The 72,089-nt window shown below is 40.5% G+C and overlaps 1 protein-coding gene and 1 long non-coding RNA gene across 2 annotated transcripts; one reads left to right on the forward strand and one right to left on the reverse strand.

The window, feature by feature from the left end:
- Positions 1–7,445: 7,445 nt before the first annotated feature.
- LOC129811155 (uncharacterized) lies at positions 7,446–8,597 on the reverse strand. The gene is made up of 3 exons (XR_008752845.1): positions 8,424–8,597; positions 8,150–8,305; positions 7,446–8,030 (listed from the first exon to the last, which is right to left on the reverse strand). It is a non-coding gene; the product is annotated as an uncharacterized LOC129811155 (long non-coding RNA).
- A 13,644-nt stretch (positions 8,598–22,241) lies between these two features.
- LOC129811129 (phospholipase A and acyltransferase 1-like) lies at positions 22,242–49,667 on the forward strand. Its single transcript, XM_055862336.1, has 4 exons — positions 22,242–22,265; positions 23,124–23,220; positions 49,262–49,536; positions 49,638–49,667. Exons 1-4 carry the CDS (start codon positions 22,242–22,244, stop codon positions 49,665–49,667), a joined length of 426 nt encoding a protein of 141 aa, XP_055718311.1.
- Positions 49,668–72,089: the final 22,422 nt, after the last annotated feature.

The raw sequence follows: 72,089 nt of genomic DNA on the forward strand, positions 1-72,089 counted from the left end.
AGTGGTGACATTATCAGTGGAAGTGGTGACAGTATCAGTGGAAGTGATGTTAGTAGCAGTGGAAGTGGTGATAGTATCAGTGGAAGTGGTGATAGTAGCAGTGGAAGTGGTGACAGTATCAGTGGAAGTGATGTTAGTAGCAGTGGAAGTGGTGACAGTATCAGTGGAAGTGGTGACAGTATCAGTGGAAGTGGTGACATTATCAGTGGAAGTGGTGACAGTAACAGTGGAAGTGGTGACATTATCAGTGGAAGTGGTGACAGTATCAGTGGAAGTGGTGACAGTATCAGTGGAAGTGGTGACAGTATCAGTGGTGATAGTATCAGTGGAAGTGGTGACATTATCAGTGGAAGTGGTGACAGTAGCAGTGGAAGTGGTGACAGTATCAGTGGAAGTGGTGATAGTAGCAGTGGAATTGGTGACAGTATCAGTGGAAGTGGTGACAGTAACAGTGGAAGTGGTGACAGTAACAGTGGAAGTGGTGACAGTATCAGTGGAAGTGGTGACAGTAGCAGTGGAAGTGGTGACAGTATCAGTGGTGATAGTATCAGTGGAAGTGGTGACATTATCAGTGGAAGTGGTGACAGTAGCAGTGGAAGTGGTGACATTATCAGTGGAAGTGGTGACAGTATCAGTGGAAGTGGTGACAGTAGCAGTGGAAGTGGTGATAGTATCAGTGGAAGTGGTGACATTATCAGTGGAAGTGGTGACAGTAGCAGTGGAAGTGATGATAGTAGCAGTGGAAGTGGTGACAGTATCAGTGGAAGTGGTGACAGTAGCAGTGGAAGTGGTGACAGTATCAGTGGAAGTGGTGACAGTAACAGTGGAAGTGGTGACAGTATCAGTGGAAGTGGTGACAGTAGCAGTGGAAGTGGTGACAGAGCAGTGGAAGTGGTGACAGTAGCAGTGGAAGTGGTGACAGTAGCAGTGGAAGTGGTGACAGTAGCAGTGGAAGTGGTGACAGTAGCAGTGGAAGTGGTGATAGTAGCAGTGGAAGTGGTGATAGTATCAGTGGAAGTGGTGACAGTATCACTGGAAGTGGTGATAGTATCAGTGGAAGTGATGACAGTATCAGTGGTAGTGGTGATAGTAGCAGTGGAAGTGGTGACAGTAGCAGTGGAAGTGGTGACAGTATCAGTGGAAGTGGTGACAGTATCAGTGGAAGTGGTGACAGTAGCAGTGGAAGTGCTGACAGTAGCAATGGAAGTGGTGACAGTAGCAGTGGAAAAGTGGTGACAGTAGCAATGGAAGTGGTGACAGTAGCAGTGGAAAAGTGGTGACAGTAGCAGTGGAAGTGCTGACAGTAGCAATGGAAGTGGTGACAGTAGCAGTGGAAAAGTGGTGACAGTAGCAGTGGAAGTGGTGACAGTATCAGTGGAAGTGGTGACAGTAGCAGTGGAAAAGTGGTGACAGTAGCAGTGGAAAAGTGGTGACAGTAGCAGTGGAAAAGTGGTGACAGTAGCAGTGGAAAAGTGGTGACAGTAGCAGTGGAAAAGTGGTGACAGTAGCAGTGGAAGTGGTGACAGTAGCAGTGGAAGTGGTGACAGTAGCAGTGGAAGTGGTGACAGTAGCAGTGGAAAAGTGGTGACAGTAGCAGTGGAAGTGGTGACAGTAGCAGTGGAAGTGGTGACAGTATCAGTGGAAGTGGTGACAGTAGCAGTGGAAGTGGTGACAGTAGCAGTGGAAGTGGTGACAGTAGCAGTGGAAAAGTGGTGACAGTTGCAGTGGAAGTGGTGACAGTATCAGTGGAAGTGGTGACAGTAGCCATGCTAGAAAATAGGGTTATTGTCTGTCCCATGAGTCCATGGAGAAATGTCAGTAATGTCAGATGGTCTTCCATAGCTAAATGAATAAAATACAATCTCAAAAGCCAATGTGGTTGTGTTGTCATTTTCCCCTCAAAGCAAACAGACGTATTTGAATAATGGATTATTAGGTTACTTTATGTACTTAAACTTACATGCAAAATACCTGCTGTTAACTTTAAAATGATCGGAATGAATTATCCAAAGAGAGTGTAAAGAAGATTTTCAAAGAAGGATTATGTATTAGGCTACTTTTTGTTCATTAGCTCTACATTGACTATTTTCATGTAAACTGTTACCAAATATTCTGTCAATGTATTAGGCCGTTTTTACTTTTAGGGCTGGATTGTCGGACCCAGATTAAACCTACTCCTGGACTAATCAATGGGCAACTGGTCAATGGGAAATATCTATTGAAAGCAATTCCTTGTCCAGATCTAGGCTTCATCTGGGTCTGTGAAAACCACCTTTAAATGTTCTGAACTTTGTTCCTTGCATACAGTAGCATAAAAGGTTTTTGATGACATCGATGTTGTTACGTTCCCCAGCAAGAAAACCAAATAATGTAGCTCCAACAGAAGGGGAGGATTAACAAAGAGTCACTGACCATCAACCAAAACTAAACAGGTGGGATTCTAGGAGGGATTCTAGGAGGGGTTCTAGGAGGGATTCTAGGAGGGGTTCTAGGAGGGGTTCTAGGAGGGGTTCTAGGAGGGATTCTAGGAGGGGTTTTGAAAGACACTCCTGGGATGTCCACTGAAAGTTGCCTAGCAACAACAACTGGAACCTAAAAGACACCCACTGTGAGAGCCCACAACATTTGCTCAAGAGGCAATTATTAGAAAAACCCACAGCAAACTCAAAGACAGGAATCAAACCAAAAAGTTTAGCAACACAAAAACAGGGAAGATCAGATAAAGGAATGTTTTTCAAGAATAGGGTGTGCCAACTAAAGGTGATGACTGTGCTGACTAACGAGGTGACGCACTACACGCTAAAGTCCAACCTCAAAACATAAATGGAAAAAACAAACAAGATGAAGATGTTTATCTACAGTCAATAAAGATTACAAATGTTAAGGTCCTGAGTCCCAAATCATGAGATATTCTGTTAAATGTTCTATACAACAGGTTTTCAGATGACCAACAGGGGGCTGGCTGTGTATGGTCATCAATGTGCCAGTGTGATTGAGAATAAATAGCTCATGAAATATTTTTTAAATACCAGATTAGTATTTTATGCATGTAGCCATGTTATATCTCTGAAAATGTTGAAGATTACAAAAACCCCAAACAAGTCCTGAGAAGACTTGAGGACTGGCTTGATGTTGGATCACTGACTGATCATGTTTACATGGCCCCCTCTATTGGCCAATCATATGAGGTGCATTGTATTGTGGCTTAATCAACAACTGCTTTAGTCAGAGCCGAGATAAGTAGAGGTGCTGAGGGTGCTGCAGCACAACCCAGTCTCTCATTAATGATGTACTATATGTACACATTAGCACAATGTGTTTATGTACTAATAGCACAAACTCAGGGTGCATTTGTAACGGATGTGAAATGGCTAGCTAGTTAGCGGGTACGCGCTAATAGCGTTTCAATCAGTTACGTCACTTGCTCTGAAACCTAGAAGTAGAGTTGCCCCACTATATGTACACATTAGCACAATGTGTTTATGTACTAATAGCACAAACTCATGGTGCATTGAACTACATCAATGCCAAGCCCCTTCTGAATCCCTTAACTCGATGCTCCCCGAGTTTGGGCTATTAGTACAAATAAACAAAGCTGCTTATTTGGAGGTAGCTAGCTAGCTATTTTAAAGTGAAAGCGAGGTAAATTATTGAATAAGAAATATGAAATAAGAAATGACCAATAATGTAGTAGTTTCTGTATTTCGGTATACATAATTCTAGACTATTATTTTATTTTAATGAGTTATGTGTTATTTCATAGTTTTGAAGTCTTCACTATTATTCTACAATGTAGAAAATAGTAAAAATAAATAAAAACCCTGGAATGAGTACTGTAGGTGTGTCCAAACATTTGGCTGGTACTGTACATTACAAACAAAACAGACTATAATAAAACACAAAATAGACATTAAAAAAAGACTCCAATCAATATTTTAAGGAACTAGAATATCTAAATGCAAGGAATTCTGTGTATTGTTCCACACATAACTGCCCCCAAAAAATATTATGTGGCGACCAAAGAGATCTTCAGAGTTAAATTAAGATATTAAGATTTTGTTTACCAACATGAACAATTCTCAGGTCAATAAGGGCATACATTCATTAGATGACAATAAAATTCATACTTCATCGGTATGTTCCTGGTCAATTTTGAAGTTGTGTTATAGTTTTACCGCTGACACGATTTTATTTATACCTCTACACAAAACATTTCTAAGTGACCGTTCTGTAACGTGGACCCTGATGAACAGGTCCCATATTTTTTGCCAACAGCGACGTTTGCTAGTAAAGCTCGCAATTGCTTGTATTATTATTATTAAAATTAGGAAATATATAATACATTTTACAGGTTATGATCACAACAACAACTAAGTATCTGACATATGAAGAGGGAGAATGGTAAACATGCACTTCGAACAGACATCTCTATGTAATCTTTGTGTTTTGAGTCACTGCTTGGTTCTTCCGTTACGGGTTACGTCGCGTGACGTCACGTGACATTGATAGTTCTTTGTAGTAAGGGTATCATGTGATCCTGTCAGATTTGTAATATTACTTTTTGATAGTATTCATCAATTATTGTAACTGCATCTGTCTTTAGTTTGAATCACGTTTTATTAAATCGTGTATGCAACAATAATTAAATTTTCTTCCCTAAACCGGATAAATTGTGAACTACAAATATGGAAACATTTTGTAGTTTATTTTACTAACCCTATCCATAAACGGATTCTTATCAATATATTCGGTAATATCATTATAATATGCCTGTAAATTGATATGTACCTTCATTAAAACCTACATAACGCTGTACTGCATCAGCACATGCTGATTTACAATGTTTCAATTGGTGCAGTTTTTAAAACGTGTTTTTCAGTCCTTAATATTTCAATTTGAAATGTGGGAGCCTCATGATTTAATTAGGGCCCCTTAGTTAACCTGGGGTGGCAGGTAGCCTAGTAGTTAGAGCGTTGGGACAGTAACCGAAAGTTTGCTAGATCGAATCTTGGAGCTGACGAGTTAAAAATCTGTCTTTCTGCCCCTGAACAAGGCAGTTAACCCACTGTTCCTAGGCCGTCATTGTAAATAAGAATTTGTTCTTAACTGACTTGCGTAGTTAAATTAAGGTAAAATAAAAAAAAAACTTAATGTCAAATATTGTTGGGATATGTTAATCTGTTCTTGACCTACAAATCATTAAAGTTTGGAGAAATTGCACGTTTGGGGGGCCACCAGGGGTATGGGATTGCACAAATATGTCTGATTCACCCCAAATATGTTTTGTTCCAAGCCATAAGTCTGAGCAACAAAAAACAAACAATTAGAAAATGTGGATTCCATGAACAGACATGGTTTGTTAAAAGAGAAGATTGTCTAGGGTTTATGTATGTAAATGTTTATAAAAACTGTTTTATATTGATATTGGAGCCTTGAGACCCTTGAAAATATACTATTTAAACATTATACACCCTTTATATGGCATTCAACCCCTATAACCGTTATTTGCATAATGGCCATAGCAGCACCTCTATTACCATGGTCTTCGGCACAGCATATTTCTGATAAACAAGACAATTATGCACTGAATTCTGACTGTCTATCCAAATAGAGCAGCTGGGCCATGATTTGGCTTTCACCTTCAAACAATACATCCCTCTGTTAAGTAGCATCCCTCTGTTAACCCAAGCAGATAACACACCTGTCACAATACATCCCTCTGTTAAGTAGCCCACAGAACCCAAGCAGATAACACACCTGTCACAATACATCCCTCTGTTAAGTAGCCCACAGAACCCAAGCAGATAACACACCTGTCACTATACATCCCTCTGTTAAGTAGCCCACAGAACCCAAGCAGATAACACACCTGTAACAATACATCCCTCTGTTAAGTAGCCCACAGAACCCAAGCAGATAACACACCTGTCACTATACATCCCTCTGTTAAGTAGCCCACAGAACCCAAGCAGATAACACACCTGTAACAATACATCCCTCTGTTAAGTAGCCCACAGAACCCAAGCAGATAACACACCTGTAACAATACATCCCTCTGTTAAGTAGCCCACAGAACCCAAGCAGATAACACACCTGTCACAATACATCCCTCTGTTAACCCAAGCAGATAACACACCTGTCACAATACATCCTGCATGTCAATATGATGCAGTGGTAGCCTTCAGAAAGACTGCCCGTAAGGTAATAAACATAATAGCATGGTAGGCTATATATACAGCATATGATGATATACACGTAGGCCTATATGTATTTTAATCTATAGATCCACCTAGCCTACTATAGGCCTATAATAAACTCCTCTATGAAGATGCGCTTATTAACGTATATAGCCCTATATTGCGTAGCCTATTTGAAGTTCAGTCGAGAAATATAATAAGCTATAGCCTAATAATTAGTTCACTGTTACAAATGGTAAAAGGAGCCCTGCGAGGCCTACGTAGTGCAAAACTGTATCCGCTCTTTCAAAACGCCCTAATTCTTCATGACACCCCTCACACAGGTCCACTGATTTCAGAATTTGTCTACATATTCAAACTAAGTATTTGCTTTTCAAAATGCAATATTCCCATCACTTTTGATGATTGTTTTCTCATTACTCACAGTAAAATCACTAGGTCTACTAAAGTAGCTCAGACCAATCCACTGCTCATAACCTATGTCAATCAGCGTTGTGCCAGGTGCCTGTCTTAGTAGGCTATAGTTTGTGAACTGTATACTGTCAAATTATATATACATTTTTTATACTACGAGTATATTAATTGATATTAATGAATTTTGGTAAAACAACTATCAAATCGTATGCTGCTGTACATTTCTTTATTTAACTAACTCGGCAAGTCAGTTAAGAACAAATTCTTATTTACAATGACGGCCTACACCGGCCAACGCTGGGCCAATTGCGCACCGCCCTATGGGACGCCCAATCACGGCTGTTTGTGATACAGCCTGGATTCTAACCAGGGTGCCTGTAGTGATGGCTCTAGCATTGAGATGCAGTGCCTTAGACCGCTGAGCCACTCGGGAGCTTCAGTAGGACACATGGAAATAGCCCCTATGTCCCACCATTTGAAACTATGGTGTAGGGTACGATGCACAACTGAAGTACATGGGTTGGGCAGCAGTACATTCCACTCAATATCAGATTTTTGTTGATACACCGTTTACTGATTTAAAGTCAAACATAAGAACGATTGATAGGCTACTGTTAGATTTAGCAAGTGACATTTCAGAAAGGTGATGTTGTACTTACAATGTTGAAAGGGGCAGCAATGTATTACACTTTTAATTACATCAACATAATTCATTCATACTATGTAAATAGATTGAAGAACACACATAGAGCTGTTATTGATTTGTTTATTAAGACTTTTACTTTATTTATTTTAGCAGTCCAATTGAGACCAAGGACTATTTTGCAACTCAAAATTACACCATCCCAATCCCAGCAGCATAGAAAATACCAAAAAATATATAATAATAAAATAACATTAAACAACCACATTCCTCAGTAAAGAAGTCCTAAGTCAACATTCTGAGTTGCTGTTGATGTCGCCATAGTCGAGGACCAGAAGAAACGAAGGAGAGGAAACATGGAAACAAATGCGCTGAAATTAGACATTCCTTCTCCACTAGCGCATCATCAGGCAAATTACATTTCCCTGGATGGGTTCAGAAGGTGAGGGGTCAGGGGTCAACATCGGGAGACCAGGCTGCTCCCGAGGGAGGTGGTGGCGGCCTTCTCCCTCTCCTGCGGGAGAGAGCGAGAGCGAGAGGCAGGGGTAGTGTATGATTTCAGAAAACACAGCAGTCGTCATCTGAGCTCTCAGCAATAGGACATATCTTCATCTGAGTGCTCATCTTCATCAGAGTCATCAAAAATAGCGCTTTCTCCCAGAATCAGCTTGTGGTCGGTGTTCCTGCTGTTGTCTTGGTCTTGTGTCGGTTCACTCAATCTTCTCTTCAGGAGGCAGAGAAGGCCATTCCTCCCTCTAACAACTCCACTGCATTGCCTATAAGTTACATGTAAAGCAGTAAATGATTTACAATTCCACTACAAAAAATAGTGTGGATGATATGTGTAAAGCAAGACAAAAAGTTCAGTCCAAAAATAGTATGAACCTCAACTTACTCTGACCTTGCAGATGCAGGGATGATGCTTCCAGAGTTCCCACAGCTCTTTGTAGGCTCCCCCAGTGCCTCTTCGTCTCCTGCACCAGGATCCTCTCTTTCTCTGCAGTCTGTTCAGCAACGTCCGTTGCCTTTTTGATTGCAAGATGGCTGTTGCCTGCGAGATGTAAACTCACAGAGGTATGTAACAGAACAACAGCAATGACTGCAGCCTACGCTGAAGGTAAAAATTGAATCACAATAGATACTTGTACCTTCTGCAGTCATATACTTACTGGTGCCTAGTCTCTCCCATGGCCACACAACGTTGTCAGTATTGAGCAGCTTATCCACTGTGGGGAGCCTAAACTCTGCCTGCTAAACTCTGCCCACTGTGGGGAGCCTAAACTCTGCCTGCTGCTCGTCAAGTTGAACAATGGCAGCTGTCAAGGCTGCCTTGTCCTTCTCTTGTTGCCGTCTGAATAAAAAGAGGTGATTAGACACACTGTAGATTCAGATATAATACATGACTATAAGTTACAGAACTACTATAGAGGCAGAGACAAAGAGAGTACAAAGCAATCAACTTATTTCTAAAGCATTTGTCGTCATGCGGTTATAACATAATTGAAAGGCATGCAGAGTGGCTCACAAGGTAGTCTGCTGTTAACGGTCACGTCATTTCTCAGTTGAATTAAATGTTTTACATTAGATCAATTAATAACATAGGTCATGCCTACATTTGATCATCAACATGGTCTGATGTGTTTGACTAACGTATTGTCTTTCCCTGTAAGGGCTGTTGTCCTCCTCTTCCTCGGACGAGGAGAGGAGAGAAGGATCAGTGGACCAATACGCAGCAGTAGGAAAATAAGCCATCTCTTTTATTGAATACGACGGCAAAACGAAAACAAAACACTTACAAAACTAACAAAATAAGAAAACGACGTAGACGAAACCTGAACATGAACTTACACAACTATACGTAGAACTCACGGACAGGAACAGACTACATCAAACGAACGAACAGCCAACAGTCCCGTATGGTGCAAACAATTACACAGACACGGAAGACAATCACCCACAACGAACACTGTGACAACACCTACCTAAATATGACAATTAGATGAACGCCAAACACCTGCCTCTAAGAGCCATACCAGGCAACCCAAAAACCAACACAGAAACAGAAAACATAGAATGCCCACCCAACCTCACGTCCTGACCAACTAACACACATAAACTAACAGAAATAGGTCAGGAACGTGACATAACCCCCCCCCCATAAGGTGCGAACACCGGGCGCACCAGCACAAAGTCTAGGGGAGGGTCTGGGTGGGCATCTGACCACGGTGGTGGCTCAGGCTCCGGGCGAGGTCCCCACCCCACCATAATCAATCCTAGCCTCCATCTACCCCTAAAAATGTCCACCCATATCTTACCCCCACAAAATCCTCTTAATAACATCCATGACAGGGACAGCACCGGGACAGAGGGATAAATCAAGACAGAGGGATAGCACCAGACAGAGGGATAGATCAGAAAATAGAGGTAGATCAAGATAGAGAGGGAGATCATGATAGAGGGGCAACTCCGGACTGAAAGGCAGCTCCGGACAGAGAGACAGCTCTGGACTGAGGGGCAGTTCTGGGTATATAGCCGTTTCTGGCTGAAGGGCAGCTCCTGGCTGACTGACGAATCTGGACGCTCATGGCAGGCGGACGGCTCTCGCAGGCGCTGGGGAGACGGACGGCTCTCGCAGGCGCTGGGGAGACGGACGGCTCTCGCAGGCGCTGGGGAGACGGACGGCTCTCGCAGGCGCTGGGGAGACGGACGGCTCTCGCAGGCGCTGGGGAGACGGACGGCTCTCGCAGGCGCTGGGGAGACGGACGGCTCTCGCAGGCGCTGGGGAGACGGACGGCTCTCGCAGGCGCTGGGGAGACGGACGGCTCTCGCAGGCGCTGGGGAGACGGACGGCTCTCGCAGGCGCTGGGGAGACGGACGGCTCAGACGGCGCTGGGGAGACGGACGGCTCAGACGGCGCTGGGGAGACGGACGGCTCAGACGGCGCTGGGGAGACGGATGGCTCTGGCCGGATAAGGCGCACTGTAGACCTGGTGCGTGGTACCGGCACTGGTGACACCGGGCTGAGGACAAGCACATCAGGATTAGTAGGGGGAGAAAAAACAGTGTGTACAGGGCTCTGGAGACGCACAGGAGGCTTAGTGCGTGGTGCCGGAACTGGAGGCACCGAACTGGATACATGCACTACAGGGAGAGTGCGTGGAGGAGGAACTGGGCTCAGGAGACGCACTGGTAGCCTAGTGCGTAGTGTAGGCACTGTAGGTACTAGGCTGGGGCGGGGAGGTGGCGCCGGAAATACCTGACCGTGGAGGCGTACTGACACTCTTGAGCATTGAGCCTGCCCAACCTTACCTGGTTGAATGCTCCCCGTCGCCAGACCAGTGCAGGGAGGTGGAATAACCCGCACTGGCCTATGTAGGCGAACCGGGGAAACCATGCCTAAGGCAGGTGCCATGTATGCCGGCCCGAGGAGACGCACTGGAGACCAGACGCGTTGAGCCGGCCTCATGACACCTGGCTCAATACCCAATCTAGCCCTACCAGTGCGGGGAGGTGGAATAACCGGGGAGGTGGAATAACCGGCACTGGGCTATGCACTCGTACAGGAGACACCGTGCGCTCTACTGCGTAACACGGCGCCTGCCCGTACTCCCGCTCTCCACGGTAAGCCTGGGAAGTGGGCACAGGTCTCCTACCTGCCCTTGGCCCACTACCTCTTAGCCCCCCCCCCAAGAAATTTTTGGGTGTTACTCACGGGCTTTTTGGGCTTCCGTGCAAGACGTGTTCCCTCATAACTCCGGTTCCTCTCTCCGGTAGCCTCTGCTCTCCTCAGTGTCTCCAGCTGTTCCCATGGGAGGCGATCCCTACCAGCCAGGATCTCCTCCCATGTGTAGCAACCTTTCCCGTCCAATATATCGTCCCAAGTCCATTCCTCCTTTTCCTGTCCCTGCTCCGTTTACTCCGCTGCTTGGTTCTGGAGATTTGGTGGGTGATTCTGTAAGGGCTGTTGTCCTCCTCTTCCTCGGACGAGGAGAGGAGAGAAGGATCAGTGGACCAATACGCAGCAGTAGGAAAATAAGCCATCTTTTATTGAATACGACGGCAAAACAAAAACAAAACACTTACAAAACTAACAAAATAAGAAACCGACGTAGACGAAACCTGAACATGAACTTACACAACTATATGTAGAACTCATGGACAGGAACAGACTACATCAAACGAACAGCCAACAGTCTCGTATGGTGCAAACAATTACACAGACACGGAAGACAATCACCCACAACGAACACTGTGACAACGCCTACCTAAATATGACTCTTAATTAGAGGAACGCCAAACACCTGCCTCTAATTAAGAGCCATACCAGGCAACCCAAAAACCAACACAGAAACAGAAAACATAGAATGCCCACCCAACCTCACATCCTGACCAACTAACACACATAAACTAACAGAAATAGGTCAGGAACGTGACATTCCCAAATCAGTTGAACTGCTGGATTCATAATGTGTTAGAGATCATATTGTTGTTGGGGCTTTACCTGTCAAACGGTAGAGGTAGTGTTTCCTCTGATTCACACTGAGGTAAAGCCCATCAGCCTTCTTCTGGACATTTCCGGTCTGACTATCCTGAAGTGTGGTTGTCAAACATAGGGCAGGTTACAAACACGACTTCACTGACATCAATACAATTATGAAGTTGAGAAACAGCGAAACATTCACTTTTCTACCTGTTGAACTCTGGCTTGAAATATACTCATTCCTGTCACCATACTAGAACATATTGACTACTTTACATGTGTAACACATGTATATTTTAGGGGTCAGTTAAGGGTGAATAGGAACTTTGTGCATGGAAAGTTATTGAGTGAGACAAGAGGAAGTGTAGAACGTTTCAATTCTGTTCAAACACGTTTTTGCTGAATGTTAATATTAATACAGGAAGGAGACAAAGGGTATCAGTCTGGTTTCAGTTCCTGATAAGAACGGTCAGTTGCTGTGGATCTAGGACAATGAGGGATGTGGAACTCAGGATTAGTCAACAGTTAAAGACAGAAGACACTGCTGGGTGGGGGGCCATAGGGGCCCACCCTGAAGACCATCTGACTACAGTCCTATCCCATACACACGCACACACTTCCAGGCCCATGAGGGTCCTAGGTTTAAGCAGGCCCTGACAATACCAGTAAGAGGAACATACTGTGTTTCTGCCTAGCAACAGAGAAGGATTGTTTATCTTAGACATGCAAGGCGGTGACACCGTCTAGTCACAAGGTATAAATATATGCTTGTGGGTTGAATAAACTTGGTTTGAGCTTTTTCTGGTTGTCTTACTTTTTGTTCTATTTGTTCAGATCTAACATACCTTTCAGGCCACTGCTGCACCTCAGCAACCCACTCCTGAAGCACAGCATCGTCGATATCCAGCTCTGCCTACTTATCTTCAAGGAAGCCGGTCTCCTTCAGTCTTTTGACATTCTGAAAAAAAATAATAATAATAAAGGAATAACGTAGGGTGAAGGTTCAAATTTTTCAAGTGAATCACATTAAAATATTTTACTTTAATGTATACAGTCATTTTGATGTTTTCCTACATTAAGATGACTAATAAAAATACTAAAAAGCTGAGCCAGGATTGCAGACAGAAGATCTGACATGTAGAAATAGATCAAAAAGAAGGAGAAAGCTGATACAAGATGCGATCCATGTTGGTGAACTTCCTCTTATTCCAGCCCACTGCCATTAGTGTGATAATGTCTGTACTGTTGGAAAAACATCTAGTCAGCTATTCTAATACATTACTACTGTGTGCCTAACCAATCAACATCAAGACTGCAATTACAGTCATGTTTAAGATAAAAAAAAACAATAATCATTAACATAGATTAATATCATCATAGCATCAGTTAAGCCCAAAAAGTAACCGTCCTTCACTGTCAGCTTCTCCCTTCATCAGTAACATGTGTCCAAGAAAATGTCCTGCTTTGGGGCAATTTATTTGGTTTCCATTCGTCAATGTTTCCGTTTTTCCAGGGTCGGGTAGTTAGCCCCACGCCCAACATGGAGGAATTTGTATTGCTTTGTCTTCCTCCTACCCTTTGACCTGCCGGGAGTATAAACCCCCTCCGGTTTAGCACTCAGGGTCATTGGAGTATGCAAGCCTCTCCACCACGGCAAGGTGACAGTCCAGGGGCAATTAGGTTTATCTTTTTAATGGAAGTGTCCTGGAGCTCAAATATAAGGACCACTTAATAGTTAAAAATTATTAAGGGAATTATCTTGCAATCCTAAACGTTTTATTTTGACTTATTTAACTAAGCAAGTCAGTTAAGAACAAATTCTTATTTACAATGACAGCCTCCAAAAGGCCAAAGGCCTGCTGCAGGGACAGGGGCTGGGATTAAGAAAAAATATATAGGACAAAACACACATCACAACAAGGGAGACATCACAACACTACATAAAGAGAGATCGAAGACAACACATCATAACACAGCATGGTAGCAAAACATGACACAGCATGGTATCAACACATGACAACAACATGGTAGCAGCACAACATGGTAGCAGCACAAAACATGGTACAAACATTAAAAAGAAAGGAGGACCAAGGCACTCTTCATATAATTAATTAAAATGCATATATTTGTATGGCAATTTGTCTGGAAACGACCCGTTTTGGCTGCATGGTCTTCGTCAGGGAGTACAATGAAATAATACAATGTCCTCTTTTGAACAGCTTTTCCAATTAGCCCTAATTTGAAGAGGGTGAGGTTACAAAATTGATTGAACACACCTAGTAAACAATACTATACACATTAAAAAGTGAAATACTGTCGCTATGTTATCATAAAAATACAACTCGAAGCTAGAAGTATCAGGACACTTAGAAAGGTAGTTCTAACCTTAAATATGACTGGGAGAAGTGTCAAGAATAAGAAAGCAATGTATTCCATAGTACACTAGAACACAGCAAAACATGAACAACAACAGTCTAAACATAGCTGAGGGCAATTGAGCAAAATGTCCACTAGATGACAGCAAATGGACCCATCACGACCCTACAGGAAGGGTGAGAAATCCATATCTTAATTTAAACCAGGGTATTTAGTGTCCTTTAGTTTGTAAATCCAAAAACATTCCCTTTGGTTTAACTGTTTGAGACGGTCCCCTTTTCTAATAGAGGCTGGAATATGATCAATACCCATAGCTTGTAGGGAGGCAGGGTTGCCATGGTGTACGGACTTGTAGTGCCTTGCCATGGGGTAGTCTTCATTGCCTACCCGTATGGCGTACTTGTGTTCCGCTAAGCGGTCTTGAAAGTGTCTCTTTGTCCGTCCAATGTAGAACACCTTGCACTGTGGACATTCCAATCTATAGATGACATGAGTGGTTTTGCAGTTAATGAAATGCTTGACATAATACTTCATTTTGGAAGCTGTGTCAACAAAATACTTTTCCCGTGCAATATTTCTGCAATGGTTGCACTGGTTACATTTGAAAGAGCCCCTGGGTTTGTGGCCAAGTTTTTTGAGAGTCACCTGGAAGATAACTGTGGACTAATTTGTCATTTAGGGTAGGACATCTGTTAAAGCTTATGACTGGTGGCTCAGGAAAGACTTGGCTTAGTAGCGTGTCACTTTGGATGATTCCCCAATTATTTTTAATGATTCTTTTAATGTGCTCTGCTTCAGTGTTGTACTTTGTAACAAAATACACTCTCTGATGTATCACGAGGCACTCCTCTTCGTAACAAGTTCTCTCTGTCAAGTAATCCAGCTCTTATACCTGCATCTTTCAGGACCTGAACGATGTAGCCCCGATTCAAGAAGCGATTCTCCAATTCAGCAGATTTGACACTGTAGTCTGTTTCCTGATCGCAAATTCTGCAGACTCTTTGGAATTGGCCAGATGGAATATTCTCTTTTAGCCTTTTGGGGTGAAAGCTGTCTGCCCTCAGAATGGTATTCCCATCTGTAGGCTTCCTAAAGATTGATGTGTGCAAACAACCTTTGCCATTTTTACTAATGTCGAGGTCCCAAAAATGAATGTTATTCTTGCTGTTCTCCATAGTTTGATGTTAGGGTTAATGCTGTTAACCTGTTGGGGATGGGGGCGCTGTTGAGACTATTTATGCTAATTGGGTAATTTTTGAAACGGCTTCCCACAAAATCCTTGATCGTACAATATGCATATTATTATTATTATTGGATAGAAAACAGTCTATAGTTTCTATAGGAGTTGAAATTTTGTCTCTAAGTGGAACAGAGCCCATTCTACAGCAATTTCCCTGACATGGAGTCAGATTTCAGAAATGTTGGCCACTGTTCTGAAGTCAGTTAAAAGGGCACTGTTATTGCTATGACTATACAGACACTGCTTACGTCTTCCCCTGGATGCCTTTACGTGATGACGATTTCAATGGGGTCAATTGCGCGTTCACAGGCACTACAAATGAAAAAACCCTGAGGCTAGTCATTCTTTTGGAGCTGCGTCATGCGCCTAGAGGACACCGGCCCGCACCTGTTCCAAGCATTAGTGAAGGGAGTAATATTACTCGGGTCATGTTTCTACTCGTTATGGGAGTTAAAAACATCATAAGGTAGTTAATTTAAAGCGTTTTATAGCAATTTATATCCGTTTAGTGCGATTTTGGGACATTTATTTCTTTAACGCTGTGAATAGCTGGGCACGCTTTCAGTTCATCCCGAACGCAGTTGGCATTTCCACATGGCAAGAGGACAGCTTTCCACCAAAAGACGATTACTCCCAAGAAAGGATCCTTTGCCCAAGATACTGATGGAAGAACAGCTCAAAGTAGGACATTTTTATTATGATAAATCGTGTTTCTGTCGAAAAATTTTAGTGGCTTAGGACGCCATGTTTTTTGACGTAGCTCCGCTTGGCGCAAACTGTATTGAAAAGTAAGGATAAATTAAAAAATGTAATTCCGCAATTGTATTAAGAATTAAGGTATTGGTGGAAGGAAATAAGTAAATCTTCTGAGCCGGACCAAAACAGGCAAACATCAATATAGCGTCCCCACTATATAATCCGTTCAAAGAACTGGTTATTAGAAGGATCCTAAATGAAGTCATTTTCCCATTTACCCAAGTACAAACCAGCATAGGAAGGGCTGTAGCAAGCTCCCATGGCACATCCTTTGACCTGTTTAAAAATACGGTCCTGAAAGATAAAGATGTTATGATTAAGAGTCCATTCAGTCAGTGAGACAATGAATTCTGTAAGAGGCATCTCAGTTTCAGGTCGGATACTCAAGAAATGGTGCATAGCTGCCAAACCTTGTTCATGTTCAATGGTGGTGTATAGAGACTCCACATCCATGCTGACTAAAAAGGAAGCTGTACCTATATTGTTTAATTCCTTCATTTTGTTCAACACATCTGTGGTATCTTGAAGATAGGCTGGGAGTGACGTCAGAAAAGGCTTAATAAAGTAATCAATGTACTTAGAGATGGGTTCTGTCAGACTTTCATTACCACTAATGACTGGTCTGCCTGGGGGATTTAAGATTTTTGTGGACTTTTGGAAGAAGGTAAAAAGAAGCCATACGCGGACTGCCATTGAAAAGAAATTTGAACTCATTGTCTGAAATGTAGCCATTCTCCTTAGCTTCTGTGAATCCCTTTCAATTCAGTTTTTACCCTTAAACAGATTCTCCACATCAAAATTCCCCTTCTTGGCAAATGTATTTAGTGTGGCATTCTGGACGATGGGACAAAAGGTGGACTTGGGCTTTAAAGGTGTTTTTTGAGGGAACAGATACTGCCTGACCTGAGACACTGGTGTCTGTAGTTGGAGAGATGTTTTGCTTGTACCAGGCCTTCAGATGTAGATTCTTGTAGAAACGAAATAGGTCAATCTTTGTATTAAATTCATTAGTTGAGTATATGGGGGCAAAGGACAGTCCTTTAGACAATACCCTTACACAATCATCAGAAAGGGGTTCTCCAGAAATGTTGACCACAGCCTTGTTCTGGTCCTGCTCTGTGTGGTTGGATAGTCTTGATTTCTTCCTCCGTGTTGGCCTCTTCCACATCCTCTCCCTCTTGAGAGGGGGAACCTGCGTGACTCCTTGATAAGGGAATTGTATGCTTAATGTCACGTTCCTGACCTATTTCTGTTAGTTTGTTGTATGTGTTAGTTGGTCAGGACGTGAGTTTGGGTGGGCAATTTATGTTGTCTGTTTCTATGTTGGTTTAAGGGTTGCCTGGTATGGCTCTCAATTAGAGGCAGGTGTTTGGCGTTCCTCTAATTGAGAGTCATATTTAGGTAGGTTGTTTCACAGTGTTCGTTGTGGGTGGTTGTCTCCTGTGTCAGTGTTTGTCGCACCATACGGGACTGTTCGGTTTATTTGTACATCGTTCTTTTGTGTAGTCTATTTTCCCTGTTCGTGCGTTCTTCGTGTTTTATGTAAGTTCGTATAATTCAGGTCTGTCTACACATTCGTTTTGTTATTTTTTTAGTTTATTCAAGTACAGTTCGTTTTCTGTCTTGGTTGTTTTGTCGTGTCTTTATTAAATATGTCATTTCACAACGCTGCGCCTTGGTTCCATCACTACTCCTCCTCTTCGGTTGAAGAGGAGGAGGACCACCATTACACTTAAAGGTAATGATTAAAGGATCCCACCCTGAAACGTAACTGATTAGTGATTATTAGTTTATGTAGCATGTATAATGAATAATTCAAGTATTAAACGTAAGTCCAACAAGGTTCAGAAGAGACCTGTGAGGGAGAGAAATGTATGTGTGTGTCTAAGAAAATACCGAGAACAATTCAACTGTGTTTGACCCGACCTGGCTAGAACTCTGAGAAACTTATGATAGGACAGGGAGTCCTTCTCAAAGTTCCTCTAATCTCGGGGGAATGGAACTGTTGGCTGGGTAGTGATAAACAGTGGTGAGAACTCTGGGGAAGGATACAACTTACCTACTGTTCGCTTGTATGTATGTGTGTAGTATATCTACTGTTTGTGTGGAGGTATGTGCGTAAGTGGGGAGCAAGTTATAAAATGGATGTATTTGTATTATAGACTTCAGAGCGCTCTCATTAATAAACTGTACTAACCTTTTGCATAAGCTGAGTCTTTGCCTAATTATTAAACCCAGGGTCTTACAAATCTCGGGGATTGGGCAAAGCTTATTGATTGTTAGTTATTATCATTTGGGATTGAAAATTCTCGTGACACTACTCTTCCTGATCTAAAAAATATTGGGAAGTGCTGGCCAAACATTATTGAACACAGACAACACAAATGGCAAGAAGGTAGAGACAACAATACATCACACGAAGCAGCCACAACTGTCAGTAAGAGTGTCTATGATTGAGTCTTTAAATGAAGAGATGGAGATAAAACTGTTCAATTTGAGTGTTTTTTGCAGCTCGTTCCAGTCGCTAACTGAAAAGAGGAGCAACCAAAGGATGTGTGTGCTTTGGGGACCTTTAACAGAATGTGAATGGCAGAATGGGTGTTGTATGTGGAGGATGAGGGCTGCAGTAGATATCTCAGATAGGGGGGAGTGAGGCCTAAGAGGGTTTTATAAATAAGCATCAACCATTGGGTCTTGCGACGGGTATACAGAGATGACCAGTTTACAGAGGAGTATAGAGTGCAGTGATGTGTTCTATAAGGAGCATTGGTGGCAAATCTGATCTGCCGAATGGTAAAGAACATCTAGCCACTCGAGAGCACCCTTACCTGCCAATCTATAAATTACGTCTCCATAATTTAATATGGGTAGGATGGTCATCTGAATCAGGGTTCTTTTGGCAGCTGGGGTGAAAGAGGAGCGATTGCCAAGTCTAGATTTAACCTTAGCCTGCAGCTCGGATATGTGCCGAGAGAAGGATAGTGTACCGTCTAGCCACACGCCCAAGTACTTGTATGAGGTGACTAACTCAAACCCTCAGAGGTAGTGATCACACCGGTGGGGAGAGGGGCATTCTTCTTACCTCATTCAATTATTCATACCTCTGTTCCAAAATGTCCCATTGTGTCCTTTTACAGCCAAGTTCATTGAGTGATGATAACTTCTGTTCACTAGGATGCCATTGTCCCCTTTTACTTTCTCCTTATTGGAAGACATTGTTTGTATTTAGTCTACCCTAACAATGTTACTCTATATATTTATTACCAATTTCCATTGGAATTTCACTTTCAGCTTCACACTCATTCAATGTATATTATTATTAGATTGACAAGTAATGCGCCACTATTGTAAAATACATCAGACAATTCAGAAGGGGAGAGAGAAACTTTGCAGGGAGCTTCCATTTTAAGGTAGCTCTCGGGACTGTAGTTTCTTTCTGGGATCAACATGTATTATAACTAGCGCTGCCTATCAGTCTACTGTCAGTTGTATTTTGTATTTATTAGGAATCCATCCAAATCATCTTGGCTCCTGGACACAGTCCACACATTTCAAGGCTGCGTTGAGACAATGATTATCAATGACCCAAAATAAGCTAAATTAATCCCTAACATCGTAACGATGAGTTGTTATCATAATGCTTCCTCAAATGTACATTATCCCAGGGGCGTTGGCAGACACAATGTAAAGTATCTTAATTTATGTCCCCCTAATTGCCCTGAATACCTCTTGATCCTACAGCTATTGTAGGCAGTAATCATGTGCCTATCATCACCGGATTCCTACCGCAAGCTCTGAACGGAAGTAACCGTCCGAGGTAGTTTCAACCGGCTCTTCCGTGGCGACGTTGCTGGTTGCTCATCTGCTAGATGAGAGAGTTAGCCTCTGTAGAACTCTGGCCTTGCAGCCCCCAGCACCACTCCCATTGAGCATCCAGCGACGTCGCCACGGAAGACCTGTTTGAAACCACCTCGGACGGTTACGTCGGCAAACCAGTCGTGATGGATCGGCAGGGCTCCGTGTTGGCAGCAAGTGGTCCAGGCCATTTGGCTGTATACATTAAAATCCAATGTTTTAGTGTGATTCACTTGAAAATGTTGAACCTTCACCTATGGTATTCCTTAATTGAATAGTATTCTTTCAGAATGTCAAAAGACTGAAGGAGGAGACCAGCTTCTTCGAAGATAAGTGGTCAGAGCTGGACACCGATGACCCTGTGCTTCAGGAGTGGGTTGCTGAGGTGCAGCAGTGGCCTGAAGGTGTGTTAGGTTCAGGAGTGGGTAGCTGAGGTGCAGCAGTGGCCTGAAGGTATGTTAGGTTCAGGAGTGGGTTGCTGAGGTGCAGCAGTGGCCTGAAGGTATGTTAGGTTCAGCAGTGGGTTGCTGAGGTCCAGCAGTGGCCTGAAGGTATGTTAGGTTCAGCAGTGGCCTGAAGGTATGTTAGGTTCAGCAGTGGCCTGAAGGTATGTTAGGTTCAGGAGTGGGTTGCTGAGGTACAGCAGTGGCCTGAAGGTATGTTATGTTCATGAGTGGGTTGCTGAGGTGCAGCAGTGGCCTGAAGGTATGTTACAGTAGGTTCAGGAGTGGGTTGCTGAGGTGCAGCAGTGGCCTGAAGGTATGTTACAGTAGGTTCAGGAGTGGGTTGCTGAGGTGCAGCAGTGGCCTGAAGGTATGTTATGTTCATGAGTGGGTTGCTGAGGTGCAGCAGTGGCCTGAAGGTATGTTACAGTAGGTTCAGGAGTGGGTTGCTGAGGTGCAGCAGTGGCCTGAAGGAGTTAGATCTGAACAAATAGAGCAACAACTCAAAACGGACGACAAGAAAAAGCTCAAACCAAGTTTATTCAACCCACAAGCATATATTTATACCAACTAGGCTTAGTCATCACTTTGCATGTCTAAGATAAACAATCCTTCTCTGTTAGGCATAAACACAGTATGTTCCTCTCACTGGTATTGTCATGGCCAGCCTAAATCTAGGACCCTCATGGGTGTGGAAGTGTGTGTGTGTGTGTATGGGATAGGACTGTAGTCAGATGGTCTTCGGGGTGGGCCCCTATGGCCTAAACCAAACTGCTACCCTTTGTCTCCTTCCAACATGTTTGAACAGAATATAAACTGTATTTCTGATCAATTTGATGTTATGTTAATAGACAATTTTTTTTATTTTTCTTTCAATAACAAGGACATTTCTAAGTGAACCCAAACTTTTGAGCGATGGTGTACATACATTGTTCATGTACATTTTGGAGGGGGGGGGGGGGGGGGGGGGGGGTACTGTCACGACCTGATCTGTTTCGCCTGTCCTTGTGCTTGTCTCCACCCCCCTACAGGTGTCGCCCATCTTCCCAATTATCCTGTGTATTTATACCTGTGTTCTCTGTCTGTTTGTTGCCTGTTTGTTTGTTTTCCTGTCAGCTCCTATTGTTTCCCAGCCTCTTTTCTCGTCCTCCTGGTTTTTGACCTTTGCCTGTCCTCTCTGCCTGAGCCTGCCTGCCGTCCTTTGCCTTACTCTGGATTATCGACCCCTGCCTGCCTTGACCTGTCTTTGCCTGCCCCTGTTGTTACAATAAACATTCTTTCTTCGACTGTCTGCATCTGGGTTTAACCTTGATTCCTGATAATGGTTTCATTTTATTTTTTGCTTTGAAACGAGGCTACTCAGGCGAGAGAAAAAAACTCACCTCATCCAAATGTATAGCCCCGTTGCAAAATATAAATGAACTGTTTGAAAATGTGAAGGAAAGAAAATTACCCGCTCTAAGCTAAACAAACTTGGTCTATGTGCACAATACCTTAACACAAACATTATCATAACATATTTAACCCTTTTACTGCAATACTTGAATCCCCTTTTAATAATATCGTCCACTATATATTTCCCCCTGTTTCCAACCTTTAATCATTACTTTAATAAATTCCAGTCCCAATTCATTTTGTTCTTATTTTCGTTAAATCAATGTCAATTCTCTCTCAACGCTCATTCTTTGTGCTTTGTGTGTGAAAGTGAAACTTCTTCATGAGTATGGGAATGTGCAAACGTGTCTCTAAAAGAACTGGGCCTTAGATTACATCTTGTTGTCAAGAGTAGTAGGCTAAGGTCTTCTTCACTAGACACAATCAACAGCGAGACATTCACATGCAAACCATGAGTCTTACCACAGTAAGTACTGCTGCTGATCTTTGACTAATACTAATTACTATTAATTACTATTACTATTAATGTGTGTGTGGGGTGGGACATGTTTAAACAGGGGTGGAAAAAGTACCAAATTGTCATACTTGAGTAAAAGTAAAGATACCTTTAATAGGAAATGACTCAAGTAAAAGTGAAAGTCACCCAGTAAAATAGTAACTGAGTAAAAGTGTAAAAGTATTTGGTTTTAAATATACTGAAGTATCCGAAGTAAAAGTATAAATCATTTCAAATTCTTTATATTAAGCAAAACAGACGGCACCATTTTCTAGTTTTTTAAATTTACGGATAGTCAGGGGCACACTCCAACACTAAGACTTAATTAACAAACGAAGCATTTTGTGTTTAGTGAATCTGCCAGATCAGAGGCAGGGATCTCTTGAGAAGTGCGTGAATTGGACCATTTTCCTGTCCTGCTAAGCATTCAAAATGTAACAAGTACTTCTGGGTGTCAGGGAATATGTATGGAGCAAAAGGTACATTATTTTCTTTAGGAATGTAGTGAAGTGAAAGTAAAGTAGAAGTAAAAGAAAATAGAAATAGTAAAGTAAAGTACAGATACCCCAAAAAACAACTTAAGTAGTACTTTTTTAAACTTCTTTTAGTTGAGTACTTTACACCACTGTGTTTAACTATACTTATGGGGACCAGAAGTCCCCACAACTATAGTAAACAAACAAATAATGGGCAAACTGGGAAAAAGGCTATTTCTAGGGGGTTTAGAGTTAGAATTAGGGTTAGTGTTGGAGAAAATAGGTTAGTAAAACAGGACTGTGTGTGTGGGGTGTTGCATAACTAAAGGTCTTCTTACCACCTTATTCTTAGATGGAGATTGGTGACATGATTGAGATAAACAGAGGTCAATACAAACACTGGGCTCTGTACATTGGAAATGGAGAGGTCATCCAGATGGTAATTCCAGGTATGATGTTTTTCTCCTGAAGTCAAATGTTAACAGCAGAGTAAAACTGATATCTGAACATGGTCCATAGTCAGAACTTTATGAACGTAATCAATCAGCTACAGCATCTGCTGTGTTCTCTGTCTCTTACAACCCCTCCATATATGGTCGTTATGTTTCCTAGCTGGTTTAGTATGTTTCCCTCTGATACATGTCTGAAATCATTTCTGCGCTTGAGGCCAACAACTGACGAGAGGAACTGGTCTGGGGGCCACATCCTGGTTTCGATGCACTCAAACAGTCTTCACAGCAAATCAATTAAAATTGTATTTGTCAAATGTGCTGAATACAACAGGTGTAGTCGACCTTACAGTGAAATGCTTACCTACAAGCCCTTAACCAACAATGCAGTTTAAAAAAATAAAGTGTCAAAGTATTTACTAAAATAAACTGGAGTAAAAAATCTATAAATAAAATAAGAAAAAATAACATATAATTAAGGAGCAACAATAAAAACAGTAGAGAGGCTATATACAGGGGGTATGGGTACAGAGTCAATGTGGAGGCTATATACAGGGGGTATGGGTACAGAGTCAATGTGGAGGCTATATACAGGGCGTATGGGTACAGAGTCAATGTGGAGGCTATATACAGTGGGTATGGGTATAGAGTCAATGTGGAGGCTATATACAGGGGGTACCGGTACAGAGTCAATGTGGAGGCTATATACAGGGGGTATGGGTACAGAGTCAATGTGGAGGCTATATACAGGGGGTATGGGTACAGAGTCAATGTGGAGGCTATATACAGTGGGTATGGGTATAGAGTCAATGTGGAGGCTATATACAGGGGGTACCGGTACAGAGTCAATGTGGAGGCTATATACAGGGGTATGGGTACAGAGTCAATGTGGAGGCTATATACAGGGGGTGCCGGTACAGAGTCAATGTGGAGGCTATATACAGGGTGTTACGGTACAGAGTCAATGTGGAGGCTATATACAGGGGGTAAAGGTACAGAGTCAATGTGGAGGCTATATACAGGGGGTACCAGTACAGAGTCAATGTGGAGGCTATATACAGGGTGTTACGGTACAGAGTCAATGTGGAGCCTATATACAGGGTGTTACGGTACAGAGTCAATGTGGAGGCTATATACGGGGTGTTACGGTACAGAGTCAATGTGGAGGCTATATACAGGGGGTACCGGTACAGAGTCAATGTGGAGGCTATATACAAGGAAGGGGTACATTTTAGTTGAGGTAACATGTAGGTAGAGGTAAAGTGTAATATGTAGGTAGAGGTACAGTGTAATATGTAGGTAGAAGTGTAACATGTAGGTAGAGGTAAAGTGTAATATGTAGGTAGAAGTGTAATATGTAGGTAGAAGTGTAATATGTAGGTAGAAGTGAAATACGTAGGTAGAAGTGTAGTATGTAGGTAGAGGTAAAGTTTAATATGTAGGTGAAGTGTAATATGTAGGTAGATGTGTAACATGTAGGTAGAGGTAAAGTGTAATATGTAGGTAGAGGTAAAGTGTAATATGTAGGTAAAGTGTAATATGTAGGTAGAAGTGTAATATGTAGGTAGAAGTGTAATATGTAGGTAGAAGTGTAACATGGAGGTAGACGTTTAATATGTAGGTAGAGGTAAAGTGTAACATGTAGGTAAAGTGTAATATGTAGGTAGAGGTAAAGTGTAACATGTAGGTAGAAGTGTAATATGTAGTTGGAAGTGTAATATGTAGGTAGAAGTGTAACATGTAGGTAGAAGTGTAATATGTAGGTAGAAGTGTAACATGTAGGTAGAAGTGTAATATATGTAGGTAGAAGTGTAATATGTAGGTAGAAGTGTAACATGTAGGTAGAAGTGTAATATGTAGGTAGAAGTGTAATATGTAGGTAGAAGTGTAACATGTATGTAGAAGTGCAAGATGTAGGTAGAGGTAAAGTGTAATATGTAGGTAGAAGTGGAATATGTAGGTAGAAGTGTAATATAAAGGTATAAGTGTAATATGTAGGTAAAGTGTAATATGTAGGTAGAAGTGTAATATGTAGGTAGAAGTGTAACATGTAGGTAGAAGTGTAACATGTAGGTAGAAGTGTAATATGTAGGTAGAGGTAAAGTGTAATATGTAGGTTGAAGTGGAATATGTAGGTAGAAGTGGAATATAAAGGTATAAGTGTAATATGTAGGTAAAGTGTAATATGTAGGTAGAAGTGTAACATGTAGGTAGAAGTGTAATATGTAGGTAGAAGTGTAACATGTAGGTAGAAGTGTAATATATGTAGGTAGAAGTGTAACATGTAGGTAGAAGTGTAACATGTAGGTAGAAGTGTAATATGTAGGTAGAGGGAAAGTGTAACATGTAGGTAGAAGTGTAATATGTAGGTAGAAGTGTAATATGTAGGTAGAAGTGTAACATGTAGGTAGAAGTGTAACATGTAGGTAGAAGTGTAACATGTAGGTAGAAGTGTAATATGTAGGTAGAAGTGTAATATCTAGGTAGAAGTGTAACATGTAGGTAGAAGTGTAATATGTAGGTAGAAGTGTAATATGTAGGTAGAAGTGTAACATGTAGGTAGAAGTGTAACATGTAGGTAGAAGTGTAACATGTAGGTAGAAGTGTAATATGTAGGTAGAAGTAAAGTGTAACATGTAGGTAGAAGTGTAATATGTAGGTAGAGGTCAAGTGTAATATGTAGGTAGAAGTGTAATATGTAGTTGGAAGTGTAATGTGTAGGTAGAAGTGTAATATGTAGGTAGAGGTAAAGTGTAATATGTAGGTAGAAGTGTAATATGTAGGTAGAGGGAAAGTGTAACATGTAGGTAGAAGTGTAATATGTAGGTAGAAGTGTAATATGTAGGTAAAAGTGTAATATGTAGGTAGAAGTGTAACATGTAGGTAGAAGTGTAACATGTAGGTAGAAGTGTAACATGTAGGTAGAAGTGTAATATGTAGGTAGAAGTGTAATATCTAGGTAGAAGTGTAACATGTAGGTAGAAGTGTAATATGTAGGTAGAAGTGTAATATGTAGGTAGAAGTGTAACATGTAGGTAGAAGTGTAACATGTAGGTAGAAGTGTAACATGTAGGTAGAAGTGTAATATGTAGGTAGAAGTAAAGTGTAACATGTAGGTAGAAGTGTAATATGTAGGTAGAGGTCAAGTGTAATATGTAGGTAGAAGTGTAATATGTAGTTGGAAGTGTAATGTGTAGGTAGAAGTGTAATATGTAGGTAGAGGTAAAGTGTAATATGTAGGTAGAAGTGTAATATGTAGGTAGAAGTGTAGTTTGTAGGTAGAAGTGGAATATGTAGGTAGAAGTGTAATATAAAGGTATAAGTGTAATATGTAGGTAAAGTGTAATATGTAGGTAGAAGTGTAATATGTAGGTAGAAGTGTAACATGTAGGTAGAAGTTTAACATGTAGGTAGAAGTGTAATATGTAGGTAGAGGTAAAGTGTAATATGTAGATTGAAGTGGAATATGTAGGTAGAAGTGTAATATAAAGGTATAAGTGTAATATGTAGGTAGAGGTAAAGTGTAATATGTAGGTTGAAGTGGAATATGTAGGTAGAAGTGTAATATGTAGGTAGAAGTGTAACATGTACGTAGAAGTGTAACATGTAGGTAGAAGTGTAACATGTAGGTAGAAGTGTAATATGTAGGTAGAGGTAAAGTGTAACATGTAGGTAGAAGTGTAATATGTAGGTAGAAGTGTAATATGTAGGTAAACGTGTAATATGTAGGTAGAAGTGTAACATGTAGGTAGAAGTGTAACATGTAGGTAGAAGTGTAACATGTAGGTAGAAGTGTAACATGTAGGTGGAAGTGTAATATGTAGGTAGAAGTAAAGTGTAACGTGTAGGTAGAAGTGTAATATGTAGGTAGAGGTCAAGTGTAATATGTAGGTAGAAGTGTAATATGTAGTTGGAAGTGTAATGTGTAGGTAGAAGTGTAATATGTAGGTAGAGGTAAAGTGTAATATGTAGGTAGAAGTGTATTATGTAGGTAGAGGTAAAGTGTAATATGTAGGTAGAAGTGTAATATGTAGGTAGAAGTGTAATATGTAGGTAGAAGTGTAACATGTTGGTAGAAGTGTAATGTGTAAGTAGAGGTAAAGTGTAACATATAGGTAGAAGTGTATTATGTAGGTAAAGTGTAATATGTAGGTAAAGTGTAATATGTAGGTAGAAGTGTAACATGTAGGTAGAAGTGTAATATGTAGGTAGAAGTGTATTATGTAGGTAGAGGTAAATTGTAATATGTAGGTAGAAGTGTAATATGTAGGTAGAAGTGTAATATAAAGGTATAAGTGTAATATGTAGGTAAAGTGTAATATGTAGGTAGAAGTGTAACATGTAGGTAGAAGTGTAATATGTAGGTAGAAGTGCAAGATGTAGGTAGAGGTAAAGTGTAATATGTAGGTAGAAGTGGAATATGTAGGTAGAAGTGTAATATAAAGGTATAAGTGTAATATGTAGGTAAAGTGTAATATGTAGGTAGAAGTGTAATATGTAGGTAGAAGTGTAACATGTAGGTAGAAGTGTAACATGTAGGTAGAAGTGTAATATGTAGGTAGAGGTAAAGTGTAATATGTAGGTTGAAGTGGAATATGTAGGTAGAAGTGGAATATAAAGGTATAAGTGTAATATGTAGGTAAAGTGTAATATGTAGGTAGAAGTGTAACATGTAGGTAGAAGTGTAATATGTAGGTAGAAGTGTAACATGTAGGTAGAAGTGTAATATATGTAGGTAGAAGTGTAACATGTAGGTAGAAGTGTAACATGTAGGTAGAAGTGTAATATGTAGGTAGAGGGAAAGTGTAACATGTAGGTAGAAGTGTAATATGTAGGTAGAAGTGTAATATGTAGGTAAAAGTGTAATATGTAGGTAGAAGTGTAACATGTAGGTAGAAGTGTAACATGTAGGTAGAAGTGTAACATGTAGGTAGAAGTGTAATATGTAGGTAGAAGTGTAATATCTAGGTAGAAGTGTAACATGTAGGTAGAAGTGTAATATGTAGGTAGAAGTGTAATATGTAGGTAGAAGTGTAACATGTAGGTAGAAGTGTAACATGTAGGTAGAAGTGTAACATGTAGGTAGAAGTGTAATATGTAGGTAGAAGTAAAGTGTAACATGTAGGTAGAAGTGTAATATGTAGGTAGAGGTCAAGTGTAATATGTAGGTAGAAGTGTAATATGTAGTTGGAAGTGTAATGTGTAGGTAGAAGTGTAATATGTAGGTAGAGGTAAAGTGTAATATGTAGGTAGAAGTGTAATATGTAGGTAGAGGGAAAGTGTAACATGTAGGTAGAAGTGTAATATGTAGGTAGAAGTGTAATATGTAGGTAAAAGTGTAATATGTAGGTAGAAGTGTAACATGTAGGTAGAAGTGTAACATGTAGGTAGAAGTGTAACATGTAGGTAGAAGTGTAATATGTAGGTAGAAGTGTAATATCTAGGTAGAAGTGTAACATGTAGGTAGAAGTGTAATATGTAGGTAGAAGTGTAATATGCAGGTAGAAGTGTAACATGTAGGTAGAAGTGTAACATGTAGGTAGAAGTGTAACATGTAGGTAGAAGTGTAATATGTAGGTAGAAGTAAAGTGTAACATGTAGGTAGAAGTGTAATATGTAGGTAGAGGTCAAGTGTAATATGTAGGTAGAAGTGTAATATGTAGTTGGAAGTGTAATGTGTAGGTAGAAGTGTAATATGTAGGTAGAGGTAAAGTGTAATATGTAGGTAGAAGTGTAATATGTAGGTAGAAGTGTAGTTTGTAGGTAGAAGTGGAATATGTAGGTAGAAGTGTAATATAAAGGTATAAGTGTAATATGTAGGTGAAGTGTAATATGTAGGTAGAAGTGTAATATGTAGGTAGAAGTGTAACATGTAGGTAGAAGTTTAACATGTAGGTAGAAGTGTAATATGTAGGTAGAGGTAAAGTGTAATATGTAGATTGAAGTGGAATATGTAGGTAGAAGTGTAATATAAAGGTATATGTGTAATATGTAGGTAGAGGTAAAGTGTAATATGTAGGTTGAAGTGGAATATGTAGGTAGAAGTGTAATATGTAGGTAGAAGTGTAACATGTAGGTAGAAGTGTAACATGTAGGTAGAAGTGTAACATGTAGGTAGAAGTGTAATATGTAGGTAGAGGTAAAGTGTAACATGTAGGTAGAAGTGTAATATGTAGGTAGAAGTGTAATATGTAGGTAAACGTGTAATATGTAGGTAGAAGTGTAACATGTAGGTAGAAGTGTAACATGTAGGTAGAAGTGTAACATGTAGGTAGAAGTGTAACATGTAGGTGGAAGTGTAATATGTAGGTAGAAGTAAAGTGTAACGTGTAGGTAGAAGTGTAATATGTAGGTAGAGGTCAAGTATAATATGTAGGTAGAAGTGTAATATGTAGTTGGAAGTGTAATGTGTAGGTAGAAGTGTAATATGTAGGTAGAGGTAAAGTGTAATATGTAGGTAGAAGTGTATTATGTAGGTAGAGGTAAAGTGTAATATGTAGGTAGAAGTGTAATATGTAGGTAGAAGTGTAATATGTAGGTAGAAGTGTAACATGTTGGTAGAAGTGTAATGTGTAAGTAGAGGTAAAGTGTAACATATAGGTAGAAGTGTATTATGTAGGTAAAGTGTAATATGTAGGTAAAGTGTAATATGTAGGTAGAAGTGTAACATGTAGGTAGAAGTGTAATATGTAGGTAGAAGTGTATTATGTAGGTAGAGGTAAATTGTAATATGTAGGTAGAAGTGTAATATGTAGGTAGAAGTGTAATATAAAGGTATAAGTGTAATATGTAGGTAAAGTGTAATATGTAGGTAGAAGTGTAATATGTAGGTAGAGGTAAAGTGGAACATGTAGGTAAAGTGTAACATGTGGTTAGCAGTGTAACATGTAGGTAGCAGTGTAATATGTAGGTAGAAGTGTAATATGCAGATAGAAGTGTAATATGTAGGTAGAAGTGTAACATGTAGGTAGAAGTGCAATATGTAGGTAGAAGTTTAACATGTAGTTAGAAGTGTAATATGTAGGTAGAAGTGTCATATGTAGGTAGAAGTGTAATATGTAGGTAGAAGTGTAATATGTAGGTAGAAGTGTAATATGTAGGTAGAAGTGTAACATGTAGGTAGAAGTGTAATATGTAGGTAGAAGTGTAATATGTAGGTTGAATTGTAACATGTAGGTAGAAGTGTAACATGTAGGTAGAAGTGTAATATGTAGGTAGAGGTAAAGTGTAATATGTAGATAGAAGTGTAATATGTAGGTAGTAGTGTAATATGTAGGTAGAAGTGTAATATGTAGGTAGAAGTGTAACATGTAGGTAGAAGTGTAACATGTAGGTAGAAGTGTAAAATGTAGGTAGAAGTGTAATATGTAGGTAGAAGTGTAATATGTAGGTAGAAATGTAATATGTAGGTAGAAGTGTAACATGTAGGTAGAAGTGTAACATGTAGGTAGAAGTGTAATATGTAGGTAGAAGTGTAATATGTAGGTAGAGGTAAAGTGTAATATGTAGGTAGAAGTGTATTATGTAGGTAGAGGTAAAGTGTAATATGTAGGTAGAAGTGTATTATGTAGGTAGAGGTAAAGTATAATATGTAGGTAGAAATGTAATATGTAGGTAGAGGTCAAGTGTAACATGTAGGTAGAAGTGTAATATGTAGGTAGAAGTGTAATATGTAGGTAGAAGTGTAACATGTAGGTAGAAGTGTAATATATGTAGGTAGAAGTGTAACATGTAGGTAGAAGTGTAACATGTAGGTAGAAGTGTAATATGTAGGTAGAGGGAAAGTGTAACATGTAGGTAGAAGTGTAATATGTAGGTAGAAGTGTAATATGTAGGTAGAGGGAAAGTGTAACATGTAGGTAGAAGTGTAATATGTAGGTAGAAGTGTAATATGTAGGTAAAAGTGTAATATGTAGGTAGAAGTGTAACATGTAGGTAGAAGTGTAACATGTAGGTAGAAGTGTAACATGTAGGTAGAAGTGTAATATGTAGGTAGAAGTGTAATATCTAGGTAGAAGTGTAACATGTAGGTAGAAGTGTAATATGTAGGTAGAAGTGTAATATGTAGGTAGAAGTGTAACATGTAGGTAGAAGTGTAACATGTAGGTAGAAGTGTAACATGTAGGTAGAAGTGTAATATGTAGGTAGAAGTAAAGTGTAACATGTAGGTAGAAGTGTAATATGTAGGTAGAGGTCAAGTGTAATATGTAGGTAGAAGTGTAATATGTAGTTGGAAGTGTAATGTGTAGGTAGAAGTGTAATATGTAGGTAGAGGTAAAGTGTAATATGTAGGTAGAAGTGTAATATGTAGGTAGAAGTGTAGTTTGTAGGTAGAAGTGGAATATGTAGGTAGAAGTGTAATATAAAGGTATAAGTGTAATATGTAGGTAAAGTGTAATATGTAGGTAGAAGTGTAATATGTAGGTAGAAGTGTAACATGTAGGTAGAAGTTTAACATGTAGGTAGAAGTGTAATATGTAGGTAGAGGTAAAGTGTAATATGTAGATTGAAGTGGAATATGTAGGTAGAAGTGTAATATAAAGGTATAAGTGTAATATGTAGGTAGAGGTAAAGTGTAATATGTAGGTTGAAGTGGAATATGTAGGTAGAAGTGTAATATGTAGGTAGAAGTGTAACATGTAGGTAGAAGTGTAACATGTAGGTAGAAGTGTAACATGTAGGTAGAAGTGTAATATGTAGGTAGAGGTAAGGTGTAACATGTAGGTAGAAGTGTAATATGTAGGTAGAAGTGTAATATGTAGGTAAACGTGTAATATGTAGGTAGAAGTGTAACATGTAGGTAGAAGTGTAACATGTAGGTAGAAGTGTAACATGTAGGTAGAAGTGTAACATGTAGGTGGAAGTGTAATATGTAGGTAGAAGTAAAGTGTAACGTGTAGGTAGAAGTGTAATATGTAGGTAGAGGTCAAGTATAATATGTAGGTAGAAGTGTAATATGTAGTTGGAAGTGTAATGTGTAGGTAGAAGTGTAATATGTAGGTAGAGGTAAAGTGTAATATGTAGGTAGAAGTGTATTATGTAGGTAGAGGTAAAGTGTAATATGTAGGTAGAAGTGTAATATGTAGGTAGAAGTGTAATATGTAGGTAGAAGTGTAACATGTTGGTAGAAGTGTAATGTGTAAGTAGAGGTAAAGTGTAACATATAGGTAGAAGTGTATTATGTAGGTAAAGTGTAATATGTAGGTAAAGTGTAATATGTAGGTAGAAGTGTAGCATGTAGGTAGAAGTGTAATATGTAGGTAGAAGTGTATTATGTAGGTAGAGGTAAATTGTAATATGTAGGTAGAAGTGTAATATGTAGGTAGAAGTGTAATATAAAGGTATAAGTGTAATATGTAGGTAAAGTGTAATATGTAGGTAGAAGTGTAATATGTAGGTAGAGGTAAAGTGGAACATGTAGGTAAAGTGTAACATGTGGTTAGCAGTGTAACATGTAGGTAGCAGTGTAATATGTAGGTAGAAGTGTAATATGCAGATAGAAGTGTAATATGTAGGTAAAAGTGTAATATGTAGGTAGAAGTGTAACATGTAGGTAGAAGTGTAACATGTAGGTAGAAGTGTAACATGTAGGTAGAAGTGTAATATGTAGGTAGAAGTGTAATATCTAGGTAGAAGTGTAACATGTAGGTAGAAGTGTAATATGTAGGTAGAAGTGTAATATGTAGGTAGAAGTGTAACATGTAGGTAGAAGTGTAACATGTAGGTAGAAGTGTAACATGTAGGTAGAAGTGTAATATGTAGGTAGAAGTAAAGTGTAACATGTAGGTAGAAGTGTAATATGTAGGTAGAGGTCAAGTGTAATATGTAGGTAGAAGTGTAATATGTAGTTGGAAGTGTAATGTGTAGGTAGAAGTGTAATATGTAGGTAGAGGTAAAGTGTAATATGTAGGTAGAAGTGTAATATGTAGGTAGAAGTGTAGTTTGTAGGTAGAAGTGGAATATGTAGGTAGAAGTGTAATATAAAGGTATAAGTGTAATATGTAGGTAAAGTGTAATATGTAGGTAGAAGTGTAATATGTAGGTAGAAGTGTAACATGTAGGTAGAAGTTTAACATGTAGGTAGAAGTGTAATATGTAGGTAGAGGTAAAGTGTAATATGTAGATTGAAGTGGAATATGTAGGTAGAAGTGTAATATAAAGGTATAAGTGTAATATGTAGGTAGAGGTAAAGTGTAATATGTAGGTTGAAGTGGAATATGTAGGTAGAAGTGTAATATGTAGGTAGAAGTGTAACATGTAGGTAGAAGTGTAACATGTAGGTAGAAGTGTAACATGTAGGTAGAAGTGTAATATGTAGGTAGAGGTAAGGTGTAACATGTAGGTAGAAGTGTAATATGTAGGTAGAAGTGTAATATGTAGGTAAACGTGTAATATGTAGGTAGAAGTGTAACATGTAGGTAGAAGTGTAACATGTAGGTAGAAGTGTAACATGTAGGTAGAAGTGTAACATGTAGGTGGAAGTGTAATATGTAGGTAGAAGTAAAGTGTAACGTGTAGGTAGAAGTGTAATATGTAGGTAGAGGTCAAGTATAATATGTAGGTAGAAGTGTAATATGTAGTTGGAAGTGTAATGTGTAGGTAGAAGTGTAATATGTAGGTAGAGGTAAAGTGTAATATGTAGGTAGAAGTGTATTATGTAGGTAGAGGTAAAGTGTAATATGTAGGTAGAAGTGTAATATGTAGGTAGAAGTGTAATATGTAGGTAGAAGTGTAACATGTTGGTAGAAGTGTAATGTGTAAGTAGAGGTAAAGTGTAACATATAGGTAGAAGTGTATTATGTAGGTAAAGTGTAATATGTAGGTAAAGTGTAATATGTAGGTAGAAGTGTAGCATGTAGGTAGAAGTGTAATATGTAGGTAGAAGTGTATTATGTAGGTAGAGGTAAATTGTAATATGTAGGTAGAAGTGTAATATGTAGGTAGAAGTGTAATATAAAGGTATAAGTGTAATATGTAGGTAAAGTGTAATATGTAGGTAGAAGTGTAATATGTAGGTAGAGGTAAAGTGGAACATGTAGGTAAAGTGTAACATGTGGTTAGCAGTGTAACATGTAGGTAGCAGTGTAATATGTAGGTAGAAGTGTAATATGCAGATAGAAGTGTAATATGTAGGTAGAAGTGTAACATGTAGGTAGAAGTGCAATATGTAGGTAGAAGTTTAACATGTAGTTAGAAGTGTAATATGTAGGTAGAAGTGTCATATGTAGGTAGAAGTGTAATATGTAGGTAGAAGTGTAATATGTAGGTAGAAGTGTAATATGTAGGTAGAAGTGTAACATGTAGGTAGAAGTGTAATATGTAGGTAGAAGTGTAATATGTAGGTTGAATTGTAACATGTAGGTAGAAGTGTAACATGTAGGTAGAAGTGTAATATGTAGGTAGAGGTAAAGTGTAATATGTAGATAGAAGTGTAATATGTAGGTAGTAGTGTAATATGTAGGTAGAAGTGTAATATGTAGGTAGAAGTGTAACATGTAGGTAGAAGTGTAACATGTAGGTAGAAGTGTAAAATGTAGGTAGAAGTGTAATATGTAGGTAGAAGTGTAATATGTAGGTAGAAATGTAATATGTAGGTAGAAGTGTAATATGTAGGTAGAAGTGTAACATGTAGGTAGAAGTGTAACATGTAGGTAGAAGTGTAATATGTAGGTAGAAGTGTAATATGTAGGTAGAGGTAAAGTGTAATATGTAGGTAGAAGTGTATTATGTAGGTAGAGGTAAAGTGTAATATGTAGGTAGAAGTGTATTATGTAGGTAGAGGTAAAGTATAATATGTAGGTAGAAATGTAATATGTAGGTAGAGGTCAAGTGTAACATGTAGGTAGAAGTGTAATATGTAGGTAGAAGTGTAATATGTAGGTAGAAGTGTAACATGTAGGTAGAAGTGTAATATATGTAGGTAGAAGTGTAACATGTAGGTAGAAGTGTAACATGTAGGTAGAAGTGTAATATGTAGGTAGAGGGAAAGTGTAACATGTAGGTAGAAGTGTAATATGTAGGTAGAAGTGTAATATGTAGGTAAAAGTGTAATATGTAGGTAGAAGTGTAACATGTTGGTAGAAGTGTAATGTGTAAGTAGAGGTAAAGTGTAACATATAGGTAGAAGTGTATTATGTAGGTAAAGTGTAATATGTAGGTAAAGTGTAATATGTAGGTAGAAGTGTAACATGTAGGTAGAAGTGTAATATGTAGGTAGAAGTGTATTATGTAGGTAGAGGTAAATTGTAATATGTAGGTAGAAGTGTAATATGTAGGTAGAAGTGTAATATAAAGGTATAAGTGTAATATGTAGGTAAAGTGTAATATGTAGGTAGAAGTGTAATATGTAGGTAGAGGTAAAGTGTAATATGTAGGTAAAGTGTAATATGTAGGTAGAAGTGTAACATGTAGGTAGAAGTGTAATATGTAGGTAGAAGTGCAAGATGTAGGTAGAGGTTGTAACAGTCCTGACCTATTTATGTTAGTTTTTATGTGTTTTTGGTCAGGGCATGTGTTTTGGGTGGGCAGTCTATGTTATCTGTTTCTATGTTGGTTTCGGTTTGCCTGGTATGGCTCTTGATTAGAGGCAGGTGGTTTGCATTTTCCTCTAATCAAGAGTCATATTTAGGTAGGGCATTCTCACTGTTTGTTTGTGGGTGATTGTCTCCTGTGATGTCTTCGTTATGTTCGATGTATTCACTTTTGGAGCTGTTTGGCTGTTCGTTCGTTTTGATGTACGTTCCTGTTCGTGAGTTTACGTTTGTTGATGTGAGTTTATGTTCAGGTTCCGTTGTACGTCGTTTTCTTATTTTGTAGTTTGTTAAAGTGTTTGTTTTCGTGTCATCGGTTTTCGTTATAAAATAAAGATGGCATATTTCCCTGACTCCGCATTTTGGTCCGAAGATCCTTCTCTCCTCACCTCATCTGAGGATGAGGAAAGCGACAGCTCTTACAGAATCACCCACCAAAATACAAAGACCAAGCGGTATGGGAATGCTAAACGGAGTAAGGGACAGAAGAAGGAGCAATGGACATGGGACGATGTATTGAATGGAAAAGGTGTCTACACATGGGAGGAGATCCTAGCAGGTAGAGATCGCCTTCCATGGGAACAGCTGGAGGCACTTAGGAGAGCGGAGGCTACCGGAGAGAGGAACCGGAATTATGAGGGAACGCGTCTGGCACGGAAGCCGAAAAAGCCCGTGAGTAACTCCCAAAAATTTCTTGGGGGGGGGGCTAAAGGGTAGTGGGCCAAGGGCAGGTAGGAGACCTGCGCCCACTTCCCAGGCTAACCGTGGAGAGCGGGAGTACGGGCAGACACCGTGTTACGCAGTAGAGCGCACGGTGTCTCCTGTACGTGTGCATAGGCCGGTGCGGGTTATTCCACCTCCCCGCACTGGTAGGGCGAGATTGGGCATTGAGCCAGGTGTCATGAGGCCGGCTCAACGCGTCTGGTCTCCAGTGCGTCTCCTCGGGCCGGCATACATGGCACCTGCCTTACGCATGGTTTCCCCGGTTCGCCTGCATAGCCCAGTGCGGGCTATTCCACCTCGCCGCACTGGCAGGGCGACCGGGAGCATTCAACCAGGTAAGGTTGGGCAGGCTCAATGCTCAAGAGAGCCAGTACGCCTGCACGGTCCGGTATTTCCGGCGCCACCTCCCCGCCCCAGCCTAGTACCTACAGTGCCTACATTACGCACTAGGCTACCAGTGCATTTCCAGAGCCCTGTTCCTCCTCCACGCACTCTCCATATAGTGCGTGTATCCAGTTCAGTGCCTCCAGTTCCGGCCCCACGCACTAAGCCACCTGTGCGTCTCCTAAGTCCTGTACACACTGTCACTTCTCCCCGTACTAGTCCTGAGGTGCGTGCCCTCAGCCAGGTGCCACCAGTGCCGGTACCACGCACCAGGTATAGAGTACGCTTTGAGAGTTCAGTGTGCCCTGTCCCTGCTCCACGCACTAGTAGGAAGGTGCTTATCATTAGCCCGGTGCCTCCAGTTCCGGCACCACGCACCAGGTCTACAGTGCGCCGTATACGGCCAGAGCCATCCGTCTCCCCAGCGCCATCTGAGCCATCCGTCTCCCCAGCGCCATCTGAGCCATCCGTCTCCCCAGCGCCATCTGAGTCATCCGTCTCCCCAGCGCCATCTGAGCCATCCGTCTGCCAGGAGCCTGCAAAGCCGCCCGTCTGCCATGAGCCTGCAAAGCCGCCCGTCTGCCATGAGCCTACAGAGCCATCCGCCAGACAGGAGCCGCTAGAGCCGTCAGCCAGACAGGAGCCGCTAGAGCCGCCCGCCAGACAGGATCTGCCAGAGCCGCCAACCAGACAGGATCTGCCAGAGCCGCCAGCGAGCCATGATCAGCCAGAGCCGTCAGAGAGCCATGAGCAGCCAGAGCCGTCAGAGAGCCATGAGCAGCCAGAGCCGTCAGAGAGCCATGAGCAGCCAGAGCCGTCAGAGAGCCATGAGCAGCCAGAGCCGTCAGAGAGCCATGAGCAGCCAGAGCCGTCAGAGAGCCATGAGCAGCCAGAGCCGTCAGAGAGCCATGAGCGTCGAGAGCCGTCAGCCTGCCATGAGCGTCGAGAGCCGTCAGCCTGCCATGAGCGTCGAGAGCCGTCAGCCTGCCATGAGCGTCGAGAGCCGTCAGCCTGCCATGAGCGTCGAGAGCCGTCAGTCTGCCATGAGCGTCGAGAGCCGTCAGCCTGCCATGAGCGTAGAGAGCCGTCAGTCTGCCATGAGCGTCGAGAGCCGTCAGCCTGCATGGACCTGCCAGAGCCGTCCAAACAGGACCTGCCAGAGTCCTTCAGCCGGGATCTGCCCCTTGTCCCGGTGTTGCCCCTTGTCCCGGTGTTGCCCCTTGTCCCGGTGTTGCCCCTTGTCCCGGTGCTGCCCCTTGTCCCGGTGCTGCCCCTTATTCCAGTGATGGTCCTTATCCTGGTGCTGCCCCTTGTTCTGGTGCTGCCCCTTGTCCCGGTGCTACCCCTTGTCCCGGTGCTGCCCCTTGTCCCGGTGCTAGCTGTTTATTTAGGGGAAGGTAGTGTTAGGGTGGTCAGTAGAAGGGGTAGAAAGAAGAGGGGAGTGACTATGGTGGTGCGGGGACAGCGTCCTGAACCGGAACCACCACCGTGGTCAACTGCCCACCCGGACCCTCCCCTGGACTTTGTGCTGGTGCGCCCGGCGTTCGCACCTTGGGGGGGGGGGTACTGTAACAGTCCTGACCTATTTATGTTAGTTTTTATGTGTTTTTGGTCAGGGCATGTGTTTTGGGTGGGCAGTCTATGTTATCTGTTTCTATGTTGGTTTCGGTTTGCCTGGTATGGCTCTTGATTAGAGGCAGGTGGTTTGCATTTTCCTCTAATCAAGAGTCATATTTAGGTAGGGCATTCTCACTGTTTGTTTGTGGGTGATTGTCTCCTGTGATGTCTTCGTTATGTTCGATGTATTCACTTTTGGAGCTGTTTGGCTGTTCGTTCGTTTTGATGTACGTTCCTGTTCGTGAGTTTACGTTTGTTGATGTGAGTTTATGTTCAGGTTCCGTTGTACGTCGTTTTCTTATTTTGTAGTTTGTTAAAGTGTTTGTTTTCGTGTCATCGGTTTTCGTTATAAAATAAAGATGGCATATTTCCCTGACTCCGCATTTTGGTCCGAAGATCCTTCTCTCCTCACCTCATCTGAGGATGAGGAAAGCGACAGCTCTTACAGAGGTTAAGTGTAATATGTAGGTAGAAGTGGAATATGTAGGTAGAAGTGTAATATAAAGGTATAAGTGTAATATGTAGGTAAAGTGTAATATGTAGGTAGAAGTGTAATATGTAGGTAGAAGTGTAACATGTAGGTAGAAGTGTAACATGTAGGTAGAAGTGTAATATGTAGGTAGAGGTAAAGTGTAATATGTAGGTTGAAGTGGAATATGTAGGTAGAAGTGGAATATAAAGGTATAAGTGTAATATGTAGGTAAAGTGTAATATGTAGGTAGAAGTGTAACATGTAGGTAGAAGTGTAATATGTAGGTAGAAGTGTAACATGTAGGTAGAAGTGTAATATATGTAGGTAGAAGTGTAACATGTAGGTAGAAGTGTAACATGTAGGTAGAAGTGTAATATGTAGGTAGAGGGAAAGTGTAACATGTAGGTAGAAGTGTAATATGTAGGTAGAAGTGTAATATGTAGGTAAAAGTGTAATATGTAGGTAGAAGTGTAACATGTAGGTAGAAGTGTAACATGTAGGTAGAAGTGTAACATGTAGGTAGAAGTGTAATATGTAGGTAGAAGTGTAATATCTAGGTAGAAGTGTAACATGTAGGTAGAAGTGTAATATGTAGGTAGAAGTGTAATATGTAGGTAGAAGTGTAACATGTAGGTAGAAGTGTAACATGTAGGTAGAAGTGTAACATGTAGGTAGAAGTGTAATATGTAGGTAGAAGTAAAGTGTAACATGTAGGTAGAAGTGTAATATGTAGGTAGAGGTCAAGTGTAATATGTAGGTAGACGTGTAATATGTAGTTGGAAGTGTAATGTGTAGGTAGAAGTGTAATATGTAGGTAGAGGTAAAGTGTAATATGTAGGTAGAAGTGTAATATGTAGGTAGAGGGAAAGTGTAACATGTAGGTAGAAGTGTAATATGTAGGTAGAAGTGTAATATGTAGGTAAAAGTGTAATATGTAGGTAGAAGTGTAACATGTAGGTAGAAGTGTAACATGTAGGTAGAAGTGTAACATGTAGGTAGAAGTGTAATATGTAGGTAGAAGTGTAATATGTAGGTAGAAGTGTAACATGTAGGTAGAAGTGTAATATGTAGGTAGAAGTGTAACATGTAGGTAGAAGTGTAACATGTAGGTAGAAGTGTAATATGTAGGTAGAGGTAAAGTGTAATATGTAGGTAGAAGTGTAATATGTAGGTAGAAGTGTAATATGTAGGTAGAGGTAAAGTGTAACATGTAGGTAGAAGTGTAATATGTAGGTAGAAGTGTAATATGTAGGTAGAAGTGTAATATGTAGGTATAAGTGTAACATGTAGGTAGAAGTGTAACATGTAGGTAGAAGTGTAACATGTAGGTAGAAGTGTAATATGTAGGTAGAAGTGTAATATGTAGGTACAAGTGTAACATGTAGGTACAAGTGTAATATGTAGGTAGAGGTAAAGTTTAACATGTAGGTAGAAGTGTATCATGTAGATAGAAGTGTAATATGTAGGTAGAAGTGTAATATGTAGGTAGAAGTGTAACATGTAGGTAGAAGTGTAATATGTAGGTAGAAGTGTAACATGTAGGTAGAAGTGTAATATGTAGGTAGAAGTGTAATATGTAGGTAGAAGTGTAACATGTAGGTAGAAGTGTAACATGTAGGTAGAAGTGTAATATGTAGGTAGAGGTAAAGTGTAATATGTAGGTAGAAGTGTAATATGTAGGTAGAAGTGTAATATGTAGGTAGAGGTAAAGTGTAACATGTAGGTAGAAGTGTAATATGTAGGTAGAAGTGTAATATGTAGGTAGAAGTGTAATATGTAGGTATAAGTGTAACATGTAGGTAGAAGTGTAACATGTAGGTAGAAGTGTAACATGTAGGTAGAAGTGTAATATGTAGGTAGAAGTGTAATATGTAGGTACAAGTGTAACATGTAGGTACAAGTGTAATATGTAGGTAGAGGTAAAGTTTAACATGTAGGTAGAAGTGTATCATGTAGATAGAAGTGTAATATGTAGGTAGAAGTGTAATATGTAGGTAGAAGTGTAACATGTAGGTAGAAGTGTAACATGTAGGTAGAAGTGTAATATGTAGGTAGAAGTAAAGTGTAACATGTAGGTAGAAGTGTATTATGTAGGTAGAGGTAAAGTATAATATGTAGGTAGAAATGTAATATGTAGGTAGAGGTCAAGTGTAACATGTAGGTAGAAGTGTAATATGTAGGTAGAAGTGTAATATGTAGTTAGAGGTAAAGTGTAACATGTAGATAGAAGTGTAATATGTAGGTAGAAGTGTAATATGTAGGTAGAAGTGTAATATGTAGGTAGAAGTGTAACATGTAGGTAGAAGTGTAACATGTAGGTAGAAGTGTAAAATGTAGGTAGAAGTGTAATATGTAGGTAGAAGTGTAATATGTAGGTAGAAATGTAATATGTAGGTAGAAGTGTAATATGTAGGTAGAAGTGTAACATGTAGGTAGAAGTGTAATATGTAGGTAGAAGTGTAATATGTAGGTAGAGGTAAAGTGTAATATGTAGGTAGAAGTAAAGTGTAATATGTAGGTAGAAGTGTAATATGTAGGTAGAAGTGTAACATGTAGGTAGAAGTGTAATATGTAGGTAGAAGTGTAATATGTAGGTAGAAGTGTAATATGTAGGTAGAAGTGTAACATGTAGGTAGAAGTGTAACATGTAGGTAGAAGTGTAATATGTAGGTAGAAGTGTAATATGTAGGTAGAGGTAAAGTGTAATATGTAGGTAGAAGTGTATTATGTAGGTAGAGGTAAAGTGTAATATGTAGGTAGAAGTGTATTATGTAGGTAGAGGTAAAGTATAATATGTAGGTAGAAATGTAATATGTAGGTAGAGGTCAAGTGTAACATGTAGGTAGAAGTGTAATATGTAGGTAGAAGTGTAATATGTAGGTAGAAGTGTAATATGTAGTTAGAGGTAAAGTGTAACATGTAGATAGAAGTGTAATATGTAGGTAGAAGTGTAATATGTAGGTAGAAGTGTAATATGTAGTTAGAAGTGTAACATGTAGGTAAAAGTGTAACATGTAGGTAGAAGTGTAATATGTAGGTAGAAGTAAAGTGTAACATGTAGGTAGAAGTGTATTATGTAGGTAGAGGTCAAGTGTAAAATGTAGGTATAAGTGTAATATGTAGTTGGAAGTGTAATGTGTAGGTAGAAGTGTAATATGTAGGTAGAGGTAAAGTGTAATATGTAGGTAGAAGTGTATTATGTAGGTAGAGGTAAAGTGTAATATGTAGGTAGAAGTGTAATATGTAGGTAGAAGTGTAATATGTAGGTAGAAGTGTAACATGTAGGTAGAAGTGTAATATGTAGGTAGAAGTGTAATATGTAGGTAGAAGTGTAACATGTAGGTAGAAGTGTAACATGTAGGTAGAAGTGTAATATGTAGGTAGAGGTAAAGTGTAATATGTAGATAGAAGTGTAATATGTAGGTAGTAGTGTAATATGTAGGTAGAAGTGTAATATGTAGGTAGAAGTGTAACATGTAGGTAGAAGTGTAACATGTAGGTAGAAATGTAATATGTAGGTAGAAGTGTAATATGTAGGTAGAAGTGTAACATGTAGGTAGAAGTGTAATATGTAGGTAGAAGTGTAATATGTAGTTAGAGGTAAAGTGTAAGATGTAGGTAGAAGTGTATTATGTAGGTAGAGGTAAAGTGTAATATGTAGGTAGAAGTGTATTATGTAGGTAGAGGTAAAGTATAATATGTAGGTAGAAATGTAATATGTAGGTAGAGGTCAAGTGTAACATGTAGGTAGAAGAGTAATATGTAGGTAGAAGTGTAATATGTAGGTAGAAGTGTAATATGTAGTTAGAGGTAAAGTGTAACATGTAGATAGAAGTGTAATATGTAGGTAGAAGTGTAATATGTAGGTAGAAGTGTAATATGTAGTTAGAAGTGTAACATGTAGGTAGAAGTGTAACATGTAGGTAGAAGTGTAACATGTTGGTAGAAGTGTACTGTGTAGGTAGAGGTAAAGTGTAACATGTAGGTAGAAGTGTAATATGTAGGTAAAGTGTAATATGTAGGTAAAGTGTAATATGTAGGTAGAAGTGTAACATGTAGGTAGAAGTGTAATATGTAGGTAGAAGTATATTATGTAGGTAGAGGTAAAGTGTAATATGTAGGTAGAAGTGTAATATGTAGGTAGAAGTGTAATATAAAGGTATAAGTGTAATATGTAGGTAAAGTGTAATATGTAGGTAGAAGTGTAATATGTAGGTAGAGGTAAAGTGTAACATGTAGGTAAAGTGTAAAATGTAGGTAGTAGTGTAACATGTAGGTAGAAGTGTAATATGCAGATAGAAGTGTAATATGTAGGTAGAAGTGTAACATGTAGGTAGAAGTGCAATATGTAGGTAGAAGTTTAACATGTAGGTAGAAGTGTACCATGTAGGTAGAAGTGTAACATGTAGGTAGAAGTGTAACATGTAGGTAGAAGTGTAATATGTAGGTAGAAGTAAAGTGTAACATGTAGGTAGAAGTGTAATATGTAGGTAGAGGTCAAGTGTAATATGTAGGTAGAAGTGTAACATGTAGTTGGAAGTGTAATGTGTAGGTAGAAGTGTAATATGTAGGTAGAGGTAAAGTGTAATATGTAGGTAGAAGTGTAATATGTAGGTAGAAGTGTAATATGTAGGTAGAAGTGTAACATGTTGGTAGAAGTGTAATGTGTAGGTAGAGGTAAAGTGTAACATGTAGGTAGAAGTGTAATATGTAGGTAAAGTGTAATATGTAGGTAAAGTGTAATATGTAGGTAGAAGTGTAACATGTAGGTAGAAGTGTAATATGTAGGTAGAAGTGTATTATGTAGGTAGAGGTAAAGTGTAATATGTAGGTAGAAGTGTAATATGTAGGTAGAGGTCAAGTGTAACATGTAGGTAGAAGTGTAATATGTAGGTAGAAGTGTAATATGTAGGTAGAAGTGTAATATGTAGGTAGAAGTGTAACATGTAGGTAGAAGTGTAACATGTAGGTAGAAGTGTAATATGTAGGTAGAAGTGTAATATGTAGGTAGAGGTAAAGTGTAATATGTAGGTAGAAGTGTATTATGTAGGTAGAGGTAAAGTGTAATATGTAGGTAGAAGTGTATTATGTAGGTAGAGGTAAAGTATAATATGTAGGTAGAAATGTAATATGTAGGTAGAGGTCAAGTGTAACATGTAGGTAGAAGTGTAATATGTAGGTAGAAGTGTAATATGTAGGTAGAAGTGTAATATGTAGTTAGAGGTAAAGTGTAACATGTAGATAGAAGTGTAATATGTAGGTAGAAGTGTAATATGTAGGTAGAAGTGTAATATGTAGTTAGAAGTGTAACATGTAGGTAAAAGTGTAACATGTAGGTAGAAGTGTAATATGTAGGTAGAAGTAAAGTGTAACATGTAGGTAGAAGTGTATTATGTAGGTAGAGGTCAAGTGTAAAATGTAGGTATAAGTGTAATATGTAGTTGGAAGTGTAATGTGTAGGTAGAAGTGTAATATGTAGGTAGAGGTAAAGTGTAATATGTAGGTAGAAGTGTATTATGTAGGTAGAGGTAAAGTGTAATATGTAGGTAGAAGTGTAATATGTAGGTAGAAGTGTAATATGTAGGTAGAAGTGTAACATGTAGGTAGAAGTGTAATATGTAGGTAGAAGTGTAATATGTAGGTAGAAGTGTAACATGTAGGTAGAAGTGTAACATGTAGGTAGAAGTGTAATATGTAGGTAGAGGTAAAGTGTAATATGTAGATAGAAGTGTAATATGTAGGTAGTAGTGTAATATGTAGGTAGAAGTGTAATATGTAGGTAGAAGTGTAACATGTAGGTAGAAGTGTAACATGTAGGTAGAAATGTAATATGTAGGTAGAAGTGTAATATGTAGGTAGAAGTGTAACATGTAGGTAGAAGTGTAATATGTAGGTAGAAGTGTAATATGTAGTTAGAGGTAAAGTGTAAGATGTAGGTAGAAGTGTATTATGTAGGTAGAGGTAAAGTGTAATATGTAGGTAGAAGTGTATTATGTAGGTAGAGGTAAAGTATAATATGTAGGTAGAAATGTAATATGTAGGTAGAGGTCAAGTGTAACATGTAGGTAGAAGAGTAATATGTAGGTAGAAGTGTAATATGTAGGTAGAAGTGTAATATGTAGTTAGAGGTAAAGTGTAACATGTAGATAGAAGTGTAATATGTAGGTAGAAGTGTAATATGTAGGTAGAAGTGTAATATGTAGTTAGAAGTGTAACATGTAGGTAGAAGTGTAACATGTAGGTAGAAGTGTAACATGTTGGTAGAAGTGTACTGTGTAGGTAGAGGTAAAGTGTAACATGTAGGTAGAAGTGTAATATGTAGGTAAAGTGTAATATGTAGGTAAAGTGTAATATGTAGGTAGAAGTGTAACATGTAGGTAGAAGTGTAATATGTAGGTAGAAGTATATTATGTAGGTAGAGGTAAAGTGTAATATGTAGGTAGAAGTGTAATATGTAGGTAGAAGTGTAATATAAAGGTATAAGTGTAATATGTAGGTAAAGTGTAATATGTAGGTAGAAGTGTAATATGTAGGTAGAGGTAAAGTGTAACATGTAGGTAAAGTGTAAAATGTAGGTAGTAGTGTAACATGTAGGTAGAAGTGTAATATGCAGATAGAAGTGTAATATGTAGGTAGAAGTGTAACATGTAGGTAGAAGTGCAATATGTAGGTAGAAGTTTAACATGTAGGTAGAAGTGTACCATGTAGGTAGAAGTGTAACATGTAGGTAGAAGTGTAACATGTAGGTAGAAGTGTAATATGTAGGTAGAAGTAAAGTGTAACATGTAGGTAGAAGTGTAATATGTAGGTAGAGGTCAAGTGTAATATGTAGGTAGAAGTGTAATATGTAGTTGGAAGTGTAATGTGTAGGTAGAAGTGTAATATGTAGGTAGAGGTAAAGTGTAATATGTAGGTAGAAGTGTAATATGTAGGTAGAAGTGTAATATGTAGGTAGAAGTGTAACATGTTGGTAGAAGTGTAATGTGTAGGTAGAGGTAAAGTGTAACATGTAGGTAGAAGTGTAATATGTAGGTAAAGTGTAATATGTAGGTAAAGTGTAATATGTAGGTAGAAGTGTAACATGTAGGTAGAAGTGTAATATGTAGGTAGAAGTGTATTATGTAGGTAGAGGTAAAGTGTAATATGTAGGTAGAAGTGTAATATGTAGGTAAAGTGTAATATGTAGGTAGAAGTGTAATATGTAGGTAGAGGTAAAGTGTAACATGTAGGTAGCAGTGTAACATGTAGGTAGCAGTGTAATATGTAGGTAGAAGTGTAATATGCAGATAGAAGTGTAATATGTAGGTAGAAGTGTAACATGTAGGTAGAAGTGCAATATGTAGGTAGAAGTGTAATATGTAGGTAGAGGTAAAGTGTAATATAAAGGTATAAGTGTAATATGTAGGTAAAGTGTAATATGTAGGTAGAAGTGTAATATGTAGGTAGAGGTAAAGTGTAACATGTAGGTAAAGTGTAACATGTAGGTAGCAGTGTAACATGTAGGTAGCAGTGTAATATGTAGGTAGAAGTGTAATATGCAGATAGAAGTGCAATATGTAGGTAGAAGTGTAACATGTAGGTAGAAGTGTAATATGTAGGTAGAAGTTTAACATGTAGGTAGAAGTGTAATATGTAGGTAGAAGTGTAATATGTAGGTAGAAGTGTAATATGTAGGTAGAAGTGTAATATGTAGGTAGAAGTGTAATATGTAGGTAGAAGTGTAACATGTAGGTAGAAGTGTAATATGTAGGTAGAAGTGTAATATGTAGGTAGAAGTGTAACATGTAGGTAGAAGTGTAACATGTAGGTAGAAGTGTAATATGTAGGTAGAGGTAAAGTTTAACATGTAGGTAGAAGTGTATCATGTAGATAGAAGTGTAATATGTAGGTAGAAGTGTAATATGTAGGTAGAAGTGTAACATGTAGGTAGAAGTGTAACATGTAGGTAGAAGTGTAATATGTAGGTAGAAGTAAAGTGTAACATGTAGGTAGAAGTGTATTATGTAGGTAGAGGTAAAGTATAATATGTAGGTAGAAATGTAATATGTAGGTAGAGGTCAAGTGTAACATGTAGGTAGAAGTGTAATATGTAGGTAGAAGTGTAATATGTAGTTAGAGGTAAAGTGTAACATGTAGATAGAAGTGTAATATGTAGGTAGAAGTGTAATATGTAGGTAGAAGTGTAATATGTAGGTAGAAGTGTAACATGTAGGTAGAAGTGTAACATGTAGGTAGAAGTGTAAAATGTAGGTAGAAGTGTAATATGTAGGTAGAAGTGTAATATGTAGGTAGAAATGTAATATGTAGGTAGAAGTGTAATATGTAGGTAGAAGTGTAACATGTAGGTAGAAGTGTAATATGTAGGTAGAAGTGTAATATGTAGGTAGAGGTAAAGTGTAATATGTAGGTAGAAGTAAAGTGTAATATGTAGGTAGAAGTGTAATATGTAGGTAGAAGTGTAACATGTAGGTAGAAGTGTAATATGTAGGTAGAAGTGTAATATGTAGGTAGAAGTGTAATATGTAGGTAGAAGTGTAACATGTAGGTAGAAGTGTAATATGTAGGTAGAAGTGTAATATGTAGGTAGAGGTAAAGTGTAATATGTAGGTAGAAGTGTAATATGTAGGTAGAATTGTAATATGTAGGTAGAGGTAAAGTGTAATATGTAGGTATAAGTGTTTTATGTAGGTAGAGGTAAAGTGTAACATGTAGGTAGAAGTGTAATATGTAGGTAGAAGTGTAATTATGTAGGTAGAAGTGTAATATGTAGGTAGAAGTGTAACATGTAGGTAGAAATGTAATATGTAGGTAGAAGTGTAATATGTAGGTAGAGGTGTAATATGTAGGTAGAAGTGTACCATGTAGGTAGAAGTGTAATATGTAGGTAGAAGTGTAACATGTAGGTAGAAGTGTAATATGTAGGTAGAAGTGTAATATGTAGGTAAAGTGTAATATGTAGGTAAAGTGTAATATGTAGGTAGAAGTGTAATATGTAGGTAGAAGTGTAATATGTAGGTAAAGTGTATTGTGTAGGTACAGTGTAATATGTAGGTAAAGTGTAATATGTAGGTAGAAGTGTAATATGTAGGTAGAAGTGTAATATGTAGGTAAAGTGTATTGTGTAGGTACAGTGTAATATGTAGGTAAAGTGTATTATGTAGGTACAGTGTAATATGTAGGTAAAGTGTATTATGTAGGTAAAGTGTAATATGTAGGTACAGTGTAATATGTAGGTAAAGTGTATTATGTAGGTTAAGTGTAATATGTAGGTACAGTGTAATATGTAGGTAGAGGTAAATTGACTATGAATAAATAATAAACAGAGAGTAGCAGTGTGTTCAGGTGGATGTTGACCGCTCCATTATTACAATTCGCATTGATTAAGTTTGATTGACAACAAATCTTTTTTCTTTCTTGCTGTTTTAGAGGTAAAGTGGTAGAGGTAAAGGTAGAAGTAAAGTGTAATATGTAGGTAGAAGTGTAATATGTAGGTAGAAGTGTTTTATGTAGGTAGAGGTAAAGTGTAACATGTAGATAGAAGTGTAATATGTAGGTAGAAGTGTAATATGTAGGTAGAAGTGTAACATGTAGGTAGAAGTGTAACATGTAGGTAGAAGTGTAATATGTAGGTAGAAATGTAATATGTAGGTAGAAGTGTAACATGTAGGTAGAAGTGTAATATGTAGGTAGAAGTGTAATATGTAGGTAGAAGTGTAACATGTAGGTAGAAGTGTAACATGTAGGTAGAAGTGTAATATGTAGGTAGAAGTGTAATATGTAGGTAGAAGTGTAATATGTAGGTAAAGTGTATTATGTAGGTAAAGTGTAATATGTAGGTAGAGGTGTAATATGTAGGTAGAAGTGTAATATGTAGGTAAAGTGTAATATGTAGGTAGAAGTGTAATATGTAGGTAGAAGTGTAACATGTAGGTAGAAGTGTAACATGTAGGTAGAAGTGTAATATGTAGGTAGAAGTGTAATATGTAGGTAGAAGTGTAATATGTAGGTAGAAGTGTAATATGTAGGTAAAGTGTAATATGTAGGTAGAAGTGTAATATGTAGGTAGAAGTGTAATATGTAGGTAAAGTGTAATATGTAGGTAGAAGTGTAATATGTAGGTAGAAGTGTAATATGTAGGTAGAAGTGTAATATGTAGGTACAGTGTAATATGTAGGTAGAGGTAAATTGACTATGAATTAATAATAAACAGAGAGTAGCAGTGTGTTCAGGTGGATGTTGACCGCTCCATTATTACAATTCGTATTGATTAAGTTTGATTGACCACAAATCTTTTTTCTTTCTTGCTGTTTTGTAGATGTGTTTTCAGCTGTATTGAGTGCTTTCTCATCCAGCTCATCCAGTCTCTCCACTAAAGGCATGATTACAATAGATACATTAGAGGATGTGGCATCAATGGATACTTACACAATCAAGAACTACTTGGATAACAAGTACACTCCAAGGCCGACTGACGTCATTATGGGGGAAGTGGACAAAATGAGAGGCCGCACTTTAAAATATGACCTCCTTGGAAACAACTGCGAGCATTTTGTTACTTTCCTCCGTTATGGCAAATCAAAGTCCCAACAGGTAGCCATGACAGTATAATTGAGAGAATATTCTAATGAATGCTTTGCTTGATGAGATGCACTCCATATTAATTTGTTTTCTGTTTGTCTTTTTCCTTACAGGCAGATGACTTCCTGAAGAATTTGTGTTAAATCAGGGTCACACAGAGTGCTTCTGGGTAGTCTTAAACAAATCTACTTAGAAACAAAAGAATACACTTCACACACATGGTTATGGGCCTAACAAAAAGAAGACACCTGTACCATGTCAGATACAGAGTTGAAGTGTATTCAATTTTGAGTTTGCAACCCAATATTAGACTTTATATACATCACAGAAGACTGAAATATGACAAAACCGTTTGACATAGAAACACTGGATTTTCTACAGTAAAAAAAAAAGGTAATGTTCATTCGTTGTTACATCATGAAAAACATTAACATTCCACCCATGAGGCCACTAGAGGGCGATTGACTGCAGGAAAGGATCTATGGAGAATCCTCCTATACAGTTCATGTTAATCATATATTCTGTTATAACGTATTAGCCCCGTTTTTACTTTTAGGGGCAGATTGCAGGACCCAGATTAAACCTACTCCTGGGTTTAAAAGCATTGTTAAGTCTAGCCCCTGGGTTCCGCTAGCACATTCCACTGAAAAGGCAGCGCGCGAAATTCAACTTTCACACAACTTCTTCTCAATAGGGGGTGCTATTTGCACTTTGTAATAATTTCGTTCCCAAATTAAACTGCCTCGTACTCAATTCTTGCTCGCACAATATGCATATTATTATTACTATTGGATAGAAAACACTCTCTAGTTTCTAAAACCGTTTGAATTATATCTGTGAGTAAAACAGAACTCGAGTTGGAGCCTTTTTACTATGTGGATGTGAGAATGCTGAATTCTGCAAGCTGTTCCCAGGTCAGTTTATTAATTTGCCTGTCTTCTATTGGTTGAGATGCACTGCATACGCCTTCCCCTGGATGTCAGCGAATAGTGAGATTTGAAATGGAGTCTCTAGGCAGATCTGAGAGGTTATAAATGGCTTGGGAACGAAGGGTCCGGTCTTTGTTCACTTCGCTCTGACGCAGGAAGGACCTTGGCATGTCGTACTAGAAAGCTCCGGTTATAGCTCTTAGATATATCCGGCTCTGTTTTTATTCGATATAGCTGTTAAAGACATCATAATGTTGTTATTTTAAACCGAGTTATATCAGTTTATGTCAGTATATTGCGATCTTCGGGTATTTATTTGTGTTGCGTTCTAGGGAGTTGGGGATGTCTGGCCCACATGGCTAATGTTTACTGCTAATTGCAACGTTGAAGACTACATTCTACAACCGAGCAACGATTCTTTTGGACAAAGGACAACTTTCCCAAGATTCTGATGGAAGCACATCAAAAAGTAAGAACTATTTATGCTGTTAATTCGTTGTTCTGTTGAAAAATGTAAAATGCATAATCCGCCATTAATTTCGGTGCGGTCTCGCTTTAACGCACGCTGTATGTCGTAGTAACGTTAATTTTAAAAATGTAACACAGCGATTGCATTAAGAACTAATGTATCTTTCATTTGCTGTCCAACCTGTATTTTTTTGTCAAGTTTATGATTAGTTATCGATTAGAATAGGTGCCTCTCCCAAGATTTCTCCCGACATTTTGTTGGCAGCTTGGCTACTTTTCTCATTGTATAACTACAATTTGTGCCGCTAAATATGCACATTTTCGAACAAACTGTATATGTATTGTGTAATATGATGTTATAGGACTGTCATCTGAAGAATTCTGAGCAGGTCAGTGAAAAAATGTATATCTTTTGCTGGTTTATACGTTATCGCTATTTTTGGCTTGAATCAATGCTGTTGTGTGGTTTGCTATTGTAGTAAGCTAATATAATGCTATATTGTGTTTTCGCTGTAAAACACTTAAAAAATCTGAAATATTGGCTGGATTCACAAGATCTTTGTCTTTCATTTGCTGTACGCTGTGTATTTTATGATGAGTATTTAGGTCATTCACGTTGCTCTCTGTAGCTATTCTAGTCGCTTTGGTGAGAGTTGTGATGGTGGCTGCAATGGTAAGCTATGATTTATACCTGAAATATGCACATTTTTCTAACAAAACATATGCTATACAATAAATGTTATCAGACTGTCATCTGATGAAGTTGTTTCTTGGTTAGTGGCTATTTATATCTTTATTTGGTCGAATTTGTGATAGCTACCTATGCAGGAAAAAAATGGTGGAGTAAAAAAAGTTGTGTCTTTTGCTAACGTGGTTAGCTAATAGATTTACATATTGTCTCTTCCCTGTAAAACATTTTAAAAATCAGAAATGATGGCTGGATTCACAAGATGTGTATCTTTCATCTGGTGTCTTGGACTTGTGATTTAATGATATTTAGATGCTAGTATTTACTTGTGACGCTATGCTAGGCTATGCTAGTCAGCTTTTTTACTGATGGGGGTGCTCCCGGATCCGGGATTGTGTGGAAGTAGAGGTTAACAAGTCCAATACAGCAAATGAAAGATAAACATCTTGTGAATCCAGCCAACATGTCCGATTTTTTTATGTTTTACAGCGAAAACACCATGTATATTTACGTTAGCTCACCACCAAATACAAAAAAGCACAGACATTTCTTTCACAGCACAGGTAGCTTGCATAAAACTGACCAAATAGAGATAGAATTAGTCACTAACCAAGAAACAACTTCATCAGATGACAGTCTTATAATATGTTATACAATAAATCTATGTTTTGTTCGAAAAATGTGCATATTTCAGGTATAAATCGTAGTTTTACATTGCAGCTACAATCACAAATAGCACCGAAGCAGCTAGAACAATTACAGAGACCAACGTGAAATAAGTAAATACTCATCATAAAACATTTATGAAAAATACATGGTGTACAGCAAATGAAAGACAAACATCTTGTGAATCCAGCCAATATTTCAGATTTTTTAAGTGTTTTACAGCGAAAACACAATATAGCATTATATTAGCTTACTACAATAGCCAACCACACAACCTCATTCATTCAACGCAAAGGTAGCGATAGGGGAAAAAACAGCAAAAGATATACATTTATTCACTAACCTTCACAATCTTCATCAGATGACAGTCCTATAACATCATATTACACAATACATATATGGTTTGTTCGAAAATGTGCATATTTAGAGCTGAAATCCGTGGTTATACATTGTGAAAACGTAGCAACTTTTTCCCAGAATGTCCGAATATATTTCTGACACTCACCTAATCTTACCAAATAACTTATCATAAACTTTACAAAAAAATACATGTTGGACAGCAAATGAAAGATACACTAGTTCTTAATGCAACCGCTGTTAGATTTTTAAAAATAACTTTAGTACGACATACAGCTTACGTTATAGCGAGACAGCGCCCAAAATCAGGGCGGAAAATATTACTAAACATTTTCAACAGAAATACGAAATAACATCATGAATGGTTCCTACTTTTGCTGAGCTTCCATCAGAATCTTGTACAAGGGGTCCTTTGTCCAGAACAATCGTTGTTTGGTTTTAGAATGTCCTTTTCTCCTGTCGAATTAGCAACCAAAGCTAGCCAAGTGGCACGAAGCTGTCCATCATCACCAAACGCAGAGAACGGAAAAAGCCAAAACTCCCGATAAACTTTCAATAATCTGATAAAACTATATTGAAAAAAACATACTTTACGATGATATTATCACATTTATCAAATAAAATCAAAGCCGGAGATATTAGCCGTCTATAACGAAAGCTTTTCAGAACGCAATCCAGGGTTCCTTCCCACGCCTTGCTGAACAAAGGAAAAAGTGGTCACGTCATTCCAAGAGCCCTTATTCGGCCTCAGATCAAGCTAGACACCCCATTCCACCTCTCACTGCCTATTGACATCTAGTGGAAGGCGTATGAAGTGCATGTATATCCATAGATTTCAAGCAAATGAATAGGAAGGCCCTGGAACCAAGCCTCGATTTCAGATTTTTCACTTCCTGACAGGAAGTTTGCTGCAAAATGAGTTCTGTTTTACTCACAGATATAATTCAAACGGTTTTAGAAACTTGAGAGTGTTTTCTATCCAATAGTAATAATAATATGCATATTGTACGAGCAAGAATTGAGTACGAGGCAGTTTAATTTGGGAACAATTTTTTTGTAAATTACTGATCTCTATGGCAAGACACATCATTCACCCAAGTTCCGTCAAAATCAGGCCAGTGGTGTATGAAAAATTGCTTGTGACTAACATGCGTACAGTTGATTACTTACCCCCTTGACAGGGTTTGCAACATGTGTGCCAAGTTTTGTTACAATAAGAATATCCTTGACTGATTTATATGCGTTTGTGCCAGACCACGCCCACATGAATGTTTATTGGTCAATAGCGGCCATGTTGTTTTAATTTTTAACGTTACCAGCAAAAATATTGCAATCACATTACAGATGAATTTGGAAAACTAGATGATTACTTTGAGGATTACTTTGAAATTCAGAAAGGATGTTGTCGGGAAAAAATCTTTGACACTTCTCTGTTTTCTCAATGACATTCAAATCAGCTTTGAAAAAAGGCACAAATGTTTGTTGCAACTGAGCGAGACTGACCACAAGTCAGAGACCACTATGATGACACACCAAATGTGTTTTATGGATCGCGGGAAAACAGCAGGAATAGGCTTTTTGTAGGCTACAGTCCAAGCTACGTCTTCCAATGGTGCGACTGCTGTCGGCATCCAAAGATGATCCAACTTGAATAAACACTTGGAGGTAAGGATGACGGCGATACGGATCTCACTTATTATTGATCTACATAGCGCATTGATGTGAATCCCACTGCTGCTCTCTCATTTAGCTATTTGCGCTTTACGGATTGTGGTTGTTGTGGATGGCTGTTCACAAATCTAAATGTGTATTTGAATTCAAGAAGTTTAAGCTGCCTATCAATCATTGTTTTTGGAACCAGTGGACAGCCAATGAAAAATGCGCTCTGGCAACAGCTGCATAGTGCAGGTCCAAGCCTATAGAATAAAAGTGGGGCTTTTATTGCTCAAACTTTTCATAGACTTAAAGGGGCAATCTGTAGTTGCCTAATCCATTTTTTAATGTATAAATTATATATTCAGTACCAGTGAAATGTTTGGACACACCTACACATTCAAGGGTTTTTCTTTATTTTTACATTGTAGAATAATAGTGAAAACATCAAAACTATGAAATAACACTTAGGAATCATGTAGTAACCAAAAAAGTGTTAAACAAATCAACATATATTTTAGATTCTTCAAAGTAGCCACTCTGCCTTGATGGCAGCTTTGAACACTCTTGGCAAAGCATGCCATTCCATGAGAGCCGCATTTATTTTTCAACTCGATTCAATGATCCCAATCAGTCCTCCATGACAACAGAGTAGAGCTGGCTAATGAATTCGTTTTGGGATTATGCTCAGGTAAAACAATTTGGCTAATCTATACTTCCATATTTCCAAGTCCTATTCTTGAAGATCAAGAGGTATAACATTTATTGGAATGACTGGAATTCTGATAGACTTTGGTTTTTAATGTAAATATAATTTAATCGTATTATTATATGTTGTAGACAGCGATGGGTTAGAAGAAGCCTACATAACCAACCCATAATGTAATGTAACATCCAAATGTGGCCAGCTAAGTGTCACGTTCCTGACCTGTTTTCTGTTGTTTTTGTATGTGTTTAGTTGGTCAGGGCGTGAGTTGGGGTGGGCATTCTATGTTATGTGTTTCTATGTTGGGTTAAATGTGTTGCCTGATATGGTTCTCAATTAGAGGCAGGTGTTTGACGTTTCCTCTGATTGAGAACCATATTAAGGTAGGCTGTTCTCACTGTTTGTTTGTGGGTGATTGTTGCTGTGTCTGTGTTTGTTACACCACACGGTACTGTTTCGTTTTTTCCTGTTCGTGCGTTCTTCGTTATATGTAGTTCACAAGTTCAGGTCTGTTTAACGTCGTTTGTTGTTTTGTAAAATTATCTAGTGTCTTTCGTGTCAGTGTTCGTCTTGTCTAATTAAATCATCATGTATTTATCACCCGCTGCGTCTTGGTCCACTCTCTCCCCGAAAGACGAACGTTACACTATGTCAACTTTAACATTGATTTTGTAACAATCGTTGTCAGATTCCTCCTCCTCGGATGAGGAGGAGCATGGATTGAACCAAAACGCAGCGGGTGTTGAATACATAATGATTTATTAGACACGACGAAACAATGACACGAACTATACTTGAATAAACTACAAAATAACAAAAACGAATGTGTAGACAGACCTGAACAATACGAACTTACAAATAACACGAAGAACTCACGAACAGGGAGAATAGACTACACAAAAGAAAGATGTACAAAACAAACCGAAAACAGTCCCATGTGGTGCGCAGACACAGACACGGAAGACAATCACCCACAAACAAACAGTGTGAACACACCTACCTTAATATGACTCTCAATCAGAGGAAATGAAAAACACCTGCCTCTAATTGAGAGCCATATCAGGTCACCCAAAACCAACATAGAAACAGAAAACATAGACTGCCCACCCACACTCACGTCCTGACCAACTAACACATACAAAACTAACAGAAACCAGGTCAGGAACGTGACAGATTTATTCATTTTTGTCTTCTTCTAATGCCTCTTAAGGGGAAAGTAATCTAAAAGTAATGGAATGTAATCAGTGTTTGGGTAATCCAAAAGTTACGTTACAGATTACAATTTTGGACAGGTAACTTGTAATTTTTACGGATTACATTTAGAAAGAAACCTACCCAATCCTGGTTAGGGGCATGACCTTTCAAAGTTTTCATTTTCAATCAATCGCTTGTTATATTGCCACCATCTGGCCAATCAGTATAATTTTGTAAATGCCGGATCTCTATGGCAAGATGCATCATTCACCAAATCGTGCCAGCGCTGTCTGAGATATTGCGTGTGATGAAAGAACAGTTCGTACAGAACATGCTTAAGGACGGAGACAGATCCACAGTCCCCTCCTCAATTTCATTGTAGGGGACAATAAAGATGAAACATGGTCCTGAGCACCAAATCATGAAATACTTTGCCCAATAGAGCCTTTTCCAGTACACGCTGACATCACGCACAGATGCATGCAACTCTTGGCGGCAGTGCACTCTAAAAAGAAAAGGTTCCTGGAGTATCTTTTAGGGGTTCTTCAAATTAAAACTCTGGGGGAACCCCTATAAGTTCTTCAAAGACCCCCTTTTAATGGATCCTCGAATAACCTTTTATAGAACCTTTTGGGGTACATTTCTTGACTCCCCCCCATTATTATGATTATTGGTAATAATAATGCTACTATGTTATATTCAGAGGGAGGTGGGAGATGACTATCAAAACATGCACATGACAGTATTTATACCTTGTCTTTTGTGGTGAATGTGAATGAAAAAACAACTTTTGATAATAGTTTTCATACACATATCTTGTCCATAATGTAGAGGCCTGTGGGATATTCATTGAAGAGGTAAGGGAGGAGGATGGTACATGTGATCAGCATAACATATCAATAGGCATACCTTTCTGTATGTCTCCTTGTCTGTATACCTGCAGACACAGACACAAAAGTGAGCAGTTCAGTCATCTGCACCCAATACAGCTAGGATTCAACATATTCTTATAGCATACATATTCTTACCTCTTTGTTGAGTGATATTTTCACAAACATGAAAAGATAGATAGTATCATCATAAAACAATATACATTTAGATCATACAAGGGACAAACCTTACCTTAAATTGAGGAGATCTTTACAAGTTAAGTGCCTGCAACTGCTGTCCTTTCAAATTAAAATCCAAATGTTTCCGTTGGGCTGTTAGTTGGTGGGGGTTCTTGCAGGAACCTAAGGAGGTTCCTCGATGAACCCCACCTCCTATGGGGTTTTTGGAAAAACCTTTTGGAGGCCATTTTGTGAAAAGGGGCTACTCTCCACAATGTGTGGATGAAGCTCTTCATTTGTCATTAGGGAAAACAGGAGATTCACTTTGACAAAAAAGACCCACTAGAGCTAAACAACACTCTGTAATGTTTACCACGGTAACACCACATATACTTTGAACTCACGCAAAGTAGAAAATGCTGTCATGAAACACTGGCATGTTTAATCATCATACGCAGCTGTTATGGAGGTAAAACCTCTCGTCTTCTCAAACAGAGAATTAGTGAACATAAAAGTTCAATCAGGAGAAACGATAGGGATTATCCAGTCGCTGTACATTTTAATGACCTAAAACATGACATTTCTACCTTTAGATTTTGTGGCGTAGAGAAAGTCTAGATATCAGACAGGGGAGGAGATATAAATAATACTCTGAGTAAAAGAGAATGTTTTGGGATTTCAACCCTCCAGACATTATTCCCCAAAGGTCTTGATGAAATGCCCATGCATGTTATGTTGTAAATGTGAACATGAATTAATGCTACCACTTCAGACTACTCTGACGTATTTCTTGCACTGTACCCAATGATTTATGAACACATACTTGATAGGTCGATGTCCACATTGTGGTTTTACAGACGTGTTTTAATACGTTTTATGTACACAGTGTATTGGAATACTTGTGAAATGCACATTGTTATACTTGGAAACACGTTCTAATTTTCCCTCGACTCCAACCCCATTTGATGCATTGAACGGATGTGGGTGGAGCAATGTCTATATAAGGGTACAAACTATAAACACTCACCAAAGCTCTGACGAAGGCCTTGAGGCCGATACCTAAAGCGTTATAAGGAGCAGTGATGCTGGATGGAGCAGTGATGCTGGATGGAGCAGTGATGCTGGATGGAGCAGTGATGCTGGATGGAGCAGTGATGCTGGATGGAGCAGTGATGCTGGATGGAGCAGTGATGCTGGCTGGAGCAGTGATGCTGGATGGAGCAGTGATGCTGGACGGAGCAGTGTGCGGGTTTCTTATCTTTTCACATCGCAGGTGCAGTGAAAAGCTTTTGTCTCTAACTTCAACAGCGCAGTAAAACCTAGCAATACAAATAAAAAAACACACATGGAAATGTCCCGAAGAAATAATGTAAGAAATAACACCACAAAAAATACAATACTGCAAAGTGTCTAATCACTGAAAAAAAAATGGTGCTTTGAATTTACTTAATTCAAATGTGTACATCGGTTCCACATGAATGAAACATGCTAGATAAACAATAATTATTTTTCAGTTTACTTCTTTTCTTAAACTCAGCATTGACCTGAAAATAGTAATTAAACATCTTAAACTAAAAACTGCAGAAAGGAAAATAGACTGGAGATGATTACACAAGCAGTAAACTAGAGGGTTCTCTACAGGGAGAGAAATAACTAGGCAGCCAGCACACGTCATGACAACTCTGAATAAATCAAATCAAATTTTATTTGTCGCATACACATGGTTAGCAGATGTTAATGACTCAGTGACTTCAAAGAACACAGGCCATCTTGCCATGAAGTCCTCTACCATGGGTGCGTCACTGTAACAGTCCTGACCTATTTATGTTAGTTTTTATGTGTTTATGGTCAGGGCATGTGTTTTGGGTGGGCAGTCTATGTTATCTGTTTCTATGTTGGTTTCGGTTTGCCTGGTATGGCTCTTGATTAGAGGCAGGTGGTTTGCATTTTCCTCTAATCAAGAGTCATATTTAGGTAGGGCATTCTCACTGTTTGTTTGTGGGTGATTGTCTCCTGTGATGTCTTCGTTATGTTCGATGTATTCACTTTTAGAGCTGTTTGGCTGTTCGTTCGTTTTGATGTCCGTTCCTGTTCGTGAGTTTACGTTTGTCCATGTAAGTTTATGTTCAGGTTCCGTTGTACGTCGTTTTCTTATTTTGTAGTTTGTTAAAGTGTTTTGTTTCGTGACCATCGTATTAATAATAAAGATGGCATATTTCCCTGACTCCGCATATTGGTCTGAAGATCCTTCTCTCCTCACCTCATCTGAGGATGAGGAAAGCGACAGCTATTACAGAATCACCCACCAAAATACAGAGACCAAGCGGTATGGGAATGCTCGACGGAGCAACAAGGACTTTTGGACTTGGGAGGAGATCCTGTCTGGTAGAGGACCCTGGGCGCAAACTGGGGAATATCGCTGCTCTCGTGAGAAGAGTGAGGCAGTCACAGCCCAGGAGCGGTGGTTTAAGGAGGCAGCTAGGAGACGTGGATGGAAGCCGGAGAATCAAGCTCGAAACCGGAATTATGAGGGAACGCGTCTGGCACGGAAGCCGAAAAAGCCCGTGAGTAACTCCCAAAAATTTCTTGGGGGGGGGCTAAAGGGTAGTGGGCCAAGGGCAGGTAGGAGACCTGCGCCCACTTCCCAGGCTAACCGTGGAGAGCGGGAGTACGGGCAGACACCGTGTTACGCAGTAGAGCGCACGGTGTCTCCTGTACGTGTGCATAGCCCGGTGCGGGTTATTCCACCTCCCCGCACTGGTAGGGCTAGATTGGGCATTGAGCCAGGTGTCATGAGGCCGGCTCAACGCGTCTGGTCTCCAGTGCGTCTCCTCGGGCCGGCATACATGGCACCTGCCTTACGCATGGTTTCCCCGGTTCGCCTGCATAGCCCAGTGCGGGCTATTCCACCTCGCCGCACTGGCAGGGCGACTGGGAGCATTCAACCAGGTAAGGTTGGGCAGGCTCAATGCTCAAGAGAGCCAGTACGCCTGCACGGTCCGGTATTTCCGGCGCCACCTCCCCGCCCCAGCCTAGTACCTACAGTGCCTACATTACGCACTAGGCTACCAGTGCATTTCCAGAGCCCTGTTCCTCCTCCACGCACTCTCCCTATAGTGCGTGTATCCAGTTCAGTGCCTCCAGTTCCGGCACCACGCACCAGGTCTACAGTGCGCCGTATACGGCCAGAGCCATCCGTCTCCCCAGCGCCATCTGAGCCATGAGCGTCGAGAGCCGTCAGCCTGCATGGACCTGCCAGAGCCGTCCAAACAGGACCTGCCAGAGTCCTTCAGCCGGGATCTGCCCCTTGTCCCGGTGTTGCCCCTTGTCCCGGTGTTGCCCCTTGTCCCGGTGCTGCCCCTTGTCCCGGTGCTGCCCCTTGTCCCGGTGCTGCCCCTTGTCCCGGTGCTGCCCCTTGTCCCGGTGCTGCCCCTTGTCCCGGTGCTGCCCCTTATTCCAGTGATGGTCCTTATCCTGGTGCTGCCCCTTGTTCTGGTGCTGCCCCTTGTCCCGGTGCTACCCCTTGTCCCGGTGCTACCCCTTGTCCCGGTGCTGCCCCTTGTCCCGGTGCTAGCTGTTTATTTAGGGGAAGGTAGTGTTAGGGTGGTCAGTAGAAGGGGTAGAAAGAAGAGGGGAGTGACTATGGTGGTGCGGGGACAGCGTCCTGAACCGGAACCACCACCGTGGTCAACTGCCCACCCGGACCCTCCCCTGGACTTTGTGCTGGTGCGCCCGGCGTTCGCACCTTGGGGGGGGGGGGTACTGTAACAGTCCTGACCTATTTATGTTAGTTTTTATGTGTTTATGGTCAGGGCATGTGTTTTGGGTGGGCAGTCTATGTTATCTGTTTCTATGTTGGTTTCGGTTTGCCTGGTATGGCTCTTGATTAGAGGCAGGTGGTTTGCATTTTCCTCTAATCAAGAGTCATATTTAGGTAGGGCATTCTCACTGTTTGTTTGTGGGTGATTGTCTCCTGTGATGTCTTCGTTATGTTCGATGTATTCACTTTTAGAGCTGTTTGGCTGTTCGTTCGTTTTGATGTCCGTTCCTGTTCGTGAGTTTACGTTTGTCCATGTAAGTTTATGTTCAGGTTCCGTTGTACGTCGTTTTCTTATTTTGTAGTTTGTTAAAGTGTTTTGTTTCGTGACCATCGTATTAATAATAAAGATGGCATATTTCCCTGACTCCGCATATTGGTCTGAAGATCCTTCTCTCCTCACCTCATCTGAGGATGAGGAAAGCGACAGCTATTACAGTCACGGACAACTTCATGTCTCCTGTATGCAAACGTCTTCTCCATTTTGAACTTCACTGTCTCTGTTTCTTTTCTTCACATCGGACAGTAAGAGCTTTCCGCATGTCCTCGAGGCTCTCTTCTGTTTCTCCTGAGGGATATGTGGGGCAAAAGTTCACTTCTGTTCTCTTTGTCTTTTTAACACCATGGGCTGCACTTGACTTCCCTGCAGGTTTGTGCATCAAGGAGTTTATCGTCACCTCTGGACATCCCAGTCTTCTCAGGCGAATGCAGTAGTTCGCCAGGTAGTATTTCAAACTGGTTTTCCATCCCCACATTCAGTGAAGGAACACTTCTCAGTCAAACATGGATGCTTCTTGATTAGATTCTGTGCAACCTGTTCCATCAGTGGCATAAACTTTATACTGGACAATTTCTTTCAACAAGCCGTCAAGTATGTTTGACTTCAACTTAGGCTCTGGAACAAGTAGAGTGCCACTTTCAAGGTAAACTGAATTGACCTGCTGAAGTTTTAGCTCAGCATCATAGGAGAATTGAGGCACACAGAACAAAGTAGGCCAAGAGGACCATGAGCTAGTAGACTCTGGAGAAGACAGTATATCAGTGTCAACTGAGCCAATGGATAGTGTTGACGAGTCATCGATGTGGGGACGATTGAAGGCAGAGGTTGTTGGGAGTGGGGTGTTGATACTGCTGGAGGTTTCAGCACAGGGAATTGTGGGGGTCTCTGACATGTCAATAACTTTAAGAGTACCTTTGTCCTCTACTTCTGCCACTGAGGTCAGGTTAAAAGAACTCAGTTCCAAAAATAGGATTCATGAACTGAAGTCTGAAGTCGCCGTGAAGTCCACACTGCTTCTGTACATCGTTCAAAAGGTCAGTCACAGAGTCAGGTAGTCCACAAGGGAAGGTCAGTCACAGAGTCAGGTAGTCCACAGGGGAAGGTCAGTCACATAATCAGGTAGTCCACAAGGGAAGGTCAGTCACAGTCAGGTAGTCCACAAGGGAAAGTCAGTCACAGAGTCAGGTAGTCCACAAGGGAAGGTCAGTCACATAATCAGGTAGTCCACAAGGGAAGGTCAGTCACAGAGTCAGGTAGTCCACAAGGGAAGGTCAGTCACAGAGTCAGGTAGTCCACAAGGGAAGGTCAGTCACAGAGTCAGGTAGTCCACAAGGGAAGGTCAGTCACATAATCAGGTAGTCCACAAGGGAAGGTCAGTCACATAATCAGGTAGTCCACAAGGGAAGGTCAGTCACATAATCAGGTAGTCCACAAGGGAAAGTCAGTCACAGTCAGGTAGTCCACAAGGGAAGGTCAGTCACATAATCAGGTAGTCCACAAGGGAAGGTCAGTCACAGAGTCAGGTAGTCCACAAGGGAAGGTCAGTCACAGAGTCAGGTAGTCCACAAGGGAAGGTCAGTCACAGAGTCAGGTCGTCCACAAGGGAAGGTCAGTCACATAATCAGGTAGTCCACAAGGGAAAGTCAGTCACAGAGTCAGGTAGTCCACAAGGGAAGGTCAGTCACAGAATCAGGTAGTCCACAAGGGAAGGTCAGTCACAGAGTCAGGTAGTCCACAAGGGAAGGTCAGTCACAGAGTCAGGTAGTCCACAAGGGAAAGTCAGTCACAGAGTCAGGTAGTCCACAAGGGAAGGTCAGTCACAGAATCAGGTAGTCCACAAGGGAAGGTCAGTCACAGAATCAGGTAGTCCACAAGGGAAAGTCAGTCTCTGGCAGCTGCCATCAATCAGGATGATCTTCATGATTGCAGGAGTTGACATCATCTTGCTTCTTAGTCTGCATAGAAGACAGAAAACAACGACAGTCAATTATTCTTCATGGTCCATAAAATGTAAATTACATTTGAACGTTGTAAGAAATAGTTTTCATATCTATTTTCTACTGATTAGGCAGCCATACATATTCATTTATATTCAACCAGTATGTGCTAAACATACTTAACCTCTTTTTGGCTAAGCCATTTCAAAGTCACCATGCGGACTGATCCAATGATGTGGTCAACCAGTGGATAACTGTCTGCCAGTTCACTTAGTGCCACTAGAGGGACATCTCTTGTGGGAGCAGGACTATGTCTAATGGCTTCAGCTATTTCATTTTTCAGTAAATTCCCTGGGAGAGTGGAGACAGTTTTGACCTCAAGTTCAGACTTGCTAATATATGGAGAGCTCAACAGGTAAGCAATCATCTGATGCTTGGAGGCTAATGAAAGAGACATTTGTGAAGCACCTTGTGTGTCTGATAACTTGAGGTCATGTTTGGCCTCAAACCGCATTGTCCATAGCCTTACAAGAAAACCAAAGAACCTGATCATCTGAGGGTAGTGTTCCAGATAATGATGCTTCTGTAGAAGCCTAACGCCAGGGAACAACTCTTTGTATCGATGCCTGTGCTCAATTATTCTGCTTTCTACATAAGAAATAGAGTCATCACTATGCACAGGGGCAACAACAAGCTCAATCATGTCTTTCAGGTCCATAAGTACAACCTATGCTGGCTCATCTTCAGGTACAAGGGGGCTCCACAACACTGAAGTGCTCCTTGTAATACTGCTTACGCTGATAAGCAGTGCTAAGACAACCACCTTTTTCAATAGACTTTAGCACAGGATTACAAGAACAAAACTGCAACAGCAATTTCTTTAATGGCCGATTCATTCACTTGGAGATTATGTTGATGAAAGATGCCACCAACAAAGTCACTAGATAAAGGGACAGGTGCGGAACAAATCAAATGATGGAGCTCCCTCATTAATAGCAGAGTTTGGCCAAATGCTCTAATTTCAGTAGAGAAGCTGCAAATCTTTCCTCCATAATAGTTGCTAAGCCTTCAGCTGTACAATGCAAATCAGAAGAAGCATTGGCATCATAAACAAACTCTTCTTCCTGACTATTTGCATGTGATTCATCCGCTGATGGTGAAGATACTCTAGTAGTCATGACAACTCCAGGTTTAGAATTCAACCATGTGTGAGAGCAATGTTTTGCGATTTTTGTGAGATTTAAAAGGTACCAGAAATGTTTGTCTGAAAATTACAGCCTACAAACATACAAGTAATAGTTTCATTACTCTTGAGATGGCTGTTGATGTGTACAAAATAATCATTTTCTGATGCTAAATCATTACAAGCACATAGATGACAACTGAATATTGCCACGTTTGTGAGATGTTTAGTAACCTCTGTTGAGTGGACTTTACTTTGGTGCACAATTAAGGCATTCCAGGTCTTAAATGCGCATGGACAGTCAATGTATGTACATGGGTAACGGCCAGTACGGCTGTAATGTGGGTCTTTAACGTATAATGTTGCAAAAGTTGGGACCTACTTGACACCAATTCTGAACACCCCATACATTTCCACATTCACACATTGAAAAATGTATGTATGCTCTCTCTAATTCTTTCTCTCTTGGAGGACCTGAGCCCTAGGACCATGCCTCAGGACTACCTGGCCTGATGACTCCTTGCTGTCCCCAGTCCACCTGGCCGTGCTGCTGCTCCAGTTTCAACTGTTCTGCCTGCGGCTATGGAACCCTGACCTGTTCACCGGACGTGCTACCTGTCCCAGACCTGCTGTTTTCTACTCTCTAGAGACAGCAGGAGCGGTAGAGATACTCTCAATGATTGGCTATGAAAAGCCAACTGACATTTCCTAGCCACCGTGCTTCTACACCTGCATTGCTTGCTGTTTTGGGTTTTAGGCTGGGTTTCTGTACAGCACTTTGAGATATCAGCTGATGTAAGAAGGGCTATATAAATACATTTGATTTGATTTGATTTGACAGCAAATTTCAGTTGGTGGCACAGTAACCGAAAAAGGTTGGGAAACACAGCCCTACAGTAATGTAGTTCTTGATAAAGCTCAACAGTGAAGGACTACCTCATGTTTGTATTGCTAGGTGTTACTGCACTGTTGAAGCTAGAAACAAAAGCATTTCACTGCACCTGCGATAACATCCCTAGCTGTGTATTGCTGCTTTCCATGTTGTCTGTAGCTTGTGAGGTGTGGAAACACTTTGTTGCTTTTATAAATTTTGTCTTGCTGCTTTTTGTTCTATGTTGCTCTGTCTGTATTCTACGTCTTGCTTGTCCTATGTTGCTCTGTCTGTATTCTACGTCTTGCTTGTTCTATGTTGCTCTGTCTGTATTCTACGTCTTGCTTGTCCTATGTTGCTCTGTCTGTATGCTACGTCTTGCTTGTTCTATGTTGCTCTGTCTGTATGCTACGTCTTGCTTGTTCTATGTTGCTGTGTCTGTATGCTATGTCTTGCTTGTTCTATGTTGCTCTGTCTGTATTCTACGTCTTGCTTGTTCTATGTTGCTCTGTCTGTATTCTACGTCTTGCTTGTCCTATGTTGCTCTGTCTGTATGCTATGTCTTGCTTGTTCTATGTTGCTCTGTCTGTATGCTATGTCTTGCTTGTCCTATGTTGCTCTGCGTGTGCTCACTGCTCAATGATTGTCTATATTGTAATTGTTTTTAATAACCTGCCCAGGGACTGTGGTTGAAAATTAGCCGGCTGGCTAAAACCGTCACTTTTACTGAAATGTTGATTAATGTGCACTGTCCCTGTAAAAATAAAATAAACTCAAAGTCAAATTTGACACATATGCTCAGGGATATGAGTCTAGCTAACCCAAGCGATATCTCAGACACCACTGGCCTGATTTTGATGACATTTGGGGGAATACTGTGTCTTGCCATAGAGCTCAGTCATTTATACAATTCCACTGATTGGCCCAAAGGGAGCGCTGCATCATTCATGGGGAATGACCTGTTATTTTGCCTTGTTTACTGTAGATAAAGTATATTGTTCTCCTGTCTTACTGTATTCAAGGAACTAGTTCAGAACATTAAAGTGCAGGTTTCACACTCAGATTAAGCCTAGTCCTGAATTAAGAATCACTTTCAATTGAGATTATCCATTAACAATGCTTTTAAATCCAGGAGTAGATTTAATCTGGGTCCCGCAATCTGTCCCTAAAAGTAAAAACGTGGGCTAATATGTTATAACAGAATATATGATTAACATGAACTGTATAGTAGGATTCTCCATAGATCCTTTTCCTGCAGTCATTCGCCCTCTAGTGGCCTCATGGGTGGAATGTTAGTCATGTTTTTTCATAATTTTATAATGAATCAACTTTATTTTTGTTAAAGTGTTTCAATGTGAAAATGTTTTGTTATATTTCAGTCTTCTGTAATGTACACTACCGTTCAAAAGTTTGGGGTCACTTAGAAATGTCCTTGCTTTTAAAAGAAAAGCACATTTTTTGTCCATTTAAATATCATCAAATTGATCTGAAATACAGTGTAGGGAGAAAACAGAGTTCCTCTGTTCAGTGTCTGTGTTTTTTTGCCCGTCTTAATCTTTTCTTTTTATTGGCCAGTCTGAGATATGGCTTTTTCTTTGCAACTCTGCCTAGAAGGCCAGCATCCCGGAGTCGCCTCTTCACTGTTGACGTTGAGAATGGTGTTTTGCGGGTACTTTTTAATGAAGCTGCCAGTTGAGGACTTGTGAGGCATCTGTTTCCCAAACTAGAAACTGTAATGTACTTGTCCTCTTGCTCAGTTGTGCACCGGGGCCTCCCACTCCTCTTTCTATTCTGGTTGGAGACAGTTTGCACTGTTCTGTGAAGGGAGTAGTACACAGCGTTGTACGAGATCTTTAGTTTCTTGGCAATTTCTTGCATGGAATAGCCTTCATTTCTCAGAACAAGAATAGACGGATGAGTTGCAGAAGAAAGGTCTTTGTTTCTGGCCATTTCGAGCCTGTAATCGAACCCACAAATGCTGATGCTCCAGATACTCAACTAGTCTAAAGAAAGCTTAGTTGTATTGCTTCTTTAATCAGAACAACAGTTTTCAGCCGTGCTAACATAATTGCAAAAGGGTTTTCTAATGATCAATGAGCCTTTTAAAATTAAAAACTTGGATTAGCTAACACAACGTGCCATTGGAACACAGGAGTGATGGTAGCTGATAATGGGCCTCTGTACACCTATGTACTGTAGATATTCCATTCAAAATCAACCGATTCTAGCTACAATAGTCATTTACAACATAACAATGTCTACACTGTATTTCTGATCAATTTGATTATATTTTAATGGACAAAAAATGTGCCTTTCTTTGAAAAACAAGGATATTTTTACATTTACATTTACATTTAAGTCATTTAGCAGACGCTCTTATCCAGAGCGACTTACAAATTGGTGCATTCACCTAATGACATCCAGTGGAACAGCCACTTTACAATAGTGCATCTACATCTTTTAAGGGGGGGGGGGGGGGCAGAAGGATTGCTTTATCCTATCCTAGGTATTCCTTGAAGAGGTGGGGTTTCAGGTGTCTCCGGAAGGTGGTGATTGACTCCGCTGTCCTGGCGTCGTGAGGGAGTTTGTTCCACCATTGGGGTGCCAGAGCAGCGAACAGTTTTGATTGGGCTGAGCGGGAACTGTACTTCCTCAGTGGTAGGGAGGCGAGCAGGCCAGAGGTGGATGAACGCAGTGCCCTTGTTTGGGTGTAGGGCCTGATCAGAGCCTGAAGGTACTGAGGTGCCGTTCCCCTCACAGCTCCGTAGGCAAGCACCATGGTCTTGTAGCGGATGCGAGCTTCAACTGGAAGCCAGTGGAGAGAGCGGAGGAGCGGGGTGACGTGAGAGAACTTGGGAAGGTTGAACACCAGACGGGCTGCGGCGTTCTGGATGAGTTGTAGGGGTTTGATGGCACAGGCAGGGAGCCCAGCCAACAGCGAGTTGCAGTAATCCAGACGGGAGATGACAAGTGCCTGGATTAGGACCTGCGCCGCTTCCTGTGTGAGGCAGGGTCGTACTCTGCGGATGTTGTAGAGCATGAACCTACAGGAACGGGCCACCGCCTTGATGTTAGTTGAGAACGACAGGGTGTTGTCCAGGATCACGCCAAGGTTCTTAGCGCTCTGGGAGGAGGACACAATGGAGTTGTCAACCGTGATGGCGAGATCATGGAACGGGCAGTCCTTCCCCGGGAGGAAGAGCAGCTCCGTCTTGCCGAGGTTCAGCTTGAGGTGGTGATCCGTCATCCACACTGATATGTCTGCCAGACATGCAGAGATGCGATTCGCCACCTGGTCATCAGAAGGGGGAAAGGAGAAGATTAGTTGTGTGTCGTCTGCATAGCAATGATAGGAGAGACCATGTGAGGTTATGACAGAGCCAAGTGACTTGGTGTATAGCGAGAATAGGAGAGGGCCTAGAACAGAGCCCTGGGGGACACCAGTGGTGAGAGCGCGTGGTGAGGAGACAGATTCTCGCCACGCCACCTGGTAGGAGCGACCTGTCAGGTAGGACGCAATCCAAGCGTGGGCCGCGCCGGAGATGCCCAACTCGGAGAGGGTGGAGAGGAGGATCTGATGGTTCACAGTATCGAAGGCAGCCGATAGGTCTAGAAGGATGAGAGCAGAGGAAAGAGAGTTAGCTTTAGCAGTGCGGAGCGCCTCCGTGATACAGAGAAGAGCAGTCTCAGTTGAGTGACTAGTCTTGAAACCTGACTGATTTGGATCAAGAAGGTCATTCTGAGAGAGATAGCAGGAGAGCTGGCCAAGGACGGCACGTTCAAGAGTTTTGGAGAGAAAAGAAAGAAGGGATACTGGTCTGTAGTTGTTGACATCGGAGGGATCGAGTGTAGGTTTTTTCAGAAGGGGTGCAACTCTCGCTCTCTTGAAGACGGAAGGGACGTAGCCAGCGGTCAGGGATGAGTTGATGAGCGAGGTGAGGTAAGGGAGAAGGTCTCCGGAAATGGTCTGGAGAAGAGAGGAGGGGATAGGGTCAAGCGGGCAGGTTGTTGGGCGGCCGGCCGTCACAAGACGCGAGATTTCATCTGGAGAGAGGGGAGAGAAAGAGGTCAAAGCACAGGGTAGGGCAGTGTGAGCAGAACCAGCGGTGTCGTTTGACTTAGCAAACGAGGATCGGATGTCGTCGACCTTCTTTTCAAAATGGTTGACGAAGTCGTCTGCAGAGAGGGAGGAGGGGGGGGGGAGGGGGAGGAGGATTCAGGAGGGAGGAGAAGGTGGCAAAGAGCTTCCTAGGGTTAGAGGCAGATGCTTGGAATTTAGAGTGGTAGAAAGTGGCTTTAGCAGCAGAGACAGAAGAGGAAAATGTAGAGAGGAGGGAGTGAAAGGATGCCAGGTCCGCAGGGAGGCGAGTTTTCCTCCATTTCCGCTCGGCTGCCCGGAGCCCTGTTCTGTGAGCTCGCAATGAGTCGTCGAGCCACGGAGCGGGAGGGGAGGACCGAGCCGGCCTGGAGGATAGGGGACATAGAGAGTCAAAGGATGCAGAAAGGGAGGAGAGGAGGGTTGAGGAGGCAGAATCAGGAGATAGGTTGGAGAAGGTTTGGGCAGAGGGAAGAGATGATAGGATGGAAGAGGAGAGAGTAGCGGGGGAGAGAGAGCGAAGGTTGGGACGGCGCGATACCATCCGAGTAGGGGCAGTGTGGGAAGTGTTGGACGAGAGCGAGAGGGAAAAGGATACAAGGTAGTGGTCGGAGACTTGGAGGGGAGTTGCAATGAGGTTAGTGGAAGAACAGCATCTAGTAAAGATGAGGTCAAGCGTATTGCCTGCCTTGTGAGTAGGGGGGGAAGGTGAGAGGGTGAGGTCAAAAGAGGAGAGGAGTGGAAAGAAGGAGGCAGAGAGGAATGAGTCAAAGGTAGACGTGGGGAGGTTAAAGTCACCCAGAACTGTGAGAGGTGAGCCGTCCTCAGGAAAGGAGCTTATCAAGGCATCAAGCTCATTGATGAACTCTCCAAGGGAACCTGGAGGGCGATAAATGATAAGGATGTTAAGCTTGAAAGGGCTGGTAACTGTGACAGCATGGAATTCAAAGGAGGCGATAGACAGATGGGTAAGGGGAGAAAGAGAGAATGACCACTTGGGAGAGATGAGGATCCCGGTGCCACCACCCCGCTGACCAGAAGCTCTCGGGGTGTGCGAGAACACGTGGGCAGACGAAGAGAGAGCAGTAGGAGTAGCAGTGTTATCTGTGGTGAGCCATGTTTCCGTCAGTGCCAAGAAGTCGAGGGACTGGAGGGAGGCATAGGCTGAGATGAGCTCTGCCTTGTTGGCCGCGGATCGGCAGTTCCAGAGGCTACCGGAGACCTGGAACTCCACGTGGGTCGTGCGGGCTGGGACCACCAGGTTAGGGTGGGCGCGGCCACGCGGTGTGAGGCGTTTGTATGGTCTGTGCAGAGAGGAGAGAACAGGGATAGACAGACACATATTTGACAGGCTACAGAAGAGGCTACGCTAAAGCAAAGGAGATTAGAATGACAAGTGGGCTACACGTCTCGAATGTTCAGAAAGTTAAGCTTACGTAGCAAAAAATCAATAAAATTACAAATCTTATTGACTAAAATGATATAGTACTGCTGGCTGGTGAAGTAGCCTGGCTAGCAGTAGCTGCGTTGTTGAAAGTGAAGCTGGCTAGGTGACCTCGACAGTTTCTCTAAATTTCTCTAAACTACACAATTATCATGGATACAAGGACAGCAAAGACAACTAGCTAACACTACGCTAATCAAGTCGTTCCGTTGTAATGTAAGTTTCTACAGTGCTGCTATTCGGTAGAAGTTGGCTAGCTAGCAGTGTTAGCTAGCAGTGTTGGCTAGGTAGGAGGACAGCAGCGCGGCAGGCGAAACTAGCTGGCTAGCTAACCGATAATTACTCAAAGTTACACAATTATCTTAGATACAAAGCTAGCAAAGAAAACTATGTAGCTAGCTAACACTACACAAAACAAGTCGTTCCGTTGTATTGTAATCGTTTCTACAATGCTCTTCGGTGGCAAGCTGGCTAGCTAGCAGTGATGGCTACGTTGCGTTAATTTCGAACGAAAATAGCTCGCTAGCGAACCTCAATAACGACGCAATTATGTTTGATAAAAAGACGGCTATGTAGCTAGCTAAGATCAAACAAATCAAACCGTTGTACTGTAATGAAAAATGAAAATCAGACCGTTGTACTATAATGAAATGTAATGAAAAGTTATGCTACTATTCGGTAGACGGTGGACGTTTGCTAGCTGCTGGGCAGATAGCAGTGGACAACGAGACGACGAAATACGATAATTACGCAGTTATCTTTGATACACAGACGGCTATGTAGCTAGTTAAGAAGAAATTGCTAAGGTTGGACAAATTAAATCGTTGTACTATAATGAAATGTAATGAAAAGTTATAAAAGTTATACTACCTGCAGAGCGAATGCAGAGCGAATGCAAATGCGACCGCTCGCCCCAAACCGGATGTCACAAAAACGATTGAACGGTAGTGTATATAAAGTCTAATATTGGGATGCAAACTCAAAATGTAATACACTTCAACTCTGTATCTGACATGGTACAGGTGTCTTCCTTTGTTAATACCATAACCATGTGTGTGAAGTGTATACTTTTATTTCTAAGTAGATTTGTTTAAAACTACCCAGAAACACTCTGTGTGACCCTGATTTATCCCACTGCAGTATTAATCACGGTCATGGTAATATGGTTTTGGTAATATAAAGGCAACTGTATGAATGAAATATTCTGTTTGATTTGAATGAAAAATG

The sequence above is a fragment of the Salvelinus fontinalis genome, chromosome 14, assembly GCF_029448725.1.
Source record: "Salvelinus fontinalis isolate EN_2023a chromosome 14, ASM2944872v1, whole genome shotgun sequence".
In the NCBI taxonomy this organism is placed as follows: domain Eukaryota; kingdom Metazoa; phylum Chordata; class Actinopteri; order Salmoniformes; family Salmonidae; genus Salvelinus; species Salvelinus fontinalis.

Bases quoted from the DNA above. Each gene is read 5' to 3' on its own strand.
- LOC129811129 (XM_055862336.1), top strand. From the start codon at position 22,242: ATGCAAACCATGAGTCTTACCACA. The intron at 22,266-23,123 runs GTAAGTACTGCT...CCTTATTCTTAG, and splicing joins AAACCATGAGTCTTACCACA to ATGGAGATTGGTGACATGAT. The intron at 49,537-49,637 runs GTAGCCATGACA...TTTTCCTTACAG, and splicing joins GCAAATCAAAGTCCCAACAG to GCAGATGACTTCCTGAAGAA.